We start from the raw sequence: 72,089 nt of genomic DNA, 5'->3' as shown, positions 1-72,089 counted from the left end.
GTCTTAGAGCAACAGCAGCAGCAGCAATTTCTATTCGTCAATCTGCTGGATTGGTGTTGGATCATACTCTTCATGTTATGGTGCCACACACAGTAGATACTCTCTTGAACAGGACAAAAACCCAGCATTTAATGAGTGCTCGTTTGTCTGGATATGAGTTGATGCTTTTAGCTAGTCACATACATATCAGGAGATGTAATGTTTTGAATCCAGCAACATTGTTGCCTATTCTGGATGAGACTAATGTACAAGATCAGCATGATTGTTTTCTTCGTACGGAAGAAGAAACTAAGGGTCGAATTGATTTGAAAGATACACCACTTACGGATCCGGATGGGATCCTGTGGGTAGATGGGTCTTGCTTCAAGCTTCCTAATGGCGAGACAACAGCAGCTTATGCTGTTACAACTTTACATACGATAGTGGAAACTGCACGCATTTCACAGAATTCAGCACAAGCTGCAGAGTTGATTGCGTTGACGAGAGCGTGTGTGTTGGCGAAAGGAAAGAGAGTGACTGTTTACACAGATAGTCAATACGCGTTTGGTGTTGCCCATAGTTTCGGCCGTTTGTGGAGGGAGAGAAGATTCTTTACCTCCCACGGCACTAAAATACAGCATGGTCAGTTGGTGACCGACCTTTTGGAATCACTTGCTTTGCCTACTCAAATAGCGATTGTGAAGTGTAGTGCGCATAAAAAGATCATTGATGACGTAGGTCGAGGAAATGCATTTGCGGATGAAATAGCGAGGGAAATGGCACAGATTGTTGAAAGTCGTATGTATGTTGCAGGGCCGGCAAGTTGGGTCCCAGAGGCTGGTATGTGTGAAGACACAGTGGAAAGTGTGAAAATGATTCATAAGGAAGCAACTGAGAAAGAATTGAGTAAGTGTAAAGAAAGTACTGGAATGTTGGATACGATGGGATGTTGGACGGAATTGTCAGAGCATCAGCTGTGGTTGTTGTAAGATGCTTATGTATTACCTGTGGTTACTATGGCTCATGGACCAGCTCATATTAATGCAAGGGGTATATGTAAACTCCTAGCTCCAGTATGGCAGAATGAAAATATTCCTAAATGTGCAGAAAATGTAGTGAAGAATTGCAATGTTTGTTTAATGCATAATCCAGGAAAGGGAACTCCAACTCCAGCAGGTCACTTTGCTCCCCCAACGTATCCCTTTGAGGTACTGCAAATAGATTACATCCATATGGAACGTTTCAACAATCTCAAGTATGTCCTGGTGGTGGTTTGTGCCTTTTCCAGATGGATAGAGGCCTACCCCCTAAAGGACAATACTGCTTTGTCTACTGCCAAAGTCCTTCTGAAGGAATTTTTCCTGAGGTTTGGTTTGCCGCGCATTGTCTGGAGTGACAATGGGAGTGAATTTGTAGGTCGGATTATGCAGAAAGTGTGAGTGGGTCTTGGAATTAGACAGAAATTTCATGCGGCAAACCATCCTCAGTCAGCAGGTTTGGTAGAGTGTTATAATGGCACTCTCAAACTTAAGTTAGCAAAGATCCAGACTAGTACAGGCCTTTCTTGGCCTGATGCCTTTCCTCTGGCACTTCTTTCAACAAGAACGACTGTCCATTCTCGTTTGGGGTTTAGCCCATATGAGATTGTTTTTGGGCGCCCTGCCAATGCCCGGGGAGTCCCTCGTCCCAAAAAGTATTCAGACATTCTGTATCCATTGTTGGTTGACTATTTGCATGACCTCACCACTAAATTCCGTGTTATTCGTCAGCAGGTCCAAAACGCTTTGCTGGAGGCCTTTTCAGATCCTGGACACTCCATCCAACCCGGTGACTGGGTGTGTCTGAAGAACTTCCAGAGGAAAAAGAACCTGGAACCTCGTTGGGGGCCGCCTAGACAAGTCCTGTTGGTCACCCGTACAGCAGTGAAAGTCGTCGGTAAACAAAACTGGATCCACGGCATGCACTGTAAGAGGGTACCATTACCTTTACCTTATGACCAGTGGGTCCGAGAAGGCATTGGTGATAGTGAATGCGAGAAGGTACCCAGATTTATACCGTTTAGCAGTGCACGCCTGGATTGGACTAGTTCTGACAAAGAGGAGGATGATGTTTTGCAGGAAGCTGTACCTCCACACCTACGACTGAACACATCCGATCCAGAGACCTTATTCAAAGACCTGACGATACCTGGCAAAACACGATACAACCTGAGAGAAAGGTTGCCTAAAAACAATTAAACTCTGTGCTTCATAATTTTGTCTTTTGTCAAAAAAAGCGAACCATTTCTTTTCCATTATCCATCAAGTTGCAGGGTCACGGTAGGAGTCTTAGGCTGTGACCTGAATAGTGACTAGGTCAACAGGACTTGCAGTGTCATAGGACGGCTAACAATCCCAGCCAAGTGATTAAAGAAGATTATCGTGAGCAAAGCCTTTAGAGTAATGGATAGCGCAGGAAAAGAGTATGATGTCAAAATAATGAAAATAAATAATTATAAGAAATTATTATTTAGTCGCTGTGGCGTGGCATTATGTATTTTAGTATGTTTATGCAGTTTATTAGCATGTATAGGATGGATAGTACGCATTACGCAGCCAATGTCTGTTCCTACTTCTATTTCTTTGATTTCCTCTACTACTATTTCTCCACATACATTTTATGCACTCCCAGACCATGAGCAGATGAGAAGAATGGAGTATTTTAACAATTCATTTATCCAACTGTTACATCAACATCAATTGGTTGTTAATACCACTGATTGTTGAGTTTGTGGACTCATACCACATAACACAGAGAGAGGGATGCCATATTTAGTCCTTCCATTTACATATGAAGGTTCTGCTTGGGCTTATCTGGCTATGTGTTCCAATGCATACCAGAACCTACTCCAATATCCTCCTGGTGGGTCTGTTGGAATATAAAATATAAATATGATTGTCCCACTATGTACCATATATAACCCCATAATTATATCTATGAATTGAGAATAAAACATTATTCTAAGATAACCTAATGGTAGGTTATAGAATGTCGTTCCGTCCTATTTATCGAAGTTAGGACTACAAAGTGTTATATCCCTTCGCCTATCTTTTTAGGGTGTTGATACTTCACGGTATAACACAGAATACGAAAAACAGGTTAAACCGTTTAAGTCTGCTTCTCTTTTAGTGGAACATGGTTCAGGGAAATCCAAGGTCAGATTTGTCCTTCTGGACGCATACATTGCAGCAGGGTCTGTTTCTGTACTCCACGGGTCCAAGATAGACAATAAGGGCACCTCATTGACCTTCTCTAGGAATAGCTTTTAGCTTAGCTATTGATTCATGTGTAAGAACCTTAAATGGATGTTCCGGTGGGCTAACGGACAGCTTGTGTATTTCCATTCTTGGTGTTAACCAGAATCTGCAAAACATATATATACTTTGTGTAATGTGTATTAGTTAGTCTCCTCTGTGCACCTTCATGGGTCGTGTAGACACAGGCTCCCCTGTCAGGGCTTGTATTTTGACTCAATAAAACGATTCGACCTTCTCCATTTCCGACTGCTTGGTTATTCCTTAATTGTGAATACGTAGATGTATATATCTTCGGATTATTGGTAAGTATAGTCCGACTTTAAGAAATTTGAATCCTTCAGTTGGCGACTCCGCCGGGACTCCGCGTTAGGGTCGTCCCCTCCTGTAATCAGGAGCTGAAGGGACAGGGAGGAGTTCTGACTGAGTGGGTGGACAAGAATCTTTTTTTTTAAAGACCCCGCTAGTAGAAAGTCCGCCCTCTGATCCAGTATCCCTCCCAGTGGCTGAAGACCCTACGCCGGAGTCCTACGGGCTTAACTCGAGAAAGATACAGACTGTGTCGGTCTGTCTAGGAATCGGCAGTGGAGAAGTCGGGATCGACCTGAGTGCACCAGGTGAGTGAATCTTCTGAAAGGAATCAGACACTTGTAGGAAGTGTCTATCTTGGAAACGGTGGCCGGGGAAGCCGGACCACGAGGGAATCAGGAAAAAAGGGTCTGACGTGGCGGTGCAGGGGCTGCACGGGCAGATGCCTTTAGGATTTGTATTTGTGTTGTGAAATTGCACTTGGTGCCTTGCGAAGCACGGGGTGTTCGCTCGGCCAAACACACTTAGGGAGGCCCTCGGAGCAGCTGGGTAAGCCAGGATTTTGGAAGCCTTGGGCTCCAAAACACCAGCCCAACCAAAGTGTGGCCGGGGGATACCTAAAAAAAAGTGAGTTTGTGGTTTTCCTACCAAGGGGCTTTTATTGTGAATTCTTGGAATTCTTTGGAAATTGATTCCCCGAACAGGAGTCGACGGGCTCTGTTCGTAATGGAAGACATGTCATTGGAATTGGAATTTGTATAAGAGCTCATTTTTTGAAACCCTGCGACCTATTGTGGTATTTTTGTATAAAAACGATCGTAAGAGTATAAGAGCGTGAATGGCGAAGTGGGCGCGCCCGTGTGAAAGAGACAAGTTGATGAAATTGTAACATTTGGAATATTATTGTCAACATGCCTTCTTTTAGTAAACTCGGCTAGAAGAAAGACAGCCTGCCCCTCCCGAAGGAAGCCCCAGTTTTGATATGTATGTCAAACATGGCGTTTCTTCAATTTTATTTAATACATTTTGGAATAAGTATACTAGGGACAATACCGAATTGCAATGGCCCCTTACAGAGTCATTTGATGAAAATAAAATAACGTATTTGCAGAATAAAATGTTCATGAAGAAAAGTCGGCAGTCTATGTTTGATTCCTTGAACCTATGGTTAAAGGAAGCTAAACGACGGCGAATAAGGGAAGAGAAATTAGGAAAAATTAAAGCTGGACAAACAATAACTCAAAAGGCAGTAGCTTATGATAGGGGGAAATTAGAGGAAAATATTGCTCAAATGGATAGGCAGTACTGTTTAGAAACAGACAAAAGTTATGTAACCCGACCCGATACGGGCGATGAGTTAGACGGGTTATTAGAAGCCCGTCCGCCTCCTCCTTATGCCTCACAGAGGCTATATCCGGCAGTGCCGTTGGCTCAGCAAGGTCCTGTGCCTGCACCCGCGCCTGTACCTCCGCCGGCGCCCCTATGCCCCCAGTATTTCCCATACGAAATCCTGTAGGTGCAACGGCTACGACCCCACTGGACGGGTCTATACGGGATGTGTTGCTTCCTCCTCCTTCGCTCCGACCCTCCCCTGGTCACGTTACAACCAGATTCGGTTGTACCGTCCATGTCAAGTCCAATATTCATCTCTCCTCCGGCTCGAAGTGCTATAGATCCTCGAGCTTTGGCTACCATAGACACGACCCCTAAACGTTTAAGATCAGACCTGAGTGATCCACGAGTTTATACTAGGTCTGCAATGGGAATGGAAGAACGACAAACTATAGTAAATCAAGCATCCCAATGGATGCGGAATACTATTTATACGTTAGAAGATATTTGGAGCACTATGAAGGATTATCAGCCGGTTGCTCAACAATTAGCAATAGAAAATATGGCGATTCGTTTGATTTCGCTGTGGGAACAGTGTTTTGAGGAAGGATATTCACCACAGATAATAAAAGATATTAGAGATCGAGCCCATAAATTCCATCTACAGGCTGATGAAGTATATCAGAACGTAGCAACTCTCCTGCAGTATCGTGAGCGAATGCATCGGAAATGTGCTGATTGGGGAACACAGAACCCAATGAGAGAGGTACACCCCTTCTTATCCCAGAAGTACCTGAGATTAGGGATAACGGGGGCATTGTAACTAGAGCTAGGGAGGACGCTAAACTTCAGGAACAATGGGTTTTTATCCCTTGGATATGAAGCGAGGTCCTTGCATTAAAAGCTCAGCTCCCTGACATGCGTAAAAATCCCACCGCTTACTATAAGGAACTGAGCGAGGCTGTTAATTCTGCGATCATGACTATAGCGGATATTGAGCTGTTCTTTGGCCTTTTGATCCCGGTTGATATTTGGAGACAGATACATGATACAGATCATATCGTCGAGTTAGGAGCGGCATGGGATCAATTAAAAGATTGGGATAAAGAACGGAAACCTGGAGAGAAACCCAGAGATGAAATATTGACGTTACCAGCTAAAATAATTACTTATATGCAAACAATCCTGCCCCCTAAAAAAATAGATTGGGATAAGTTGGCTGCGTGTAAACAAAAGAAGGACGAGAGTGTCTCGGATTTCTTCACTAGATTCGAGAAAACATTCATAGATTTTAGTGGACAGGATTTATCCACAGATGGGGGAATACGATTATTTGTAAATAGATATGTGACGAATCTGTTACCAGAGATTATGACGCGCCTTCAGGCGGCCGAAAGTACATGGACTACGTCCACCCCATCTGTGATTCTTAGCATGTCTCAGTACTATGAACATCGAGAAAATGAAAATAAGGAAAGATCGGAGAAGAAGACGAAAGATTTAAAGACTAGGGTTTTGCTGCAACAAGTCAGTAGAGGGCAGAATTCAGGGCAAAGTGGGCGTGGTTCCTTCCCCAGAAGGGTCAGCAGAGGACCAGGAGGCCCCCCGGTTCTGGGTCTAAATCAATGCTCACATTGTAGAGAGGAAGGGCATTGGAGAGCGGATTGCCCGTTAATAATGGCCAGAAATGTTTCCAGTAGGGGACGGGGCCGGGGCCGGGGAAACACTGACCGAAATAGCATGAGAAGAGAAGATGGTGATTCTCGGAAAAATTATTTTGATAATCCACAAAATAGGCAGTACTATAATGAGACTTTTGTAAATGACAACTATGATGAGCAGGATTTTGCATGAGACAGCCAAGGACAGGGAGGGGGCCACATTACAGTACCAATAGACCAAGAGGGACATTATGTAAAGGGGAAACTGTTGGGTGCATCAGGAAAATTCCTAGTGGATACTGGAGCAATGAATAGTTCAGTTGCTCATGCCATGGTCCCAGAGGCGGCTCTGTCTGGCCACAAAAATGTATCAGTAGGGTTCTCTGGAATACCAGTGGTAAGCCCTATTTCCAAGCCTCTGCCCTTCACTATAGGACCTATTTCTATACAATCGCCCTTTTTGTTGACATCTAACTGTGGTGAGAATCTTTTGGGTTTAGATATCTTGAAAAAATGACATGCTCGGATTTATTGTTCACCGGATGGTGTATATTTGACAATGCAGAAACCTTCTTTGAAAGATTCACAATATTTTGCAAGGAACGAGCATCTACCCCCTGAATTTTCTACCATTCTGCAGACTTTGTGGGCGACAGGGGACACTGATGTAGGTCTGTTAAAGATAGCCCCTGTATCCATTACTTTGAAACCTAATGCGCAGCTGCCTCGCATTCCGCAGTATAAGATTGCGCCAGAAGGTGAACGGGCATGTTAGAAATAATTCGGGATCTTATTCAAAAGGGGGTGGTGGAAGAAATGTCAGCTAATATTTGTAATAGTCAGATTTTACCGATTCTGAAAAAGACACCGGTTGACGGCGCTCCAGATTATAAAAATACTTATCGGTTTGTTATTGACCTACGTGCAGTTAATAAAATAGTGGTTCCACAGTATCCCGTGGTACCAGATATAACAGCTATTTTAACGATGATCCCCCCCACGGCCAGATATTTTTCAGTAATAGATCTGAAGAATGCCTTCTTTAGCATCCCGATTCATCCAGATAGCAGGCATATCTTCGGATTCTCATTGGCTGGCCGCAGTTTCAGATGTACGCGCACTCCTCAAGGCTATACTGAAAGTCCCAGTATTTATAGTCAAGCTTTAAAAGCAGTCTTAGATGAATTAATCCTGCCTGCTGGAAATTCTATCATTCAGTACGTGGATGATATATTGGTGGCCTCCGATACTAAAGAGGGGTGCAAGGAGGCCACGGTGAAACTATTACGACATTTGGCCAAGAAAGGAAATAAAGTGTCCCTTTCCAAATTTCAATATTGTCGACAGGAGGTGACCTATCTAGGTCATTTCCTGTCGAAAGCAGGGAGAAGATTGACTCCAGAGCGCATATCTGTAATACTTACATGTCTGTTCCTTGTACGCAACGTGATGTTCGTGCTTTTCTTGGTATAACCTCTTACTGTCGTCAATGGATTCCTAACTATTCTCTTCTCTCTAAACCCTTGTTGCAATTGACAACCATAGATGTGCATGAACCCTTGCCCTGGACGGATGAATGTCAAGAAGCCTTTGTATCTTTAAAGTCTGCTTTATGTTCTGCACCTGTGTTAGGAACCCCAGATTACCGAAAACCTTTTTCACTTTATGTACATGAGGTGGATGGTTGTTCATTATCAGTATTGACACATGCATTTGGAGAGAAACAGAGGCCTTGTGCCTATTTTTCTTCAATCTTAGACACTGTAGCACGAGCCCTCCCAAGCTCTCTGAGGGCCACTGCCGCAGTAGCGCTGGCCATCCGACAGTCAGTAGGAATAGTCCTTAACACTAATCTTACAGTCATGGTACCGCATGATGTGGATATTCTTTTAAATAGGACCAAAACACATCACCTCACGAGTGCTAGGTTGACAGGATATGAACTGACATTGTTTGCCCCCATATTACAATTAAGAAATGCACCACTTTGAATCCTGCTACGTTATTACCTCTCCCTGATAAAGATGAGAAAGTTGATGTCCATGATTGTGTGTTCAGAACAGAAGAAGAAACAAAAGGGCGTATAGATTTAATTGACACCCCTTTACTGGAACCAGAGGGAGAATTATACGTTGATGGCTCTTGTTTTAAATTACCAGATGGCACTACGACAGCTGCATATGCAATTATGACTTTAAAAACTGTAGTGGAAACCGCAAGGATTCCACATCATTCAGCTCAGGCAGCTGAACTAATAGCCTTGTTAAGAGACTGTGAAATTTGTGAAGGCCAAGAAGTAAATATTTTCACAGTCAATACACCTTTGGCGTTGCCCATAGTTTCGGGAGACTTTGGAGGGAGCGGGGTTTCTTTACCACTCATGGACAGAAAATACAACATGGTCCTTTGATTGATCGATTGTTATTCGCACTAACATTACCAAAAAAGTTAGCCATCATTAAGTGTAGTGCACATAAGAAAATTGTAGACTCGATAGGACAAGGGAAAGCTTTTGCCGATTCAGTAGCGAAGGAAACTGCTCAAAGTAGAGGAAGTCCTATGTTTTCAAGTGCATCTACCCGATGGCCCATTGAAACATCTTTATTTGATAATACTCTTGAAAGTGTAAAATTGTTACAGAAAGAAGTAACTCCAGAAGAGATACAGAAATGGGAACAGGATATTGGGAAACTAGATGAGAATGGGCGCTGGATAGATCGATCTGAAAAGCAGCGATGGTTGCTCCCAAACGCAATGGTGTATGCAGTAGTTATGATGGCACATGGCCCAGCCCATATCAGTACAAAAGGGATCAGTAAAATACTAGATCCAGTGTCAGATAACACCAACATTATAAAGACAGCAGCCCATGTTGTGAAATATTGTCCTGTGTGTTTACGGCATAATCCAGGGGGTGGAGAATCTGTTTTGAGTGGCAATTTTGCTCCGCCATCCTTACCATTTGAAGTTTTACAGATAGATTTCATACAAATGGAACGTGTAAATACTTTAAAATATGTCTTAGTGGTGGTGTGTGCTTTCAGTAAATGGGTTGAAGCCTACCCCACTAAGGATGCAACTGCCATTACCACAGCAAAAGTACTAATTAAAGAATTCTTTCCTCGGTATTGTTTGCCCCGAGTTATTTGGTCGGATAATGGGCCCCATTTTAATTTAACTCTTGTACAATGTGTCTGTGATGGCCTACAGATCAAGCAGAAGTTTCATGCCGCTAGGTACCCGCAATCTGCGGGACTGGTTGAGAAATATAACGGCATATTGAAACTTAAAATGGCCAAGGTCTGTGCAGACACTAGACAAAAATGGCCTGATGCCCTCCCAATAGCTTTGTTATCACTTAGAACAACTCCCCATTCAAGGACGGGCCTGTCCCCCTATGAAATAACATTCAGCCGTCCGGCTAATGTATGGGGAGTCTCCAGACCTAGATCCTTTAGAGATATCGATTACCCATTGATGGCAGATTATCTGTATGAGTTGACTAAAGATCTGCGTTCTATTCACCAACAGGTATCGGACACATTGCAGCCACTACCGGAGGGTCCCGGACATCGATTGGAGCCCGGCCAGTGGGTACTGGTGAAAAACTATCAACGAACATCGAGCCTAGAGCCCAGGTGGACTGGCCCCTACCAAATATTGCTGGTAACAAGGACGGCAGTGAAAGTGCATGGCCGCAAGCATTGGATCCACGCCAGCCATGTGAAGATCCTCCCATTACCACTGCCATCTGATCGACAGAACAAAGACGGAGTGCCGAGTCAGGAAGGAGAGTTGATTCAAACTTTTGTTCCTTTTTCTGATGATCAGGAAAAAAAGCAGTCAAACGTCGTGTTGCCTGAAGGGGAAGGTGAAATAGCTGAGTCAAGAGTAACTACTAATCCCGAGGCAGCACGAGAGGAGGCCAGGCCTGTCACCCATGCTACTGATTTGTTCTTTGATCAGGAACAACCTGGCCGGTGTCGTTACGATTTGCGGCCCCGAAAACAGCACGGTACCCCACTCACTAAGAAAGGAAACTAAAATGAGACATTGTCGTCCAAAGAATCGAGCAGAGTGATTGGGGTGCTGAGCGAGACACTGGACTGAACTCATGGAGAGCTAGGAACTTTGTGTAAAAAAGCTCTGTTCAGAAAGAAGGATTAAGAAAAGGGCTGTGATCGTATTTTAAAGTTTGCTTTGCTTTGGATGAATGGATAAGAGCCTACCTTTGAGGCTCTAGGGGAAGAAAAACGGACACAGGGAGAAGATCCCTATAGGGGAAGAAGAAACCCTCTGGTAGTTGGCGTGCTTTGTGGATATAAAGTTAGTTTTGGACTTTTAGCAAGGGACCGAGATAGATTTGGACTTTTAGAGAGTATGTTTCCCTTTGGCCGAATTATGATGGAGGATGAAAGACCGCTGGCCCCTCAGCGCCAGATTCGTGAGATGCAATTGTTTTCTGGATGGCCCACCAGAGTGAAGGTGGCATTCATTGTTCTAATTGCCTTCATTACTGTAATTATGATGTGTGTATTTATATATCTAGAATTTCAATATCCAGTTCGTAAATTCTTAGTGACTACTCCTGCCCTCGAAGAACATCAATTTTATTCTCTACCCCCGCATAAGGCAAGGCATAGGGAAACCTATTCAAAAAATGTGTTTATAGACTCATAGTACTACGAACAAGACGAATTGCTGGGTTTGTGGATTATTGCCATCCGTTATGCATCAACATGAATTATTTATATCTCTACCTCTATCGTATTTAGCTAGTTGTGAAGCATGGTGGCAACTGTTATCCTTGATGTATTCTGATTATGTTGTAAGCCCCAAAATATGTTCTGAAAGAGACTATGAAGCTATTTTAAAATATATAGAGAGACACCAGGGGTTTGATGCAGAAGGAGATAAAGGTCAGGGTTCTTTAGATCCAAATGCTTGTATGAATGTATATACAGATTCCAAAAACGATACTTTGTTACAGGAAGAGATGCAGGATTTCGAGCTTTTCAATTCCACTTTGTATTTTCAACATTTCAAGGAACGTAATGTGACAAATGATAGAGCACTGCCAGTCCCCATTATAAATTCTACTGCTTCGTTTTGTATTAGGGGCCGGGGTCACATTAAGGTAGGAGGTAGTACCTGTAATTATACCTATACGTTGCAAACTGATAGCACTCCTCCGATGATCACTCCGCCTAACGTGTATTTTGTTTGTGGGGGAAATGCTTATACCTGGCTTCCCTGGGGATGGGCAGGACGGTGTTATCTCTCATTCTTTTACCCTCCTGTATATGTAGCCCCTTCAAATTACCATAAGACTCATCAATTAGTAAAAAGAGATTTAGGAACTAATAGAACTATAAGAAGCTATGATACTGGTAAAGCTGACCAGACGGATACCTCATTACAACAGTTTGAGGATATCTCAAAGGGATTGGTTCCATTTTGGGGACCAATTTTCAACAGTCGTAATATAAGACGACTGTCTAGAATAGTGTAAAATGTGGTCCAAACAACAACTGAAATATTAGCTAATATTACTGTAGAGCTTCAGGCTACGAGACTTGTTTCCCTTCAAAATCGGATGGTGCTTGATGTCATCCTGGCAGATCGGGGCGGAGCCTGTCGTGTGATCGGCAGCTCATGTTGTGTTTACATACCTGATTCGGCCCCTACTATACATCTTGCCCTTAAAAAATTGCACCTGTTAGCTAATGAATTACATGAGGAAAATGGTACCTGGACCTTTAGTGGGTGGTTCTGGAATCTTTAAGCTACATGGGGATGGAAGGTATTTATGATTGTAGTGGGAATATTTGGAATCATTTTCACTTGTTGCATATGCCTTCATTGTGGTCCAGCGTGTTGTACTTTTTGTGCAACTAAAAATATCGTCTTCTTTGACCCAGGCCCAACAAAAGAAGATGGAAAAACAAATGATTCAGAAGGAAGTAGCGGATCTCATGCAGATAGATGAAGGGGTATTTGTAGAGTAATGTAACTTTGTTATATTGGCTATAGTGGCCCAAAAGGGCCGTCTGTTGGAATATAAAATATATAAATATGATTGTCCCACTATGTACCATATATAACCACATACTCATATCTATGAATCGAGAATAAAACATTATTGTAAGATAACCTAATGGTAGGTTATAGAATGTCGTTCCGTCCTATTTATCGAAGTGAGGACTACTAAGTGTTATATCCCTTCGTCTATCTTTTTAGGGTGTTGATACTTCACGGTATAACACAGAATACGAAAAACAGGTTAAACTGTTTAAGTCTGCTTCTCTTTTAGTGGAACATGGTTCAGGGAAATCCAAGGTCAGATTTGTCCTTCTGGACGCATACATTGCAGCAGGGTCTGTTTCTGTACTCCACGGGTCCAAGATAGACAATAAGGGCACCTCATTGACCTTCTCTAGGAGTAGCTTTTAGCTTAACTATTGATTCATGTGTAAGAACCTTAAATGGATGTTCCGGTGGACTAACGGACAGCTTGTGTATTTCCATTCTTGGTGATAACCAGAATCTGCAAAACATATATATACTTTGTGTAATGTGTATTAGTTAGTCCCCTCTGTGCACCTTCATGGGTCGTGTAGACAGAGGCTCCCCTGTCAGGGCTTGTATTTTGACTCAATATAACGATTCGACCTTCTCCATTGCCGACTGCTTGGTTATTCCTTAATTGTGAATACGTAGATGTATATATCTTCAGATTATTGGTAAGTATAGTCCGACTTTAAGAAATTTGAATCCTTCAGGTCCTATAATGGTGGAGTAGATTTCAGTCATAACTCTTAGATAAAGGGAATAGTGACGATGGCAAAAATAGCTGCTGTCATTAAGATTCCCAAAGATGAGAAGAGAGCATACGATGGATGGAATGTGACTCGATATATCACTAGTCTTTCTGATAAAATCAAACAGAAGAGATCACCAATTTGGGTTTTACCCCAGAGAGGTCATCTGTGTTTACAAATAAATGGCCAGAATACTAAAATTAAGCAAGAGAAGAGTAATTGTTCCCACACATATGTCTATACACCCTTGACTCCCTCACCGTTAGTGCCATCTCAAGGTACATACTTCATCTGTCACGACAAAGCTTATACATGGCTTCCCACACATTTCTCTGGAACATGCTATATCACTTTTCTTCTTCCACCAACATATACTGCTCCTGCAGATCACCATAGAAAGAGATTTGGTAGAGGGGTTATTAATGCGGAAGACACAGCCGAACAAGAGGGAGGAGATTTTCTGAAAGGTTTTCTTCCTTTTTGGGGGCCAATGGCAAATAGTAGAAATATCAGACACTTAGTTCGTGTGGTCGACGCTACCATAAATATAAGTTCTGGAGCATTGAATGATTGCCTAATGCGGGCTCAGGGTAGTTCAGTAGGTATTGGCAAACAAGTGCGTTTTCAGGGTTTTCCTAAAAGACATGTGGTTGCTGTTTCCTCGAAGAGACAGAGGGAGGGAGTTCCAAAGTCTGGCCGCCGTATGGCAAAAGGAGGGCCTGAGGTTATGTGGTTTTTGACTTCGTTTCGTATCTAGCCGCCATTTTGTATTTTACCGCCATTTTGTGTTGCCTCACTCAGGCAGCACGGCGGATGTGGTGAACGCAATGTTTTTGCCTTTTTAGCTGCTACGTGTCCTTCCCGTTAAAGAGTAACTTCTGCCTATGTTTATGAAACCGATGTCAAGGTTTCCCGAGTTTTGTAAATCTATGTCTACACTGATTAATCCATGTCTTACTCCACTGTTTGGGTCCCACCATTCTTCTTGACTTTATCTTGTTTTTATGGCCTTTGCTATTCTTTTCGTGTGTTCTCTTGTTACATAGACTGTCCTTTGAAGCATTCAACATGTTCTACCACCTGCAAATTAAATTACGGACACTAGTGTTGATTAAGTTGTGGGGAGGAGAGAACACAGGGTCTGAAAGGAGGGTGTGTTTAGACATTCGATAGCTTGTTTTCAAACTATTCCTATTTCTTAGTTTTGTATGTTTTGGGAGTTGGCATTGTAAACATATGTACTATAAGAGACTGTGAGCCACGAAATGAAGTGGCAGTCTCCTGATAACCTACCCGTTGGTGTAATTACAGGACCACTGTGCTTAGCTGCAGCTAATAAACCTGCTTTTCCACGCCTAACAGAGTGTCTCGTGTCTCTGTCTGCCAAAGCAGGTGAACCCGGAGATTTCAGGCGTACCCTGCGCCACCTGGCCCGTAAGGTCAGGTTCTCCAGTACAGCGGTAACATGAATCCTAGCTAGTGTTCACATGGACAAATTGGTGATTCTGATATGTCTCTTGGAGATGTGGGCAAATGATTAAGGAGTTCCTGACTGTTCTATGTATCTCCTTCCCAGGGTCCTTTTGCTGTGGTCTGGAGACTTGTAACCTCCCAGACCCACGATGCAGTTACACATTGGAAGTTAGCTTTGGATCCGGATTCTCTGTCACACACTCACTTCAGACCTGATGCTCCATTTTTGTTCATTTGTGATTTTTGTCTCAGTGTGATGTGATCTCAGTTTGTGTGAGGGCACCAGGTTGTGCCTGTGGAATAAACCTGTGATCCAAATTGAGGTGTGCCTTGTCTGTTTCTACACATGTAGCGTTCTTTAAATACTCAATATATGATATGATGATCAGTTTGTCTGACGATAATTGTTGTTTGTGCATTCAAATGGTGTTTTCTTTTACAACAGTAGAGTACATTTTGATCAGTACCATGTACTATGGAGGTTGTGATGACCTGGTTGTGTGTATCTCTCATGCTGTGTCAGGAGAAATTTACTCATAAGCTAGTAGTTCTCAGCAAATGTAATTGTCATTCCATTATTTGCATTTTTGTGTCTCATTTCAACCTGAACAATAGTGTTTTATTCACAACATCAGCAACTATTCTGTGAAGAGTGACTAATTTCAGTGCATGGGTTGATGTAGACAAAATGGGATAGTGCTGTACAAAATATGATGGACAAAGCTGAGAGAGGAGTTGGTAGTGCCAGTAGATGAAATTTTCAGAGGCGAGTCTACAGTCATTTGAGTCCTTGGTCCAACTTAAATCCTCCATCCAATGTTGGACAGTTCAGTGACAGTTAACAAAGTGATCTCTTGGTACACAACAGAGGATATTAGGAGCAGGTTGTCACTTCCTGGGGGGGATGCATAGCAATTCTGTCTCTCAAGTGTCTTTCTTTTGGATGACCCTTCTTACATTTTTTCTGGGGGGCCCTCAGGTGCAGGCTGCAGGGGCCTCTCCCCCAGAGTCCACATCCCTCCTTGTGCAGTTTCAGATGTTGAATCCTCAAATGTAGTGGGCACACAGGGAGGAGTGGTCATGTTGTTGGCAATCTGGCGGAGGCAGGTGAGTATGTCCCTGTGCACCGTGGTCAGATCATCTATTTTTGGCATGTGTGACTCCAATCTGGACATGTGCGAGTTCATTTTGGGATAATGGGAAGCCTGCTGCTGTTGCATGGTCTCTGAGGATGCCAACTAACTGGCCAAAGTCGCCAGTGCAATCCTGGTATGCACTAAGAATGTGGGATTGCTGTTGGTCAGCTTCATTAGCAGCACCACCTGCATGTCGGCACCTGTCCACATGCCCCCTCCCACCATCCCTACTCACACGAGCAGGACCAGTATTTGCAGGCACAGACAACACTGAGCCTTCTTTATTGTTGACAGTGGTGGTGTTGTCCACCAACTCCTGAGTGCCCTGTGTTGCTGCACGCTCTGTGTTTCCTTGGCTTTGTATGTCCGTGTAGGTAGTGGTCATCTGGGTGTTGTCAGCTGTTGCGGGAGTGGTTGCAGGGGATGCAGATGTTGCAGCTGCTGGTGCTGCAGGCTGACCCACACCGGAGGTGCCAGGTAGCTCCTTGTCATCCAAAGAGGGGTGAGAGATGTCAACGGCGGAGATCTCAGGGTCAACCAGAGTCTGTGACTGGGTGTCCTGTTCCGTACCTGCAGTGTTCACAGCAGGCCCTGTGGATAGATGAGAGACACAATGTTTGTTGTGTTTTTGCACAGGTCATCGGATCATACACATTACATTTGCTATTGTACATTATGATAAGTGTATGTACATTAGGGGTCGGCAGAATTTGCATAGTCCCGCTACTCAAAGCTCTGCGAAATGGAAAAAAATCGTCGCGCGCACACAGAGTTCATTGAATACGCAGAATTGCTTGTTCGCCTGTTCGCGATGCTTTTTTCCTGTTCGTGAACATTGTTTGCATGCTCGGGGGGAAAATATCTTGTGAACACGCATTTTGAAAGTGCGAACAAGCAAAAAATTCCTCGAAGCGCTGAATTTTTGCCAATTCCCCGTTCTCCGCGGAACACAAAATTACCCAAATTCCACAAATTCTGTGAACGAAACAAAATTTACTACCCAGGCCTAATGTACATAGATAGTCCTCCATCAGCACAGATGCAGTTCTATGTTTTCTGAGCGTATTGTAATTTTGACAAGATAGGTTTTGGTGAGTATGTCCAGCTCTATGCTTGCATGAGTATGATGTGTTTGTTTGACTTTTCATGTACATAGACATTGACTTAAGTGACACCCTGTATATGCGTGCTTTTACAATGACATGCGTACTCTTCCTATTACGAGGTGTTGCAAGATTTATGTATGAGTGCAGGGCTTTGTGCATGTCTTTTGCAGTCACATTGATGTGGCTACCTACACACTCAGTCTGGAATGTATGAGAGCATTTTTTATAGTATTTTGAGGGATGTGCTCCTAGTTCTCATCTCATTGCACACATGGGAATAGCTGTCAGTAGCAGAATGTGTTTCTGCTTTGCTTTGTGCCTAATCACATCATGTATATTGTCCATGTCCTCCGTGGACAGATAAGTTCACCAAGTCTGCTTTCTTGCTTTTTCTGGCTCGGAGCTTTGAGGTACAGAGGTCTGTGTGCTTGTGTTATGCTGTTGGAACTTGCACCCTTCCTCCCACTCAGCCCAGCTTACTCCTCGTAGACAAAGGATCAATAACCGTGAGGGGAGTGTAGTAGCAAGGAGGCTGACACTGCTGCATGATATTCGACTTGAATGCAACTTCCAACAATGCTTAGTGCACATGACACCAGATAACAGTGACAGCTATCTTGCTGGGGCACTTCCATTCACTGTCAGGTAGCCATTAGTCCTGATGAACAGGTTGCTTTGGGTGTGGGTAGTAATGTGTGCTATGAATGAAACTCTCATCATGGGGCAGGGGAGGACGGTAGCTGAAGTCAGTGTCAGATATCTTCACAGTCCATTTCTATTCACTGAGAGAAATGCACAGTTCCTGGTGGGCTTGTTGGGCCATGTGGGAGGAGGAGTGTTAGCTGTGACTACAACTCCCATCATGCTTTTAGCCAACACCCACCTTCCAAGCCATCCCAAACACCCATACTGTGACTCAGATTACCTGGGAGTGAATGTGTGCAGACAAAATGGCTGACGCGGGTGACTGTTGTTTGGATCCCATAGCCTTGCAGTGAATTAGTGCTAAGTATGAACATCTTTGGAAATGGTGAGATTTCCTATTACATTCCAGGTATGTTGTTAGTCAAATTGGCAAACATATTACATGCTCTTTTGCTCTAGTTTTTTTTAGCTCTGTGAACAGTGTTTAGTATCACTGTCTCGTTGACAGTGATGTCTGTGTATTTTTAAAAAATATTGGCTATTTGAGTATGTATTCACCAGGCTCTGGTTCTCCTGCTATTCCATAGATGCTATCTGGCAGAAGGATGGCCCGCACCTTCTCCTCCCAGGAAGTGAAGTGCATGGGTGGTGCAGGAGGGCCACCGCCAGTCTGCTGACTCAGTGCATGGTCTCTGGCAAGCAGCTTCTTGACCCTCCTTCGTACATTATATAGTACCTGTTCTTGATATCATCCATTGTGCTCAGGCAAGGTGCTTGAGCGTTCACCTTGTTGACAATCCTGTCCCACATCTTATTTCTCTGGAACAGACGAGTCTGTTGGAGTAAGTTCACAAATACTGTGGCTATACTCTGACAATTTCATCTACCATCACTTCCGACTCCGTCTCTGTGAACTTTGGATTCTTTTTTGGGGGCATGGTAAGGGGTGGAGGTAGGGATGATGGTGTGGGTGAGTGTGAAGGTGAGGGTGAGTGTGTATGAGTAAATGAGTGTGTGTTTGAGAGTGTAGTAGATCACAGGTGCTAGATGCGTGCAGGTTGTGTTGTGGGTAATGTGTGAGTGTATGTAGCAGAGAGCAGTGTATCAGTGGCTATGTCCTGGCAGTTGTGGAAACATTGCAAAGGATTATGGTCATTATTTTGGCCCTTTTTATAGGGTGAGTTGTGGGTGTGGCTACCATTAGATTTTTTTTGGGGGGGGGCATTGACAATACTTGTTTGGCCATTTTCTGTCTGTTTCTGTTGTACTTTATTCGGCATAACCGAAACGTTCCGTACACTGCACCGGATGCTTGTTCATGTATTTGCGGGGTGGTCCCATTCACGCTAAGCTATGTTGCAGCGTTCGCATATGAGTTGGTCACATCGGACTCGTTTCTGGAGGATTCGCTTGGGCGGATTGTGTTCCGTTCCGTACAAGTCGGTCGCCCGTATTGAGCTCTGTGCGAGTCGTTTGGATATGACACACATTTCATCATACTCCGTTGGTAGGATTGCACGTGTATGAGTTGTTTGGAATGCATTCCCGATCTGAGTCGCTGGGAACGCTTTAACAATGAGTTCGGAATTGGGCCCATAGTTGTTAATTTATATTAATTAATTGATTACAAATTAATTATGAAAATGTGTTATTAATTTTAATTGCGGGTAACGGGGTTTATAGGTTTAAAGGGTGGAAAGTAATTTTTGTTTTAGTTGTTCATTTATATTAACTCTTTAATTTATAATTAATTATGGTAATTGTGTGATAGTTTTTAGGTGTGGGTTGTTGGGATCATGGGATGAAAGGGTGGGAATTAATGTATTTTTATGTATTAATTAGTTCTTAATTAATATTAATTAATTAATTGAAAATGTATTATGGAAATTGTGTAATTAATTTTAGGTGCGGGTTGTGGGGCTTATAGGGATAAAGGGTGGGTAGTAATATATGTTTAATTAATTAATAATTTGTTGGTAATTGATACTGACTAATTAATTGATAATTAATTATGGTAATTGTGTGATTTTTTTAGGTGTGGGTTGTGGGGAAAGAGTGGGAAGTAATTTAAAGTTTAATTATTTAATAACTAGTTGTTAATTAATAATAATTAATTAATTGAAAAATTGAATATGGAATTTGTGTAATTAATTTTATTTTAGGTGTGAGTTTTGGGGTTTATAGGGGTAAATGGTGGGAAGTAATTCACGTTTAAATAATTGAAAATTAGTTGATCACTAATATTAAATAATTAATTTATATTTAATTATGGTATTTGTTTATATTTTTTTGTGTGTTGGTTTTACTGTTATAGGGGTACAGTGTGGGGAGTAAATTAATTTGACTTCCTTTATAATTAGCTGTTAAATACAATTTGTTTATAAATTGAAAATTCGTTTTTTTGTGTAATTCATTTTTTTATTGTTTAATTTTAGTGGTGGGTTGTGGGGATTATAGGGGTAAAGTGTTGGAAGTTAAATCATTTTTATGAGTTTTAAATTGTTATTTAATTAATAATATTTCCTTAATTGGCAATTAATCATGTTAATTAAGGAAGTACATTTTTTTATTTAGATGTGGGTTATGAATTGTGTGGTATTATAGGGTAGGAAATAAAAAAAAGGTTAATTTATGTAGTAGCTAATGTTTTTGTTTCTAAATAATTTCTAGTTAGAAATATTTATTTGTTTGGAATTCTTTATTTAATATAATATTTGTAGACATTTTTTGTGTGCAGTTAACATTATATTAGGTTTTTTTATGTTTATTATTAAAGATATGTGTTTTTTAATTATTAACATTTGTTTTTCTTTTGTTTTTTCAATTATTTTTGTTGTTAATATTTTGTTTGTTTTTAATTTTGAACTGAGTGGAGTGGGAATAGTAATTGTTACTCCTCCACAATCCAACACTTTCCCAACTGTTGCACTCACTGGAGTGGGAATAGTAATTTTTACCCCACCACTATCTAACTTTTTCCCTACTTTTACAATTATTGGAGTGGGAATAGTAATTTTTACCCCTCCGCTATCCAACACTTTCCCTACTGTTACCCTCACTGGAGTGGGAATAGTAATTGTTACCCCTCCGCTATATAACACTTTCCCTACTGTTGCACTCACTGGAGAGGGAATAGTAATTTTTACCCCTCCGCTATCCAACTCTTTCCCTATTGTTACACTCACTGGAGTGGGTATAGTAATGTATTCCCCTCCGCTATCCTACACTTTCCCTACTGTTGCACTCACTGGAGTGGGAAAGTTTGAAGATTTTTAAATAGTTGAATGTTTTAATTTTTTATAGAATTTTTTTTTAGATTTTATGTTATTGGTATAAAAATCTACCCAGCTATGTGAGGGACATCAGTGATTTCTTGGAAAAGATCAAAGACCTGTGTTGGAATTAGGCTACGCTGCTTATAACTATAGACGTTGAGTCTCTATATATGAGCATAAACCATGTACAAGGAGTAGCTGCAGTGAAAAATTTTTTGGCTAACAGAACATGTGAATATCACGAATACAACAAGGTTATTGTTAATCTAATTGAGTGGTGTTTAAATAACAATTTCTTTCTTTTCGGGAAGGAGCTGTACAGACAACTTAGAGGACTTGCGATGGGTTCCTGTTTCTCCCTCAGCTATGCGTGTTTACACGTAGGCTGGTGGGAGGAGCAGGTCCTAAAAATAGAACATAAAGTATGGGTCAACGAAAAGATAATATGTTATCTAAGATACATAGATGATATTTTCATCTTGTTGCAAGGAGATGAACAAGAGGCCCTAAACGTTGTAAAAACTATTAACTGTAACTTCCTAAATCTCCACTTCACATCACACATCAATAAAATGAGTACAGAATTTTTAGATGTGAAGGTCTATATTAAAAATGAAAGGATCAAAACCACTCTGTTCAGGAAACCCACTGCCGGGAATGCAACGCTTCATGCCACCAGTTTGCATCCAAAGCACTTAATAGCCAGCATTCCCTACCGTGAGATACTAAGATTAAAAAGGATATGCAGGGGGCGTGGCCAAGATGGCGGCCGGGACGGAGGTGTAGTTGCGGAGCTCCTCGCCCCGATTCCCCGAAACCCCCACAATCGCCCTTGAAATTTGCTGATTTGGCTCCCCTGCACACCCCACGACGTGGAGAGGACCCACAGCCCCGCAGTGCGGACCGGGGGAGGTGTAATCGCCCTGGCCCGCCGCTGCCGCCTGCCGCGGCGGGAGAGCGCCTGAGGCCGGGTCTGGCACTGATCGAGCACGCCGCGAAGAGGAGACAGATGGGCTCACAGGTCTGGACTGTGCTTGCTGACCGGGGTGGCTCCCCGACATCGACAACCCCCTCCGAGAAACAGAGTGGCCGCCTGATAGGAGCCGAACCCTTATGCCCGCAGCGCCTAACGGCCCAGCCGATCCCCAAATTTAGCTCCCGGCTTTGGCCTACACGGCCACGGAGGGCACTCGCAACAACCCGGTCCGCCCCGCCTAAGCAGCCGGGGCAGGGACACCTACGGAGTGGCGTGTGGCTGCCGGCCTCATAAACAACACTGCACTTAGGAGCGGGCGCACGCGCAACCGAGGCGGACTGCGGCCCGGGCGCGCTCTACGCCAGTCCTCGGCTTGGGCCTACGCTGCGGTGCAGCCTGGACAGCGGTCACACTCAACCGACATGCCAACGACGCTGGGGGCGAGTCCACATTGCCCCTCCCTCCAGGTGAACCCCCAATACTGTGTGCCGCCCCACAAACAGAAGCCTCTGCGGAGCCCCGGCCAAGTCACACACAGCGCAGCCACGGACAGCAATGAGGCCTAAGGCGGAGTACTCCATCGCGGGGAGGCACCAGTGAGCACCTGAGGCTTGCTCCGATCTGAGGAATCGGGGCTCCTGCCCAACTGTGTGCGGCCCCTTCAGAGGCGCCTGCGAGGCACCTGGCATCTGGCATCGTGGGCGAACCACATCAAAGCAACCTTGAGGTGAGGAGCGGGGGGTGCTCGGGGGGCCTGGTGGTCGTGCCCCCGGCAGGAGGAGAGCTAGCGCCTGCCCGCTGGTGGACCCCCCTCCAAACCCACTAAGAACTGCATAGGAGGACCGGACGGGTGCGGACTGGACTCAGATAGCACCCTGAGCAGATGCTGTGAAACCAGTGGCTGACCCGGGCGGCAAAACTTTGCCCTCATCTATATTCGGGGGGCGCAAATTGAGCCCCTGGAGCAGTTAGAACTCGCTCACGGCCCATTTGCACCACGAACCGCACCACCGGTGCGGGCCCAGGTCTGTGGCTGTCTCTGGGACCCCCGGGGATCGAGTTTTGGTAAACTGACTCTAGCAGTGTACTCCTAACCCACGGGGCACAGGCTGGTCCTCATCTCACACCACGATGACCACCACCAATCGCAGAGGGGGCCGACCGATTAACGAACTGCTCATGAAAATGTCCTCTAAACCCGAGAAATCCCAAACACCCACATCACCGTCGACCTCGGCGGCCGCCCCAATCAAGGAGGCTGAGGATGCCCCTATAACAAAGTCGTTTCTGGAAACCCTCTTCAATACGCTACGCGACGACTTCCAGACTTTGAAACAGGAACTGGTGAGTGAGCAGAGAGAACTGCGCAGGGATCTGAACGGACTGGGGGAAAGAGTGGTGGCAGTGGAAGAATCTAACCACGCACGTTGTGAGGACCTGGTGCACCTCCAGCAAGAAGTTCTCCGCCTTCAGGAACAGCAGGTGGGTCTCCAGGCTCACGCAGAGGACCTTGAAAACCATTCCCAATGGAATAACATACGGGTCAGAGGTGTGCCATCGAAAGCGGAGGGGAACAGCGTCACGGAATATCTCCAAGACCTCTTCCGCGAGATCCTCAACGAATCTGCTGACTTTCCCATCCGTATTGACCGAGCGCACCGAGTGGGACTGCCCCGCCGAGCCCCTGCACCTCCCACGGACATCCTGGCATTCCTCCCAGACTTTCCCCTGAAAGAGAGGATACTGAGAGAAGCACGCCGGGCGCAACCTATCCGCTTCCGGGACAACCCTATTGAGCTTTTCCAAGACCTCTCCGCTATCACTCTTCAGAAACGCAAGGACTTCAAGGCGTCACCATGTTCCTGAGGGAAAAGGGAGTGCCCTACTCCTGGGGGCACCCGTTCCGCCTGATCTTTAAGTGGGAAGGCACCCTACATCAACTCCGCTCGCTTCAAGACACATGTGCCCTGCTGGGCCTGGAACTGCCAGAGGACACATCAGACGGAGACTCCACCCCGGGGTCTTCCCATGCTAGCCGGCCGCAGCCCCTTGGCAACGGCTGGCAACAAGTACGAAGACGCCGTACACCTAAACATCGCCTCCGCCCGGACCCAGGGACAATTGCCAAAGACAAAGCTGCAGCCATCAAAGAAGTCGTTAAAGATACCACCACTCATTCCTAAGCTTGATTCAGACAGGGAGCCATAGTTACCGCATTCTTTCTAAGTGGGGGGGAGGGGAGAAGGGCGGGGCCACATGGGCCGCCACTGCCACAGCCTCCTCTATTTTTTCACCGCACAGGCCTGAACTGACTCCCGATAGGCCCGGGACAATGACTATTGGTTGGATGTTACAAGTTGGGGTTCGGGTAGGACGGGGAGGCAAAAGTTGTTGGGTGGGGGGACAGGGATTGTTCTGAGCTGGTGGGGAGACGGACAATGTGCCATCCCTGGTGCTGTTTGGGATCCGGATGGGGCTCAGTTTGGTGGGGGGGAAAAGGGTGGGATTGAGGGAGGGGACCAGTATGCCAAGGGACGTCGACAGGCTTCATATACTGCACACTGTTCACCACACATGTTGATGGGACTGTCTTCACGCTACGCCAAACCCATAACACTCCAAGATGTCCGATACACTTAAGATATTGTCTCTCAATGTAAAAGGCCTCAAGAATCCAATTAGGAGACGAGCTGTGATTTCGTATCTGGAACACTCAGGGGCAGACAATTGCTTATTGCAGGTGACTCACCTCCTACCTAAGGATTGGCACAGGATGCGCTCCAGGGCCTTCCCTCAACAATTTTTTTCATCACTTCCAACTAAAAAAGCGGGGGTGGCCATGCTTGTGTCCCGACGCTTTCGGGGCCGAGTGGGGGTCAAGGTGGGAGAAATTAAAGGCCGCCTCCTGGCATACACCCTTCTTGTGGGGGCCAGCACGATGACAATTGGCCAAACACTGGCCAAGAAGCTTTTCTCAAGAATGCACTTTCAGAAGCACTACAACCCCCTAATACCCACCTACTCATTGGGGGGGACCTCAACCTAGTTATGGACACGCACAAAGACAGATCCAGACACCGATATGGGGACACTGGAGCGCTATCTGAGGCGGGTGGGCTGTGGCTGGGAGAAAGGGGCCTGTTGGATCTATGGAGGGCGATACACCCCAACACGACACATTTCACATTCTACTCACCTGTACACCGCATGTACGCATGCTTGGATCATTTCCTAGGCTCCTCAGAACTAAAGACTCGCATCACCGACATCTCCATTGTCCCAGCAGCCCTCTCTGACCATGACGCGATAGAATTGACACTCACCGTACCCACAACCACGCGCACCCCGGGCTCATGGCGGCTTAACGAAACCATGTTGCAAAGACCGGCCGTCACCAAACAAATCCATAAATGCATTTCGGACTACCTTGCCACCAATGATGGCTCCGTCACCTCCATTTCGGCTCTAGGGGTGCCTTGAAAGCTGTAGTGCGGGGGGAACTGATTGCTATAGCGGCTGCAGACGCCAAAATTCGCAAAGACAAAAGAGATGATCTCACAGCACAAGTGGCCGAGCTTGAACGGGTTCACAGCCATACTGGGGCTCCGAGAATTTGGAGACAGTTAAAGCCGCCAGGGCCCAACTAGCCAGCCTTGATACCAACAGAGCTGAGTTCGCCGCCCTCCGACTCCGCCATTCCTACTACGTGGGGGGCAACCGCACCGGACGCCTCCTAGCTAGGCCCTAAAAGCCAAGTCCCAGCGCTCCAAAATCACCACTATCCTGAATGACTCTGGGGAGACCCTCACTGAAGACGCGCAGGTTGCAGACACCTTCCGCTCGTTTTACGCTTCCCTATACAGGGAAGACCAAGTGTCGCCCGCGGACATAGATGCATACTTGCAATCGGCGGATATTACACTGCTGTCCAAAACGAATTCAGAAGCCTTAGACACTCCTATTCGACTGGACGAAGTCCTGGCCGCAACTCCCGCTTACGGCCGCTCAAATCTCCAGGTCCTGATGGTTTCTCATCAGGCTTCTATAAAATCTTTTGCCAACTTCTGGCACCGGTACTCACAAGGCTATTCAACTCATTCGAAGGCCCGAGTTCCATACCCCCAGATATGCTTGCAGCAGACATAGTGGTGCTACCCAAACCAGGCAAGAGCCCTACACATTGCTCGGCGTTCCGTCCCATCTCGTTACTTAATCTGGACTTAAAATTGTTCACTGGGGTGCTGGCGGCCCGCCTAGGCCCCTGTCTTCCGGGAATCTTCGAACCAGATCAATCGGGCTTTGTCCCGAATCGCCAGTGCAGTGATAACACTAAAAGTCTCCTGCACCTGGTGGACAAAACTCACTTCCAGGACTCAGATTCGGCGCTGGTAGCCTTAGACGCAGAGAAAGCGTTTGATCGTGTCGACTGGACTTACCTGCAAAAAGTCCTACCACGATACCAACTGGGCGACTGATTTCAATCCTGGATAGCGAGCTGCTACCACCACCCTCAGGCTAAGGTCTGCTTAGGTAGTCTTAAATCGAACCCCTTCGAGATACAACGAGGTACACATCAAGGATGCCCTCTCTCACCCCTCCTATTCGCCCTTTATTTGGAGCCGCTTGCGCCGAAACTCAGAGATAATCCTAATATCCATGGTATTACTTTCGGCCATGAACCTCACGTGGTGGGACTATACGCCGATGATATCATTGCTGCCCTAAACAGACCATCCCGCTCTATACCTGCCTTCCTAGAGGAATTGGAGAAATTTGGGGCAATATCTGGCTTCAAGATCAACCCGGGGAAATCTCTGATTCTGCCTCTGGGCAGTAATGCCCACCCGCACACTCCTGCACCCAACTTTGGGTGCAACCTCCACAGATACTCACAGCTCCCATACTTGGGAATCGCCCTCACATCCAACACCGCCCCGACGGCATCCCTTAACTATAAAACACTCACCTTCCAGATCCAAGCTGATCTTGCACGCTGGTCGAAACAGCCCCTTTCCCTGTTGGGCCGCATAGCGGCGGTGAAAATGTCAGCCTTGCCTAAGATCTTGTATATCTTCCAGACTCTCCCAATCCCACCACCGCCTCCTGCTCTGCCGGACTTACAGGCCGCCCTCCACCAGTTCATCTGGGGAAAGAAACGCTCACGCCTGCACAAACAAGTTGCGCACAGAGCTGTGGACGAGGGTGGTCTTGGAGTTCCCAACCTCCTGCAGTACTTCCAAGCCTCGCAACTCTGCTATTTGGTAGAATGGTACAGGCCAGAATCCGAGAAGAGGTGGCTGTTCCAGGACAGGGCAATGGCCCAAACCTCCCTATGGAAGATACCATTTCTCGCTCGCCAACACAGGCCACGATATCTCCTTAACTCCCCCATCATGTGCACCATCATGAAAGCTTGGGATGCAGTGGCGGTCAAAAGAGGATTAACAACTTTCCCCTCCCCGCTCACCCCGATTCTAGATAATCCCGAATTCCCACCGGGCAACGACCCCCGCGCCTTTCCGAAATGGCGCGGTACGGAGTGCCGCTCCGCTGGCTACTTCTTTGAATCAGAGAGCTTTCTTTCCCTTAACGACATTGTGCAGGACTATGGGGTAACCAACCCTCACCTGTTCCAGTACTTCCAACTACGTCACTGGCTGTCAAGCCCAGATCGCGCTCCCTTAGTGAGTCGGCAGCTAACACCGTTCGAAAAGTGGTTGATCACAAAAGATTCCGACCGACACCTGATCTCAGACCTTTACAAGATGCTTTCCCCTGCGATCGGCCCAGGCAAAACGGCCGGACAGAGACGCTGGGAATCCGAACTTGGCAGGGCATTGTCACCCAAGGAATGGGGGTTTATCTATTACAGAGCGGCACACACCACCTGTAACACCACTGCCAGGGAAGCAGCGATGAAACTGGCCATATACTGGCATCTTACCCCAGTCAGACTCAACCGTGGCAACCCCCTTCGGAGCGCGCTGTGCTGGAGAGGCTGCGGCGAGCAGGGCACTTTGACCCACCTGCTGTGGGATTGCCGCACTGTCCGGGACTACTGGAAAGCGGTCTTAGATGATATTGACTCCACCTTCCATACCGAAATCCCACGCTTCCCCACGTATGCCATTTTAGGACTGCCCAACGCGCTCACATTTCCCTTGAGGTCCATACACGGCAAACAGATGGGCATTGCCATGCAAGCAGCGTCACAACATATCCTATCACTCTGGGGATCGCCCACTGCCCCTACCCACACCGGTTGGTTGCACAAATTGTGGTTCACGCTAGGCATGGAACGTATCCAGGCCACACTGACACACACCACAAACTCCTTTTAGAAAACTTGGCAGCCGCTTCTATCCCTACTATCCAAAGAATTTAATGAAATCACTTGCCCCAAATATCTTCGCATCCTGCGACTCACGGGGCCACCGCAGAACCCTCTGTGAGTTCGAACATCCTACAATGCACAGCTTTAACCGTGTCACACCACAGGTCCCTTGTGAACGGCATACTGGTCGGGGTGGAGGGGGGGAGGGGACGTTGGGAAGAGGGAGGGGGGTTTGGTTCTTCTTGTTTGGGTCGATTGACCCTTTTGCACGGCACCTCAGTTACAGCACTGGCTATACAAATCTATGTTGGCATATTGTTTTCGCTTCCTTGATGATATTTAGAGAAGACGTGCCTGTCTGTCTCGCTCGCTATATATGCCTGCTACTTGCTTGCTGTATTGAAATGCCCTTTTCTGCTTTTGATTCCAATAAAACAGATTTGAAATTAAAAAGGATATGCAGTCTAACCTTGGATTTTGATCATTGCCTAAAAGACATGATTATAAGATTAAAAGCACGAAGGTACACTGACAGAATACTAAAATAAGCTGTTGAGAAGGCTAATTTACGACCTAGAGAGAGCCTTTACAAATCTAAGAATCCATTGTCTTAGGGTCAGAAGTTAAGGTGGCTGGCTACAAGGGAGGAAACCATCAAAAAGGAAAGTCCCAGGCTAATAACTACATACAGTAGTGAAGAAAGAAAGATCAGGGCCATTGTGAAGAAAAACTGGCCCATAATACTAACAGATGTAGTATTGAACTCAAGATTGCCTAGTAACCCCACCGTCACATTTAGGAGAGCTAAGAGCATGGGAGCTGTCCTATATAAAAATAGCCCTAAAGCTAGACAGAATACAATGTAGCTTCAACCTGCACATGGTTTTTGTAAATGATCTGGTTGTAGAGCATGTCAATTTGGAACTAATACAACTCACTACCAAAAGTCCACTTAGTACAAGAGACGTGGCTATTTCAGGAAGTTTTAATTGCAAAACCGAATTTGCTGTGTATGTCCTGACATGCACCTGTTGCCTAAACTACATTGGTAGCACAAAGCTGCAGGTGCATGTCAGGATTTTACAGCATCTTCATGCTATCTTGCATAGTTATCCCACTTACCCGGTAGCACGTCATTTTAAGAGAACCCACAATAATGACGTTGCTTGTTTAAAATATTTTGTGGTGGGGTCAGTTCCGAAATCCTGAAGGGGTGGAAATTGGGAACGCCAGCTGAGAAAACTCAAAATTAAATGATTCTGGAGTTCGACAGCAAATTGCCAAATGGGTTGAACAATACAGAGGATATGTACAACTTTCTCTAATTTCTTCAGTTCCCCATTATAACCATATCTATCCACCCCATCTAATGGTGAAACAATCTGTGTCCCCCTTTTTGATGCCGCACACCAAGTTAAGTTGTGTACAATGTACTGTCTTAATATATAGGTTCCCTATTATTAAGTACAAAATTAAATTGATCTTTTGCCTAAAACAACTTAAATAACTCTAAAGCTTGCTATATGAAAACAAAACAATTCATTACCTCTTTTTGCACTATTTTACCGATAAGATGAATTTTCAAATGTTATTTATATGATTTTAACAATATCGCCCAGAAATGGTTCTTTTATTGTTATTAATATTTATATATATTTATTAATTCATACAGTAGGCACTTTAATAAACATTTGCACTATTTTGCACAGTTTTGCACAGTGGATTGATTGCTGCTTTGTTCTTTTACACTTTAAATGACTATTTTTAAGTCGAAGGATTCTGTTTGAATTATGTAATTGATATAGATGCATTAAGTTGGTTGACATTTGTTTTGTGGCTGTGCCATAGAATTTATCCATTCATCAATATAATGTGAAAAAAGACTGGTTCAATACGTGTTAGGTGGAATCAAGAGAAAGATAATATAATCTTGACAATATATATTTTGAAAAAGACCTCCCTACTATTCATGTATTTATGCAGATAGAGTCACCACAGTGAAAGTGGATTCAAGAGAAAGATAATATAATCTTGGCAATATATATTTTGAAAAAGAACCCCCTACTATTCATGTATTTACACAGATAGAGTCACCACAATGAACCTGCATTAAGAGGTCCAGTTGTTGCTATGTTTATATAATGATGAAATGTATTTATACCTTCATATTTTTAAACATGTATTTTATAATTGCATCTATGAGCATTATTTTATATTTGAGATTTATCTCGGTAAAACGATAACTCATAAGGTTACAATGCTCACAACACAGAACCAACAGTATTTCCTCACTTTTTATGGTCACTTGACCAAACATGTGTAGTTTGTGGGTGTGCACCTTAAAGCATTTAAAATGAATCATGTTCGCTGTGACCGGTGTATGAACAAGGGCTCTTGGGCGCGAAACGCGTCACTGCTGTAACTTGGGTTGAAAAAATACCATCTCGCCAAATCTCTGTGGTCCTTCTCCTTCTTCGCCAGTTCCTGCTAGCTGGAGGTAATTTGGAGTGATATTTTGCTATATATATATATATATATATATATATATATATATATATATATATATATATATATCACCTACTGGCGGTCGCCAGTAGGTATATATAGTTAGGATTTTTGGGACTTTTGAAAATTCTATGTCTAATAACTTTGGCGTTTGTGGACGGAATCGGCTGAAATTTTCAGGAAAATGGCACATTTTGTTTCTGAGCAGCCCCTGAAAATTTGGGGGGGTTTCGTCAAGGGGGGGCAGAGAAAAAAGGGGGGTCCCAAAACACGTTTTTCCTATTCATTTTTCCATAGGGCGTTTGGCCTCACTTTTAGCTCGAACGGCTGAATGGATTTTCACGAAACTTGGCAAAATTGTAGGGACTGTTAGCCCGATGTGCCTTTGCTGGGTCTAAATATATGTACTCCAGTGGATTTTGAGAAATTAACATTTTAAAAAACAGATATATCTGTGACAGCGTCCCGGGTAGCGCTCCGGTTCGCGTACTTTTCGCGTTACGGAACTTTGCGAAGCGAAGCTGATTGGCTCTCCGGTGTCTGTCAACATTCTAAACAGTCCGGAACGGCCGCCATCTTGTCTCTCGGTAGGATCGAGAGACAAGAGGAGGAGAAAAACGAAGGGGGAATTTAATGAAAGGGGGCAAGGTAGACCCCTCTTGACCCCCTAGGAATGATGTTGGGGTTATTAAAGGGTCCCGTGGGGCAAATAAAAAAAATTAGATTTTTCGCGGTAGAAGCGCTTCCCGGTTCGCGAACTGGGTCGCGAAACGGGAATTCGCCATTTTCTGTTTCGTTTTAATTAAATTTTAAGATGGAGGAAAAACAATGTGACAAATGGGTATAAGGGGGTACGGAGACCCCCTATGTTTTCTGAGGGTGGCTGAGGATGCTCATATATGTTGATACATGTCTTCCAGCGGCTGCGCGTGAGCTGTTTTTTTTTTTGGGCTGCGTGACGTCTGTTAACGTTCGATTCGAAGGAAATCAGGAAGTGTTGACCGCCATTTTGTCACTGCGAGTAAATATTTTGTTAAAAATAATTGTTATAAATTAATCCGTATTGATAAACATTGTCTGCGCCATCTTGCCTTTTTTCCAATGCCACACTTTTCTCGTGCACGGCAGCCATTTTAGATGCCTTGACCAGACCCACTCTCTGCACGCCGCCGATCCTCAGCATGGCTCCCCACCCTCGCAAGCATCTCCCCCACGCACTGGTCACCCCCGCTCTCTCTCTCATGCATGGGCCATAAACCTCCCCCCATCTGCGCTGCTCTTCCCTGAGAATCACACCCTGTGCACGCTCGACACCTCCCTTTCACCCTATTCACTACCGCACCCTCTGACACTCCTCTTCCTCTGTGTCCGATTGTCCAGGCCGGTCCCAGGCTATCACCTAGCCCTGCGGATGTAGTTTATGGCTCCAACTGTAAAGAATCACCCCTCTTCAAAGGAGTTACAGTAGATCAAGGCCCCCACCCCATGAGATCCGTCACACCACACGCGTTCCTACTATCTGATAACGATCCTGTATTGTGATTGGGGAGGGGATTCTCACTGTAAGGGTGTGTGGGACCGAGCCTGAAGCGGAAGATTCCAGGGATGCCTTTTTGTACATCAAAGTCTTCACAATTATGTGTCACATTAAAAATATATAGCACTCCAACAAAGTAGTAGGATTATAACACTTTAATAACTTATAAATATATACAACGCTCCAACAAAGTAAACACGTTAAAAAAAACATTTAAACAACTATTTGCATGGCAGCCTGCTGCAACATCCATCTCAAAGCAACAATGGGCTGCTTTGGTTTTGGCTAAATCCGTCGGCCTCTGAGGTGGCGTCAGTAGTGGTCCGTTGTGCCAATAGGGCAACAGGGTCTGAGCTGATTTGCATATCGCCATTGTCTAACCCAGGGTGGTGTGGAGTGCAAAAAAACGATGGATTTGGGCCCAGATTTTTTGACTGGGGGAGTGTGTGACATTGATCCACATTCAGTCCATCACTTGTTGTTTTTGCAATAGGCTGAAGGCAGCACAACGCGCCAAGATCCGGACGGCACCCAGGTGGTGTCCAGTAAGTTGTCGCACTGGTCTGGCCATCCTACAATGCTGCGCCAAAAAACGGCGTGGGGCGCCCCGGGGGGGGGAGGCGGAACGAACGGGCCTCCCCCGCCTCCCCAGGTGGAGGCTCCTCTGCTGCAGTGGGGCGCCCCTTGGCGTTTCACTCGCCATCCAGTTGTTTAGCGCCCGCTTTTGCGGCACTGTGCCTCATCCGCCATTCAGTTGAGTTGCGCCCACTCTTGCGGTGCAGCGATAGGCGGCTGCCACAGGACTCTTAAAATGGCGGCCGGCTCTTCGGATTTGGGCCTGGTCCACTAAAATGGCCCTGGGACACATTTGAACTCGGACATTTGCCTGCTACGGCTTGGGCCCCATTCTCGAAAGCGTCCCCTCAGCCTTGAAGATTCTACAAAAGTCATCGGGGGCCCCGACTCCCGCAGGCTTCCGGTGGGGAGCGGCTGCCATGATTGCTTGCGGAATGGCCACGACGGAGCCACGAGATGGTGGTGCTCTCATGCTGACGCCAGCTTCAGTCTGAAACATCCAGAAACACTGTAGACTACCAATTCAATGACTTCCGGTGGAGCCCCAACATGACCCGGTAGGGAAGAACTTGCCCTCCCCTCTTTTGACTGATGGTTCTTGTTGCCTGTCCCCTCTGTTGTTATCTAACGGAACCTTTTTGGTGGGGCTTTCATCATTTGGGAAAAAAAAATGTTTCAATCCAATGAAAAGTGTTATTTTTAGGTCATATGATCAAGCCTTCCATCATTAGGAAACCAAAAGTAAATTGAACCAATGAAAAGTTTTATAAACAAGTCACATGACCTGTTATGCGGCTTTGGGCTATAAAAAGCCTACAAAATCTGTTGGCCTGTGAGGCGGCGTCAGTAGCGGACCGATGTGCGAATAGGCCGAAGGCAGCACAACGCGCCGAGATCCGGATGGCACCAAGGTGGTGTCCAGCAAGTTGTTGTACTGGTGTGGCCATCCTACAATGCTGCGCCGAAAGACGGCGTGGGGTGCCCGGGGGGGGGAGGCGGCGCGAACGGACCTCTCCAGCCTCCCCAGGTGGAGGCACCTCATCTGCAGTCCGGCGCCCCTTACCGTTTCACTCGCCGTCCAGTTGAGTTGCGCCCGCACTTGCTGCTACAGTAGGCCGAAGGCAGCACAACGCGCCGAGATCCGGATGGCACCAAGGTGGTGTCCAGCAAGTTGTTGTACCGGTGTGGCCGTCCTACAATGCTGCGCCGAAAGTCGGCGTGGGGTGCCCGGGGGGGGGGGGAGGCGGCGCGAACGGGCCTCTCCCGCCTCCCCAGGTGGAGGCACCTCTTCTGCAGTGGGGCGCCCCTTAGCGTTTCACTCGCCGTCCAGCTGAGTTGCGCCCGCACTTGCTGCTACAGTAGGCCGAAGGCAGCACAACGCGCCGAGATCCGGATGGCACCGAGGTGGTGTCCAGCAAGTTGCCGCACTGGTGTGGCCATCCTACATTGCTGCGCCGAAAGACGGCGTGGGGTGCCCGGGGGGGGTGAGGCTGCGCAAACGGGCCTCTCCCGCCTCCCCAGGTGGAGGCACCTCATCTGCAGTGGGGCGCCTCTTAGCGTTTCACTCGCCGTCCAGCTGAGTTTCGACCGCGGCACAGTGCCTCACCCGCCATCCAGTTGAGTTCCGCCCGCTCTTGCGGCTACAGCGATAGGCGGCTGCAACAGGACTCTCAAAATGGCGGCCGGCTCTTTGGATTTGGGCCTGGTCCACTAAAATGGCCCTGGGACACCTTGGAACTCGGACGCTTGCCTGCTAGGGCATGGGCCCCATTCCCGAAAGCGTCCCCTCTTTTGACTGATTGTTCTTGTTGCCTATCTCTTCTGTTGTCATTTAACGGAACCTTTTTGGACTGCCGAAAGGGGTTCTGGTCCGACCGCTGGTTGGTGGAGACATTTTGATTATATCCTGGACCTGACGGGCCTCGCCCAAAATTGCGCCGGTATAAATGGGACTCGTAACTCCTTGTTGTGTACTGGTTGCCCAACCTTGATATCACGAGATACGTATGCAGTTTTGAAGCACATGGCGGGCGGGGACGAGTACTGATTGAACATTTGGACATCCCTATTGATATTAAGTTCTGATGTGTTATTGATTACTGTACTATTGAAAGTTCGAATTAACGTCGCCCATGGTACTTGCCCGCAAATGTATATCTAGATAATTTTATTGTAACTGGCCCTGTCGTACTTTAATTATAAAATGTACGTCCACCGATTCCGCAACTGTCAGACACCTTAGTTCTTGCAACCTAATGGCCCGCCCGTTATGTTCTTTTACAGTGTAAATGTCCCCTCATCATATACGATTCCAGTTTGCTCCGTGGCCGGCCCACGTGGTTATAGGCCCGTATTTGTATACTGACATTTTCACAATAAAGGTTTTTAAAACAAAACATGGTAGTAGTACCTAGATTGGTAAAGTTTTGAATAAAAGCCACTGTTTTCGAATCAGTAAAAGGCAAGTGAAATAAAGCAGCCCGATTACATGACGGTTAAAAGGTATAATACGCAGGAACGCAGTAAAGATAAATGGTCAAGGGCTGTTGTGTTTTCCACTCCTGCAACATAAAGTGATCGATAAGAATCCGATATTCATGCCTATCAGCGACTAAGACAGCAGGCCGAGCCTCTTTTGTTCAACGGCTCCCTCATGGGACGAAGAAACGCCCTTTTTCTCGAAATAGGAATATTTTACTTGCAGGACAGATGTAAATTTCCCAGGAAAATACATTAGCCTGGAACATTGTTAGTGATAAACTGTAAATGCATCTGGGTCCTTTGCTTTACAAGTCAGAGTGAGAAAAAAAAAGGTGGGGCTTTCATCATTTAAGAAAAAAAAATGTTCGAAAGCAATGAAAAGTGTTATTTTTAGGTCATATGACCAAGCCTTCCATCATTAGAAAAACAAAAGTAAAATGAACCAATGAAAAGTTTTATTACCAAGTCACATGACCTGTTATGCTTACGTTACGCGCTGCGCGCCGCGCTCTGGATCGCTTCCGGGAAGCTGCGCCTCGCGCACCGGAGCACTTCCGGGTGCGCTAACGCGGCGCGTCATATGACGCATTACGCGACAACGCAGGTCCAGAATATAGTCAAAATGTCTCCACCAACCAGCGGTCGGAACACAACCCCTTTCAGTAGTCCAAAAAGTTCTGTTAAATGACAACAGAAAGGACAGGCAACAAGAATCATCAGTCAAAGAGGGGAGGGCAAGTTTTCTCTACCGGGTCACGTTGGGGCTCCACCGGAAGTGATCGAATTGGTAGTCTACAGTGTTTCTGGATGTTTCAGACTGACGCTGGCGTCAGCATGAGAGCACCACCATCTCGTGGCTACGTCGTGGCCATTCCGCGAGCAATCATGGCAGTCGCTCCCCACCGGAAGTCTACGGGAGTCGGGGGTCCCGGTAATTGTTGTCGAATCTTCAAGGCTGAGGGGAATGGGGCCCATGCCCTAGCAGTCAAGCGTCCGAGTTCCACGGTTGCCCAGAGCCATCTTTAAAACACGAAAATGTTTTTACCTACCACGTACTTGACATTTTAAAGCTTTTGATATTTGCTATTAAAAAAACCATTGAAATTCAGTGAAAAAACCATAGGTTATAGACCATATATAGTTAGGAATTAGCATTTACAAAACCTTATTTTACTCACACAAAACCATTGAAATTCGCATATATAGTTAGTTGCACTAACTATATATCGCGCACCCGCAATCCACTGCAGATGATGTCACATATTACATCGTTCATGACATGGTCAGTGACATCACTGATGACATCACTGATGACATCTCAAATGACATCACTGATGACATCACTGATGACATCTCAAATGACATCACTGATGACATCACTGATGACATCTCATTTGACATTACTGATCACATCACTGATGATATCATTTGTGTGATAATACAATGAACCTCTTCAGACTCTAATATAACCTTAGATACAATCAGTGTAAACAGACACTCACAGACTGTCACTTATCCATGGAGTTACTCACACACCTAGTCAGTCATGCAAAGAATCAATCACACCTCCATTTCCTCAACTATACAGTTATACACACCTTACTTATTCAAACATATACTAACACATATTTACTCTCTTATACAATCCCTGATACATGTTCACAATGATCCATACAGCCACTCACACATTCACTGGCTCTTATGCACAGTTATTTATATATGTCAACTCTCACATGTACTGTGTTTTACATATGTACTTACTTTGACATGTAGCACTGAGAAATCCATTCACTCACCAATACACTCATGCACACAGTCAACCACCCATACAGCTGTTTCCACATGCACTTTTGAACCCATACATCTAGTGAATCAACTGCTCACACATCTCTGCACAGAGTCACACACCTCACAGCCACCCACACACACACTCAGTCTCCCATACAAATACTTGGGCAACCAACCAATAACCCAAATAGTTACTTATATAGCTACTGATCAATACAAGTAGCAGTTTACAGAACAACAGACATAATGATGCACAAATTAAGACAGTTTAGTCACTAACCCATGCACTCAGTGAGACACATTTAATCACTCACTCATACAGTCAGTCATGCACCTACTGAATCCTTCATCCAGACACTTATACATCCACTCATTCTTCAATATGTAAGACATATTTTAACTTTACAGAAACATACAGTCACTGGATGTTGTCATCAGTGATGTCATCAGTGATGTCATTTGAGATGTCATCAGTGATGTCATCAGTGATGTCACTGACCATGTCATGAATGATGTAATATGTGACATCATCTGCAGTGGATTGCGGGTGCGCGATATATAGTTAGTGCAACTAACTATATATGCGAATTTCAATGGTTTTGTGTGAGTAAAATAAGGTTTTGTAAATGCTAATTCCTAACTATATATGGTCTATAACCCATGTTTTTTTCAGTGAATATATATATATATATATATATATATATATATATATATATATATATATATATAATCCCACTTTCAGGTAGCACAAAATTCGAGAGATGCCCCAGAAGCTGTAGTAAGATTCCTTTTAATTTTTCACACCTTAATAGCAGTCACGAACATCAGGTATCAGCTTTAAACATGTGGGCCAAACGCGTTTCAGGAATAAGACTCCCTTTGTCAGTGGCGCATGCAGGAATGAAAAAGCGCCGATTACATCGTAGTTTTAAACACCCACCCGCCCTTGTGGGCGCGGCTTCCTCACAGCCTTCTGGTGCGTGTAGTTCGTATTACCCCAGTGGGCGCGCAGTTTCCATTCCAAAGTTTCTGCAAATTGAAACCCCAGTGGGTGAATGTTTGACCTTTTGCCACGTGGCTGCCCTGCTTTGCCGATGTGAAAAGAACGCACTCGTTGCAGTCCTGAATTGCAGCTTTGTGCTTGCTTCTTCCATGTGTCTGGCTCTGACTCCATACCCAGATCGGAACAGCTATCCGCTGTGGGCTTCTCTGGGAAACATCACTTACAACGCATTTATTACAACGCACTACCATTACAACGCAAACCATTACAACGCAAACCATTACAACGCATTGCGCTGGGGGGCGCTCTAGGATAGGGAATATATTTAATTTACTATCCAACACCTTCCCTACTATCCACGGGGACTGGAGTTGGAATAGTAAATTAAATAAATCACTATCCAGCGCTTAAAAGCACTATGCGTTGTAGTGGTATGCGATGTAAAAACCGCGTTGTAACAGCAGGCGTTGTAATAGCCTGCGTTGTAACGACACAATCCGCTTCTCTCAACGACTGCGCCCTCGCCACGTGGCAAAGGAAAGAAAAAAGCCCATTGCTACATGTAACACGTAATTTCCATACAGATCACTGTTAAAATCAAGATTAAAATGTTACATCAAACTGAAGTTACCCAAGGCAGCAGCATTCTCAAACCCAGTTTGTTAACTCAACACACAGTTCTGGAGGTGAATTGCTAGTTCCTCCCCCAAGTTGTGCCCTACGGGTTGCATTGTGTTATACATGATAATGTACTTGGATTCTAATTTCCTCAGCTCCAACCATCTGTTACCACCCCTCACATTGCTGTCAACGCTATCAAGAACACAGAATTTCATTAAGTTTGGATTTCTGTTGTGTTCCTCGGCAAAATGCCTAGCTACAGGATATTGTTGATTGACATTCCTGATTGCTCTCTGATGCTCCAGAATTCTGAGCTTTGCCTGCTTGGTGGTACACCCTATATAAAATCTGTTGCAGGGACATTGCAATGCATAGATAGCATATTCTGTGGTGCAACTAAGGTGTTTGGTGATTCTGTGTGGGCACCGGTCTGTAGACAATTGTATAGTCTTACAGTTGTTACTGTACTTACAGGCTTTGCACCTACGGCAAGGATAGAAACCTTGTATACTGTCAGTTCGCAGGTTTTCTTTTAGTAACGTAGGGCTAAGGACATCCTTCAATGATCTGGATTTTTTAAAGTCAAAGAAGGAACGTCATGTATTACTTCCTGTATGTCTTTGTCCAACTTGAGTGGATTGGTGTCACTACAACGCAGGCTATTACAACGCCTGCTGTTACAACGCGGCTTTTACATCGCATACCACTACGACGCATAGTGCTTTTAAGCGCTGGATAGTGATTTATTTAATTTACTATTCCAACTCCAGTCCCCGTGGATAGTAGGGAAGGTGTTGGATAGTAAATTAAATATATTCCCTATCCTAGAGTGCCCCCCAGCACAATGCGTTGTAATGGTTTGCGTTGTAATGGTTGCGTTGTAATGGTAGTGCGTTGTAATAAATGCGTTGTAAGTGATGTTCCCCACTTGAGTGTATCCCAATACTTGGATAAGCTTCTACGTAATTTCCAAGATTAGCTGTTGTACGTGGTGATGAAACGGATTTTTTCATCTTGTACACGTTGTTTTGGGATTAAGAGCTCATCCCTGTCCATATTGTTAACCCAGGCTAGAGCCTGTTGAATTATTTTATGGCTGTAGCCCCTTTCTGAGAACCGCTTTACCATTAGCTTGCTTTCAAAGGAAAAACTCTCAGCAGAACTGCAGTTCCTCTTAGCTCTGATCAATTCCCCCATAGGTATGCTCCGAATTAGACTGGGAGGGTGACAACTGCCTGCATGGAGAAGACTATTCCCTGCGGTACTCTTTCGAAATAAGGAACTAGTTAACTTCCCTTCAACAATTTTAAGGCTAATATCTAGGAATTCTAGCCTGTCTTTGCTGGTAACACTGGTAAATTTAAGGTTCAAGGAATTTTGGTTCAGGATAGACTCAAATTCCTGTAGTTGGTCATGGGAGCCGCTCCAAACACAGAAGATGTTGTCAATATAATGTTTCCAGAGGTACTGAAGTGGGAGATCTTATTCACCACCAGCTCCTCCCACTAGCCTAGATAAAGACATGCTAGGCTGGGGGCAAAGCAAGTACCCATCGCCACCCCCCTGATCTGTTTATACAAAAGTTTGTCGAAGATGAAGAAATTGTTAGTTAGGCATTCCCACATCATGTCAAGGAGCATGTTTGTATGTGACAAGTGAGAGACAGATCTATCTTTCAGATAATATTTACATGCCTTCACCCCGAGCTCTTGTGGGATGCTTGTATACAAGCTGGCGACATCAAAGCTTACCAGCCAGTATTCCGGGATCCATGTCACGTCCTTTATAATTCTTAGGAAATCAGATGAGTCCCTCACATATGAGGGCAAATTAGTTACAAAGGGCTGTAGGAAGTAGTCTATGTATCTAGAAGTATTTTCATACAAACTCCCTATCGATGAAACAATAGGTCTACCTGGTGGTGTCTGAAGGCTTTTGTGCAGATTGGGCAGTAGGTACAGTGCAGATAGTTTGGGATATTTGACATAGAGATAATTAAACTCATCGTCCTCTATCAAACCCCTTGCTTTCCAATCTCTTAATTTGTCTCCATATGCACATTTTGCCACATTATACTCTTCCTTAGTTGCTTTAACGTAGTTATTAACATCAGGCAATTGTATGCGGCCTTCTTCTAGATATATATCAAGTGGCCAGACCACCACATTCCCACCTTTGTCACTATTCCTAATGACCACATCCGTCCAACCCTCCATCTCCTTTAAAGCCAGAAACTGTTGTTTACTAAGATTCCAATTTACTTTGGGCTTCATTCTGTCCATTTTTCTCATCTCTTGTATCATGCCTTGTTCAAAGCTATCGATATAGCTGTAAGTGATTTGTGGCACAAAAATAGATTTGGGTTTAAACCCACTCTTGCTGCTCATTTCGACTGAAAACTCAGTGTCCACTAAGTTGAATAATGCATCCTCGCACACATTGTCACAACCAGCTAATATATGCACAGATTGCAGAAGTTCAGCATCATTCACACTTAGTGCACTGGGTTTGTCAACCATTAAGTCTTTTCTCAGCCGAGGTTTAGTCGTAAACCATTTTTTAAACTTGAGTTTGCGTGTGAAGCAAAACAAATCAATACGGGCATTAGTAAAGTTAAATGTGGATGTAGGACAGAATGAAAGCCCTTTAGATAAAACCTCAAGTTGTATAGGAGTTAAAGTACGTTTAGAAAGGTTTACCACTGTTCTGGGATTTACTTCTTCGCCGCTTTGCCTCTGGTTACAACGCCCACCGGACTTTGTGCTGCCTCTGATGATTTGTTGCCTCGTCCGTATCCGCCTCTGCCGCCTCTTCCACGCCCTTTTGATGGGGTGCCTACTTGGCGACCCTTTGCCATTAGGGCTACCTCCTTTAAAATTAGATCTTTTACCGGGATTGCTTCGGCTGGCTCAGAAATATCGCTCTCAACCGATTCATTATCATCATCCAAGTTTGCGGGTTCACCCTGGATTGTTTCCGTTGGGTTATGCACTTTTTTCTTTGTTGCCGGCGTTGCATGTGCTTTGTTTTTCTTGGCAGCATCCCTAATGACGTCGTATCTTTTAGCAAAGGTCAGGATTTGGCCTTTACTGTAGTCAATTTTGTCGCGGTGAAATTTCCGCTGCTTTTTTTCTTTTATTTCCTCCTCTATTTTTTCCAGGCGTTTATTCATCTTATCCATTTCAGTGGTAAATTCACTCTCTGTGTATTTGGCCTTCAGTTTCATAATTAAGGCTTCACCTTCTGTGTTCAGCTGTGCGCACTCTTTCTCTGCGTTCTTGATTAGCATTTTCAGCATGTTGAGTGAACAGGTATGGTTATTGTCCATCCATTCACTGATAAGTTCGGGATCGGGGTTCTGGAATGTAGGAATGACAAAAATCCTTAAACCTCGCGGTATCCCATTACATTTAAGATATTTGGTGAGGGCGGCCGCCTCCCACCAACGCGACTGTTCACGTTTAAGGTTTTTCCACAATGCATCCCAAAGTGTCTTGAGTTCATCAATTTGCTTACCAGGGGGTCTCGTTTCTTCTCCACCACTGGCCTCTGTGGGTGTAAAGAGCTTCGCTGCTGCCTCCAATCTCCTATTGTTTCTGGATTCCGTCATATTTCCTGACACAGCCAACCAGCCGGTATATAGCCGTGTACACCGTATTGCTCTGTTATTGAAATTAAACTGCAGACCCAAGTGAGGGCGGGAAATCACACTCAACTATATATATATTCACTGAAAAAACCATAGGTTATAGACCATATATAGTTAGGGATTAGCATTTACAAAACCTTATTTTACTCACACAAAACCATTGAAATTCGCATATATAGTTAGTTGCACTAACTATATATCGCGCACCCGCAATCCACTGCTGATGATGTCACATATTACATCATTCATGACATGGTCAGTGACATCACTGATGACATCACTGATGACAACTCAAATGACATCACTGATGACATCATCCAGTGACTGTATGTTTCTGTAAAGTTAAAATATGTCTTACATATTGAAGAATGAGTGGATGTATAAGTGTCTGGATGAAGGATTTAGTAGGTGCATGACTGACTGTATGAGAGAGTGATTAAATGTGTCTCACTGAGAGCATGGGTTAGTGACTAAACTGTCTTAATTTGTGCATCATTATATCTGTTGTTCTGTAAACTGCTACATGTGTTGATCAATAGCTATATGATTAACTATATGGGTTATTGATTGGTTGCCCAAGTATTTGTATGGGAGAGTGAGTGTGTGTGTGGGTGGCTGGGAGGTGTGTGACTCTGTGCATAGATGTGTGAACAGTTGATTCACTAGATGTATGGGTATGGGAAATGGAACTGGTCCAACCAATTTTTTCCACATTTTGAGAAAGCACGGAAACATGTGAATAAATCTGTTTCTGCTTACATGAGAGATTTTAGAATGGGTTTAATATACAACAATAACTTGCATTACAACATGCAAGACATCTACAGAGGAGATGGTGTGCACTTCTCCGATGAGGGGAATAGAATATTCCTCCTGAATTTAAAACTGTGCATTGGAACCTACTTGTAGGTACCTAAATTAGCCATAGAACCCAATAGCTCTTTTCAGGGCTACCCTACCTCTGATCATTCAAAACGTTTATCTTTTTCTAACTTTTTTCACTATTTTTCACCAAAGTACGCTTCCCGGTTCGCTTATCGGTGCGCGTACCGGGCGCTTCCCACACGATTTTTTTTTTTTTGCCTATATGAGCGTCCTAAGCCCCCCTCAGAAAACCTAGAGGGTCAGAAAGTGTCTACCGTGCCCCCTTCTACCCATTCCGAACATTGTTCCCCCTCCATCTTGTGTCTCAATTCTACCGATACACAAAATGGAGGACTCCCGTAATGCTACCGGTACGCGTACCGGGGCGCGCACCGGTGAGCGCTCGCTAAAAAAAGGTGGGAAAGTAATTTACAGAAAAACCACTGGAGACACTTTCATCAAATATAGAATAGGCCCTACTACATAGCAGTCCCTACCATTTACCCACATTTGATGGAATTCCATTGAGAAAATTATGCTGTAGGCCTGACTAAATATCCTGTGGTAAATTACATGACAAAAACACATATGAAGTGTTAGAATTGACAACCAATTAAAATGTTACTTTCATTTTCTACTATTATTTCAAGACATTTGATTGGTTATGTACCTGAATATATATAAAGAAATAGAGAGAAACACAGCCATTTTGACTGCTATTTCCTGAAGTACATTTCAAGAGCATTTTCACTGTCAACTTTAACTTCTTTTTCAAAGGTAAGATATAATTTTAAAAATTTGAAAGGAGAACTATGTTATTCACTTTATATTAATTTAGGAAAACGTGTTCAGATAGTTACATACTGCCCCTCTATAAGAGTTAGTCATTGAGAAAGACTTAATTATTTAAATTATTGATTGAGTTAGGCTTCTGTGGTATAATTATGAATTTACTTAGGCTTCATCACAGGCACTTTTTAATAGTTCTACTTCCTGCCTGAAACCATGCACTGCCCAAAGATTACTTCACTGTTAAAAACTCACAAGTACCTGTCTGAACTTAAACCCAACAGTGCCCTATCTCCACTGATATATTTATTTTTTATGCAATTTACAGCAAGAAAATAGAAGCACAGCAAAAAGAAAATACAATTTCATTTCAAATTAAGATTGAAAACAATCCTAACGAAGAAAAAGAAGAAGTAGACTTTATGGATGAAACAGTAGACCAAGAATTAATAAAATGTGCTGAAGAATGTGATTCTCGGAATGAAAAGGATGACATACCTGATGATTTAATGTTACAAATTCTCTTAGATTTTGAAAAATCAGAACAATAAATTTATTTTTTAAAAGTTAAAATTGTTTGAGACATTATTCTTTTTAATATGAAAATTATGAAATAGTACCCAAAAAGATAAAATATAAAGTGAGACTTAAAATATACTGTGCAACTTTTTTGTGTTACATAGTAAGTTTGCTCATAGTTACTTCCTTTCTCCCACTTTATTATCTCCAATGTGTATTTAACATCTCTTTATCATCTCCTGCCTCCATGTTCTTTCTGCTTTCCTCACAGACTATGCTATGAATTCCATATACCACAATAACTTCTGAAACAACATGCAAGATATCTACAAAGGAAACGGTGTATATTTATTTTTAGACTCTGCATTGGTACCTACATGTTGGTACTTAAATAAATTTAAAAAAAAACAACAAAAAGAACAATCAATAAACATACAATATTTGAACATTCTTTCATTCTTTTTTCCCTATATTACGCTCCCCGGACCACTTCCCGGTGCGCGTACCGGGCGCTCCCCCCGCAAAAAACGATAATACATTTTTTTTTTTGCCCCGCGGGGCCCTTTTAAAGCCCCCTCATCAAACCTAGGGGGTCAGGGAGGATGTACTCTGCCCCCTTATGCTCATTTCAACCTTTGTTTTTGCCACCTCTTGTGTCTCGATCCTACCGAGACACAAGATGGCGGCCGCTCCGGACTGTTTAGAATGTTCACAGTCACCGGGGAGCCAATCCGCTTCTCCTCGGCAAGTTCCATTACGCGTCACGTACGCGAACCGGGGCGCTAACCGGGACGCTGTCACAGATATATATATTTTTTTAAACGTTAATTTCTCAAAATCCACTGGAGCACATATCTTGAGACCTAGCAAAGGCACATCGGGCTACCAGTCCCTACAGTTCTGTCAAGTTTCATAGAAATCCATTCAGCCGTTCGGGCTAAAAGTGAGTCCAACCGCCCTATGGAAAACTCAATGTTAAAAACACGTTTTGGGACCCCCTTTTTTCTCGGCCCCCACTTCACGAAACCCCCCCAAATTTTTATGGGCTGCTCAGAAACAAAATGTGCCATTTTCCTGAAATTTTCAGCCAATTCCGTCCACAAACACCAAAGTTATTCGACATAGAATTTTCATAAATCCCATAGGAAAAAAATCTATATATATCTATATATATATACCTACTGGCGACTGCCAGTAGGAATATAAATATATATATATATATATATATATATATATATATATATATATATATGTATATATATATATATATATATATATATATATATATATATGTATATATATATATATATATATATATATATATATATATACACATATATATATATATATATATGTATATATATATATTTTTATATATATATATTTATATATATATTTATATATATATATTTATATATATATATTTTTTTCCAGCTCCCAAGTTCATCAGTACAGCACTCACGAGAAACTTAGCACCCAGAGTGTATTGTGTTTGTTTGTAACACAAAAGGCGTGTTTCAGCGAATGCCTTTGTCAATTTCACACGGCAGCCCGAGACAGCGTTTTTAAAAAAATATATATTTTATTGGTATTTTGTCACATATAGCACATCACAATACATACTGAAAAACTCCTGTATACTTATACAACAGAAATGTGATTTAACTATATAAAAAGTAGCATAGCAGAAAAAGAAAACACACAAAGAAATTGATTGCGGATTCCATTAGCATAATGCAAGTCTAGCTATGAGCCCGTGGAGACATCCTACCTCTGCTTTTCCTCCCTACCCTCTTTCCACAGCAATATTGGCTTTCAGATTTTCTTCCCTAACGCCCTCCCCCTCCTGCCTTTTCTTGCGTATATACCTTTTTCCAGATTATAGATCGCCAGGAGGCTAGCGAGCCACCATTGCTTAGCTGTCGAGGATTTATCCAACCAGGTCCTGGCGATCACCAGTCTTAGGACAGCCATGGCTACAAATAGAAATTCTCTCTATATGCTAGTCAATTCTGATGTAACTCCTAGTAGCATTAGACCCGGGGTAAGGGTGATGCTAGCCTCTAGCATCTGTGATAAAAAGTGCTCTATACCCTTAACCCCTTCCAGGCTCATGACGAGCTGGGCTCGTCATGGTGTAGCCTCCTCGCACGCTGATGACGAGCCCAGCTCGTCATGTAACATGGGTTTTTAAATATCTCAGCATAGCTCCAGAATTCCACTAGCACGGATGTGGTTAATGAGTGTATATAATTGTGGGCATGTGGCAAAGATGTGTATAATATCTGCCTGTGGGGCATTACAGCGAAAGTATGTAGTCCTTGAAGTGCCGCCCCACTGAGCAATTCTCACAGGTGTAAAATAGAGCGAGAACAGTGTTTTAAAGTGCTGAGATTGTAGTGGGGCTGAGCACAGCACTGTGCTTCCTAGGTCTAAAGAATCTTGAAAACAGCTTATCTCGGTCCCCAACTTGCTAGCCCACTTGACACCATGTTTCTCAATATCATCTGGTTGTGTGGTTACCAGAACCGCATAAAATCTGCGAATCGTAGCCTCCCCACCCCTTTCTATAGAATCCAGGATGCCGTTATTAGTAAATCCTGCCACCCCCCCCCCCTTTTATTACACAGGAAGCTGCAGACCTGTAGATATTTAAAAAAGCTACTCCTGCTTATGTGAAATTTGTCCTGTAAATCCACAAACTGGAGGATTTCATGGGGGCCCATTAGGTCTCCTATTTTTCTAATCCCTTTTGCTGCCCAAGCTGCCATAAGTGAATCTGAAAAAATTTCTGAGGGCAAGGATTTGTTTTTATATAGCCGAGTGTACCTGTTGAATCTTCCTAGACCAGATCTCTTCAAGAAGGCATCCCATATTTTATGCGCTGCCCACACTGTCTTGAATCGCGTCCTTTTAAAGTAGGATGAATCTGTGCAGTTAAGGAATGCATTCTCTGCCTCGATCCCAAGAACGGTTGCATAAACCTCTGTGGAATTGGATGGATTCTAGGCTCCAATCCGCCATCTCCTATAAAGCCCTGCATATACTGTATAGCGGCTGCCCAGTTAGACAATCTGAAGTCTGGGGCCCCCCATCCTCCTCTATCCCTGGGGAGGGTGATAAATCTGTACGCCCTCCTTGTCTTCCCATGAGCCCAAATAAACCTATTCAGGACCTTCTCTAGCTTATTAAACCAGCTGGCTTAAAAAAATAGCGGAATCACCCTAAAAAATATAAAAACGTAGGTAAAATAATCATCTTAATCACATTCGTGAAGCCTACCAAAGTTAAGTGTAGATTATTCATTTGTATCAGATCTGAAGTTACTTTAACCATTAAGGGTGCCATATTACGTCCTACTACAGCATCCAAATCTGCGGAGATCTCCACCCCGAGATAAACAGCAGAATTCACAACATGGTGATCATTGCATATTGCATGAGAGTTCTTAACTATCTGGGTCTTATCCCTATTTAATCTATACCCTGAAGCCTCTCCAAACCGCTGGGCTTCCAGTTCTACCTCTCGTATGGCTAAGGTGGGGTTAGGAGAAACAATTGCCACTTCATCCGCGTAAGCGAATGTTTTAAATTGCTTACCGTTAATGCTCACTGTGGGGATATTTACATTGGCTTCTAATCTCCTCAACAGGGGATCCATGTGAAGCACAAATAAGAGTGGTGATACTGGGCACCCCTGCCTGGTCCCTCTGTTAATCTGCACTAAGTACTGCCCAAAGGTAATCCCAGGAAACCCTATCAAACGCCTTCTCGGCATCTAAGAATAGAGCTGCGATAGGGTCCCCTGGAACCCCTGTGGCGTCAAACAGGGTGATTACCTGCCTGATATGCTGTGTGGTTCCCTTCCCTGGGATAAACCCGTGCTGAGTACCACTAACCATACCCTCAATGACCTTTGCTAGCCTATTGGCCAGTATCTTTGAATACACTGTTGAATCTGCGTTCATTAAAGTGATTGGTCTGTAGGACCCTGGGACCGTAGGTACCTTCCCCTTTTTTAAGCTAACAATAACATCAGCCCCCCCCAGGATTTGGGAATGGAGTTCCCCTGCTGGGCCTGTAGCAACACATTTAACATCTCTGCAGCAATCACCCCTTGAAATACCTTATAAAATTTGACTGGTATCAAATCCGGGCCTGCTGCTTTCCCAGCCGGATGGTCCCCCACTGCTTTGGCCAGCTCCTCCAGAATAATCGGGGATTCTAGATCTACCTTCTCTTCCTCCGAAAGATTTGGGATACTTGCGTCTAAACTGTTATTAAGATATTCAATTATTCCTACCCCTCCCACAGCCATCTTCTGTACTATAGAGGTCTGCATAGTGCCTGAACACCTCTCTAATACCATCCGGGTCCCTTATCAGATTTCCTTGGCTGTCCATGATCTCTTTAATTTCCCCTCATGCTAATTGCTGTCTAGTCCGGATAGCCAGGATATGACCGACACTCTCACTTAACTCAAATGATTGCTCTTTCTTGACTAAATATTTTGCGGCTGTGTTGCTTGCAATATCCTCTACTACTTCTGCTTTTAACTGGATAATTCTAAATACCAGCTGTTCCAGGGGCAAATTTTGCTGTATTAACGAGCTCAATTCTTCCTCTGCCTGTACAATTGTCCTAACTAATTGCTCTACTCTGTCTCTTTCGCACTTCTGTTTATGCATTGTATAGCTCATCGTCTCCCCCCGGACTCCTGCCTTGCATGCATCCCAGACAACACCTGATGCTGCACTCCCCCTGTTAAATTCCCAAAACTCCTGCACCCATTTATTCATATGAATAACATATTTTGAGTCCTTAAGCAGAGCTCTTACAAATGTCCAGTTATTTTCCTTGACTGCCACCCCTTTTAGATTGACCGACATGACCAGAGGGTTATGATCTGATACGATTCTTGGATACTTTTGGATTTTGGACCTTGCTACTATAGAGTTAGAAATTAAAAAGTAGTCCAGTCTCCCCAAAATTTTATGAGGTGCAGAATAAAATGTGGTACCATCCACCTGTGGGTGTATCCCTGCCCATACGTCACACATTGAGTTATAATGTAATTGCTCAGAATACTCTTTTCTTCCTACAATATATCCCCCGACCTGCTTGTAGTCAAATGCCAGAGGGCATACTAAGGTTGAAATCCCCGCAGCATATAACCGGTTCAGGCCAGAGTGCTAGATCTGCATCAAGATATTCAAATATCTCTGGGCCATCCTCCGTAGAGCCATATATCAAAACTATTGTAAACTTAACCCCCTTGTGCAGTATTTCAACTATTACCCACCTACCCCATTGATCTTCTTGCTTCTTAACCACTAAGCTATCCCTCCCTTTAGCCAGAACCACCACACCCCTTCTCTTGGACCCCTGCCTAGTATGTTCAAGCAATGTAAAACCTAACTGCTCTAGGGGGAATGTCCTCCCTATCCACATGTGTTTCCTGCAAACACACAATATCTAATCTCATTGTTTTAAGCAATCCAGACACCCGGAGCCTTTTCTGGGGATCATTCGCGATACAGCGGTATTTAAATAAAAGTCAAAACAGTTCATTGGAGGTTCACAGTGATGTACAACCAAAGCCAACAAAGGACTAACCAGATGGGTTTGAAATACATTTTGGCCATCTTAGAACATGCAAATCATTATAGTTATTGTGCAGGTATGTGCAACTTTATACCATCTTGCAGTGTGCATCTATGTACATATATACATATTAACACAAGAATTCATAAGAAATAATAATATTGCCCTGTGTGGGCTCACGCTATGCAATAGTTCATAATTGAGTTGTCATAGGCAATTTAGATAACCAAAATGCAACATGATTCTGCCCTGGATGGGCACATTGCCTGAACATTCAATATGGACCTCATCAACCTGAACTCAATACCAATGAACAAAATCTATACATTTTATATGAACTGTACAGACCACAAAAAAGATTTTCATACTCAAAAACTCAAAATTATAAATGGAGACACAACCTCCTAATGTGAAAGATGATAAACTGGTAATCAAGGAGCATCGGTTCACAAAGAAATGATGATGATGAGATCCAATTTATTATAGAGATAGAAATAGTTCAGAAATGGACCCATGCATGGTGTAACAGTTATCTCACTGATTACTAATATTATTTACACATATTTACACATATTTACATAAGGTCACAAGTGCACAGCTAGTTCCTCACCACTATTGAGTCCCTGAGATATTTTGGTCTGCATGTCAATGATATAATGGGACCATAGTCTGCGGAGTCTGAGTAATCTATCTCCTCCGCGAGAGTTACTTGGCACATGATCTAAACAAAAGTAGCGCACCAGATGCCTATTGCTACTATGGTTCAGAAAAGGGGGTGGTGATGAACAGAGTGTCTGAATTAAGCAGGCCACTCTCACCCAGTCCAAAGATCAGGGCTTGATCCATCACCGTTATTTATCTCACTGCACCATCCCAGCTCAGAACCTGGCTATATGCAAATCAGTCTGTCCCTGGCCCAGTGCATCATGGGAACAGGGCAGACTAAACTACCAAGCCAATTCTTCACCAGAAAGGAGACAAGCTACCGGGGACCGGTTTCTGGCATTTCAGCCGTCTTCGGCCCGGCTTGCTTGAATCCTGATGGTGCAGTGAGAAAGGGACTCATGTCTGAGTATACCCTGCCACACCTATAGTGGCCAAAAACGATTCAGAAAAGGGGGTGGTGATGAACAGAGTGTCTGAATTAAGCAGACCACTCTTACCCAGTCCAAAGATCAGGGCTTGATCCATCACCGTTATTTATCTCACTGCACCATCCCAGCTCAGAACCTGGCTATATGCAAATCAGTCTGCCCCTGGCCCAGTGCATCATGGGAACAGGGCAGACTAAACTACCAAGCCAATTCTTCACCAGAAAGGAGACAAGCTACCGGGGACCGGTTTCTGGCATTTCAGCCGTCTTCGGCCCGGCTTGCTTGAATCCTGATGGTGCAGTGAGAAAGGGACTCATGTCTGAGTATACCCTGCCACACCTATAGTGGCCAAAAACGATTCAGAAAAGGGGGTGGTGATGAACAGAGTGTCTGAATTAAGCAGACCACTTTTACCCTGTCCAAAGATCAGGGCTTGATCCATCACCGTTATTTATCTCACTGCACCATCCCAGCTCAGAACCTGGCTATATGCAAATTAGTCTGTCCCTGGTCCAGTGCATCATGGGAACAGGGCAGACTAAACTACCAAGCCAATTCTTCACCAGAAAGGAGACAAGCTATCGGGGGCCGGTTTCTGGCATTTCAGCCGTCTTCGGCCCGGCTTGCTTGAATCCTGATGGTGCAGTGAGAAAGGGACTCATGTCTGAGTATACCCTGCCACACCTATAGTGGCCAAAAACGATTCAGAAAAGGGGGTGGTGATGAACAGAGTGTCTGAATTAAGCAGACCACTCTTACCCAGTCCAAAGATCAGGGCTTGATCCATCACCGTTATTTATCTCACTGCACCATCCCAGCTCAGAACCTGGCTATATGCAAATCAGTCTGTCCCTGGCCCAGTGCATCATGGGAACAGGGCAGACTAAACTACCAAGCCAATTCTTCACCAGAAAGGAGACAAGCTACCGGGGACCGGTTTCTGGCATTTCAGCCGTCTTCGGCCCGGCTTGCTTGAATCCTGATGGTGCAGTGAGAAAGGGACTCATGTCTGAGTATACCCTGCCACACCTATAGTGGCCAAAAACAATTCAGAAAAGGGGGTGGTGATGAACAGAGTGTCTGAATTAAGCAGACCACTCTTACCCAGTCCAAAGATCAGGGCTTGATCCATCACCGTTATTTATCTCACTGCACCATCCCAGCTCAGAACCTGGCTATATGCAAATCAGTCTGTCCCTGGCCCAGTGCATCATGGGAACAGGGCAGACTAAACTACCAAGCCAATTCTTCACCAGAAAGGAGACAAGCTACCGGGGACCGGTTTCTGGCATTTCAGCCGTCTTCGGCCCGGCTTGCTTGAATCCTGATGGTGCAGTGAGAAAGGGACTCATGTCTGAGTATACCCTGCCACACCTATAGTGGCCAAAAACGATTCAGAAAAGGGGGTGGTGATGAACAGAGTGTCTGAATTAAGCAGACCACTCTTACCCAGTCCAAAGATCAGGGCTTGATCCATCACCGTTATTTATCTCACTGCACCATCCCAGCTCAGAACCTGGCTATATGCAAATCAGTCTGTCCCTGGCCCAGTGCATCATGGGAACAGGGCAGACTAAACTACCAAGCCAATTCTTCCCCAGAAAGGAGACAAGCTACCTGGGACCGGTTTCTGGCATTTCAGCCGTCTTCGGCCCGGTTTGCTTGAATCCTGATGGTGCAGTGAGAAAGGGACTCATGTCTGAGTATACCCTGCCACACCTATAGTGGCCAAAAACGATTCAGAAAAGGGGGTGGTGATGAACAGAGTGTCTGAATTAAGCAGACCACTCTTACCCAGTCCAAAGATCAGGGCTTGATCCATCACCGTTATTTATCTCACTGCACCATCCTAGCTCAGAACCTGGCTATATGCAAATCAGTCTGTCCCTGGCCCAGTGCATCATGGGAACAGGGCAGACTAAACTACCAAGCCAATTCTTCACCAGAAAGGAGACAAGCTACCGGGGACTGGTTTCTGGCATTTCAGCCGTCTTCGGCCCGGCTTGCTTGAATCCTGATGGTGCAGTGAGAAAGGGACTCATGTCTGAGTATACCCTGCCACACCTATAGTGGCCACAAACGATTCAGAAAAGGGGGTGGTGATGAACAGAGTGTCTGAATTAAGCAGACCACTCTTACCCAGTCCAAAGATCAGGGCTTGATCCATCACCGTTATTTATCTCACTGCCCCATCCCAGCTCAGAACCTGGCTATATGCAAATCAGTCTGTCCCTGGCCCAGTGCATCATGGGAACAGGGCAGACTAAACTACCAAGCCAATTCTTCACCAGAAAGGAGACAAGCTACCGGGGGCCGGTTTCTGGCATTTCAGCCGTCTTCGGCCCGGCTTGCTTGAATCCTGATGGTGCAGTGAGAAAGGGACTCATGTCTGAGTATACCCTGCCACACCTATAGTGGCCAAAAACGATTCAGAAAAGGGGGTGGTGATGAACAGACTGTCTGAATTAAGCAGATCACTCTTACCCAGTCCAAAGATCAGGGCTTGATCCATCACCATTATTTATCTCACTGCACCATCCCAGCTCAGAACCTGGCTATATACAAATCAGTCTGTCCCTGGCCCAGTGCATCATGGGAACAGGGCAGAGATAGAAATAGTTCAGAAATGGACCCATGCATGGTGTAACAGTTATCTCACTGTATACTAATATTATTTACACATATTTACACATATTTACATAAGGTCACAAGTGCACAGCTAGTTCCTCACCACTATTGAGTCCCGGAGATATTTTGGTCTGCATGTCAATGATATAACGGGACCATAGTCTGCGGAGTCTGAGTAATCTATCCCCTCCGCGAGAGTTACTTGGCACATGATCTAAACAAAAGTAGCGCACCAGATGCCTATTGCTACTATGGTGGCTTTCAAAATTGCGAGCGACTGGATATGATTCATTCTTGTGTTCAAGGATCCTGATCTTGGTAGGATGTATAATACTGCCAATGTACCTAAGTCCACATGGACATACCAAACATTACACTGTGTGGCTGGTGTTACAATTTATAAACTTCTCAATTGTTTTGGGCTTCCTCACACCTGCTACATCGAACGATAAGACCTTGTTGCTGTTTTTACATGCCTTGCATTTTTTGCAAGGATGAAAGCCTTTTATTGGACCCAAAAAAGCAACACTCTTTTGTGAGGGGTAGTGGCTCTGGACCAAATAATCTCTTAGAGACCTTGATTTTCTAAAAGACAGTTCGGGTGATTTTGCGAAATCCTCTCCTATAACCGGATCAGATTTAAGGAGATGCCAGTTCTTTCTCAGTGTTTGTCTCAACTCATTAAGATTACTTGAAAAATCGGTAATCAATCTACACTCTGTAATTTGGGACATCTTGGATTGCTCTCTCCTCTGGGTAATTCTTGAAATCCCCCATATTAAGTCTGTTCTGTTTTTCGTGTCTACCTTGTGTCTGGCACTTTGCCCTACTTCTGTGGAGTAACCTTGTGTGTGGAATCTTGCTGCACTCTCATTGGCTGCTGCCTGGAAGTCACAATCTCTGGTACAGTTCCTCTTTATTTTTAGCCTCTCGCCAAATGGTATACTTTTTTTGAGAGTATCTATATGGCAGCTGCTAGAATGTAAGATGGAATTGCCCGCCGTCATGAGTGATGTCACTGACCATGTCATGAATGATGTAATATGTGATGTCATCAGCAGTGCATTACACGCGCAAGTTATAGTGAGTCCAACTAACTATAACGTGGGAATTTCAATGGTTTTATGTCAGTAAAATTTTCACCTAACTATAACTGGTGTGAAACCTATGGTTTTTTCAGTGAATTTCATAGGTTTTTTAAATGCTAATTCCTAACTATTACTGGTGTGAAACCTATGGTTTTTTCAGTGAATTTCATAGGTTTTTTAAATGCTAATTCCTAACTATAACTGGTGTGAAACCTATGTTTTTTTCAGTGAATTTCATAGGTTTTTTAACTGCTAATTCCTAACTTTTTATATGGACTCATACCTATGTGTTTTTTAGTGAATTTCTAAGGTTATATTTTTCGCAAATATCTATAGCATAGAAAGGTATGTTTTTCTAAAAATGAATCCTATATTGTATATTAATATAATATATTTTTTTTAAAGTATATTCTTTTTTTTTATATTTCACTCAGGAGCGCTCATCCAGTGACTGTGTTTCTGTAAAGTTTAAATATGTTTTACATATTGAAGAATGAGTGGATGTATAAGTGTCTGGATGAAGGATTTAGTAGGTGCGTGACTGACTGTATGAGTGAGTGATTAAATGCGTCTTACAGAATGCATGGGTTAGTGACTAAACTGTCTGAATGTTGGCATCATTATGTCTGTTGTTGTGCAAGCTGCTGCATGTGTTGATTATTAGGTATATGAGTGGCTATATGGGTTATTGATTAGTTGCCCAAGTATTTGTATGGGAGACTGAGTGTGTGTGTGAGTGCTTGAAAGTTGTGTGACTCTGTGCAGATCAACGTGTACTTGTATCAGTGATTGTATAAGAGAGTAAGTATGTGTTAGTATATGTTTGAATAAGTAAGGTGTTGTGTGTATAACTGTATAGTTGAAGAAATGGAAGTGTGATTAATTCTTTGCATATCTGACTAGATGTGTGAGTAACTCCATGGATGAGTGGCAGAGTGTGAGTGTCTGTATAGGTGTATGAGTGCATATGATAGTGTTGTTGTAACACAGCGGGGTCAGCGTGAAGAAATGACTATAAAGGATATGAAAGTAGACAAATGTTAAACACTACCTCTTCCTCTCCACAGAACGTTGAAACAGAGGTAGACACGCAATCCACACACTGGCCCTTTAATTCTGAATGGACTTCGGAATGGGAGGAGTCTCGTCAGGACACGGAAACCTCTTATGCCGGAATGGACGAATCAAGGGTGTGCTTGTTCACCCAGAGCGAGGAAGGAGACGAGGAGGAAGACGGAAGCGGAGCGGAGCTAAGGAAGAACGTGTATGCGGAGAACGAACGGAGAGACGAGAAAGAAGACGGAAGCGGAGCGGTGCGAAGGAAGACCGGGTCTGAGGAGAGACAGCAGAGGGACGAAGCAGAGGACGTTAAAGAAGAGACGCCAGGAGGCCACCGACACCACGAGCCGCCCATCCATACACCCGGGGGAGGTGTATGGCTTAACCAGGTGCGTGACAAACTAAGGGGTTGGGTCACTCGTAAACCAGTAACGTCGGACTAACCCCGGGATTCCCTTCTCCCTGGTGTTTTTCCCCTACCCTGAGCACACAACCCTTCACCTCGGCAGTTAGCTACAGAGTGCCTCACGTGTGGTTGGTCCCTCACTCCCCTCCCTGTAATCCGCAATATATAGAACGGGTACTGATACACCGTTTCTTTGCCTTTTATTTCTCTGTTCCGGTAACTGACGGGCATCACGGAAACCGACGGAGACCTTCCTCGGCGGACACCCGACCGAGGATGTAGAACAGCCTTCACAGATTCAGGCATCCGGAAAGCAGCGAGGAGCCGTTCTCCAAGACTTTCACGAAGCACGAGAAAGAAAAGCTCAGATTCACTATATACCAAAATAAAACCTAGAACTACTAGAATCAGCGTATTGCCTATACTTCCCGCGCCTGCTACAGTTGTATTGATGAGTGACTGTATGTATGAGTGATTCTATGGGTGAATGAGTGACTGAGAGTGTAGACCTAGGAATCAGTGTGTGCGTATGTAGTAACTGGTATTGGTGTGTCAATGGTTTCAAGAATGGTAGTCTGTATTTAAAACTGGGTGTTTCTTAGGTTATATTAGAGTGTAAAGACGTGCATCGTATTATCACATGAATGATATCATCAGTGATGTGATCAGTGATGTCAATTGAGATGTCATCAGTGATGTCATCAGTGATGTCATTTGAGATGTCATCAGTGATGTCATCAGTGCTGTCACTGACCATGTCATGAATGATGTAATATGTGACATCATCAGTAGTGGATTGTGGGTGCGCGAAATATATAGTTAGTGCAACTAACTATATTTGGGAATTTCAATGGTTTTGTATGATTGAAATATCCAGCTAACTATATATGGTCTCAAACCTATGGTTTTTTCAGTGAATTTTCAAGGTTTTGTAAATGCAAATTCCTAACTATATATGGTCTCCAACCTATGGTTTTTTCAGTGAATTTCATTGGTTTTTAAAATGCAAATATCTATAGCTGTATAATATATTCTTTTTTATAAGATTACTTTTTTTTCTATGTATGTAATATAATTTTGAAAAGTTTAATATGTTTTTTTTATTTATTTTTTTTTGCCCAGGTGTGCTTCCGTTGCGCGCACCGGTAAGCGCAGTTTCGTGCAGCGCCCCGGTGCGCGTAATGGAGAGCGCCCGTTAGTGCATTTCCCGCGATCGAAAACAACATCGTGACGCGTCGCGTAAGCGTGACGTATCGCGTAGCCGCGTGATGCATCTCATGACGCGCCGCGTAACTGTGACGTATCGCGTTGCCACGCAATACGTCTTATTTCGCACTTCGTAAACACACCCGGAAGCGCTCTACGGCGCAACCTAGAGCGCGTAACGTAAGCGCGCGGGAGAGCGTAACGTAAGCACAACTGGTCATGTGACTTGGAAATAACACTTATCATTGGTTCGTAACTTTGAAAGCCCCCACCTTTTTCCTCACTCTGACTTTCTACTTTGAGAGAGGAAGACCTGTATCTGATTCTGACAATGGCATCATTAGTAGCTGCAGCTGGTGGACCCCCTCCACCACCACAACCACCTAGAAAGGAAGGACCACCATCCCAGTTCCTTGTCCCTGAACAAGAAGAGGATGAGGAGGAAGAACAGGAGGAGGAGGAACAACACAGGCAATTTTTGCCTGAAGAGCCAAGACAGAGGCACATAAAAGTGCATTTTATTTGGGACTTCTTCTCCCACCCTCCTAGGCAGAAGAAAGTGAATGCCCCTAAGGTTAAGTGCCTTATTTGCGGAGATATTCTTTCCAGGGGCAATCCCAACAAGAAATATTCATTCGGCAATTATAGTATGATGCGCCACATGCAAAGGTTGCATCCTAATAATCTTGCTCAAGCAGAGGTTCGTGCCATGGCGCAAAATCAGAAGAACCCACAGCCCAGCACCTCCTCTGCCGAAGTATCACATGCAGCACCTTAAGGACGGCAAATGGTGCGCAATGTTCAAAAAATGTTTGGCAGTATCAAAATTGTATGTATCTTCTGTGGCAAGACGCTGTGCTATGGGGAACTAAGCGTGACCTTAATAAGCAATGCTGTGGAAAACCATCAATGTAACCAAAAGAAGAAGCAATAAATCTTTTTTTTGTTTGCTGCTGTTGAGCCATTTGTAATTCCTTTTTTTGTTGTTCCCCCAAAGAAACATCAAAAAAATTATATAAGTGTTCAAAAAATCAAAAAAAAATGTTTAGAAAAATAATAAAAAAAATATAAAACAACAAAAACATTAAAAAAAGTTATTTTCAGAACTACCTCCCATTTTTAAAAAATTACTAAAATTTTTAGCACACTTGACTTCATGTTTCTCATGGGTGCCCTTCCCGGTGCGCACACCGGTGAGCGCCCCGTTAGCGAATCAAAAAAAAAAAGAAAAAAAAAAAAAAAAGAAGGAGAGCATAAGAGAAAGAGAGAGTATTGTTAAGAGACAGACAGCTATAGGGAGCAACACAGAGGTACTGTGTAATACATAGTAAAACAGTGTAAAGATATAAGAAAGTGTAAGAGAGAAAATGAAAAAATATAAGGCAGTGAAACAAAGAAAGAGAGAAGAAGAAAAAAATGAGAAAAAATGATGTACAAATAAAAGGTAATCACGGAACCAGATTAAAAAAAACAAAAAAAAAACAACAAAAAGAACAATTAATAAACATACAATATTTGAAAAGTCTATCATTCTTTTTTTCCCATAGTACGCTCCCCGGTCCGCTTCCCGGTGCGCGTACTGGGCGCTCCCCCCGCAAAAAATCGAAAAAATTTTTACTTTTTTTTGGCCCCGCGGGGCCCTTTTAAAGCCCCCACATCACACCTAGGGAGTCAGGGAGGGTCTACTCTGCCCCCTTATGGTCATTTCCCCCTTTGTTTTGGCCACCTCTCATGTCTCGATCCTACCGAGACACAAGATGGCAGCTGCTCCGGACTGTTTAGAATGTTTACAGACACCCGAGAGCCAATCAGCTTTCCGTGCGCAAGTCGCGTGGCGCGTCCGGTGCGTGTACCGGGGCACTGCCATAGATATATATATTTTTTTTTACCTAAATTACTCAAAATCCACTGGAGCACATATCTTGAGACATAGCAAAGGCACATTGGGCTACCAGTCCCTACAATTTTGCCAAGTTTGGTGTACATCCATTCAGCCATTCAGGCTAAAAGTGAGGTCGACCGCCCTATGGAAATTAACATGGGGAAAATGCGTTTTGGGACACCCCTTTTATCTCGGCCCCCGCTTGACGCATCCCCCCCAAACTTTCAGTGAAGGACCGGAGCTCGACGTGGCCATTTTGAGGAAATTTTCAGGCAGATTCGTCAACCGGCGCCAAAGTTATTCCAAATAGAATTTTGAGATTTAACATTGAAAAAAATCCTAACTATAACTACCTACTGGCGACTGCCAGTAGGTAATATACTTCTCAGCCTCAACAATGCAACCCCACCACTTGACATGAACACGGATGTCCCTGATACTCAGAGAGAATTACGTGAGATGGATGTTCCCCAGAAAGGTGCTGGTGAAAGTCCCTTTAAACCTAAAAGCAAATTTGTCCCCATCATGCCCAAGGATGCGGTGGACATTTATCACGAATGCATCATTGAGGATTTGAAAAAACTCAATAAACAAATCCACTCTAACAAAGACTTGTCCAGTTTCCAAACAAAGGAGTATAATAATTTAATGGCCAAATTGTCTAAGAATCAAGAAATCATTGTGAGTCCCTCCGACAAAGGAGGCAACATTGTGTTGTGGCAAAAGGAACAGTACATTGCGGAAGCCAAACGTCAATTGGACAATGCTAATTGTTACATACGGAGCAATGGTATTCAATACAAGCATGCAAAGGATAGTATTAAGAAATTGCTGTTATCCTACAAAAGGGAAAATTTGATTACATCTACCGAATGTGCATTCTTATTGATTGAACACCCAGTGATTCCACATATGTATCTGATCCCGAAGGTGCACAAGATGCAAAATCCAACACCTGGGAGGCCCATAATTTCCGCGATCAAAGGAATGGGTGAAAATGTTTCACGTTACATTGACTTTTATTTACAAGAGCATGTCCAATCCTTACCGAGCTATATCAAGGATACGGGTGACTTTTTATCCAAATTGGAATCCATAACATGGCAGAAAGACTGGTGTATTATCACTTTGGACATTGAGTCCCTATATACCTGCATCGAACACAACAAAGGAATAGAAGGTATAAGACATTTCTTGGGGCGGAAGTCTTGCATGTATTATAGCCACAACAAGATGATTTGCAATCTGGTACAATGGTGTTTAGACAACAACTATTTTTTGTTTGGAAAAGATATATGGAAACAGATACGTGGTGTAGCCATGGGGTCCTGCTTCTCCCCCAGCTACGCGTGCTTGCACGTTGGGCTGTGGGAGGAGCAGGACTTACCAGGCATTCCTGGATATGAATGCGTCAAATATTGGATGCGTTTTATTGACGATATTTTCTGTGTGTGGGAGGGAAATATGATGAGTGCTCAAAACTTTGTGAAGGCGCTCAACAACAACCAGTTCAATTTGGTCTTTACTTCCAACATCAGCAATAGCACGGCTGAGTTTCTTGATGTCTCTATTAACATCATAGAGAACAAAATTATCACTTCCCTTCACAGGAAGGCCACTGCTGGCAACAGTATTTTACATGCCAGTAGTGGCCATCCCAAACACGTCATTATGAGCATTCCGCTCGGCGAATTGTTGCGCCTTAAGCGAATATGTAACACCCAAGAAAAGTTTGATGAGGGGGCCACTGCAATGCTGAAAAGATTGGAGGCAAGGGGGTATAGCAAATCCTGCCTTGCAACTGCATTGCAAAAGAGCAATGAAAGATCTAGGGACTCTTTATTGACACCTAAATCCCCCAACGCTGACGCAACATCCAATTCCAGCAGATTAATTACTACTTATAGAAGACAGCACCGCCAGATAAAATCCATTATCAATAAACACTGGGCAGGGGGAGGAGCTACGCGGGCAACCAAGATGGTCGCGTGAGCAGGGAGCTCCCGAGACCTGCGCCGCCCTTCTTTATCTATCCTGCAGATATCCTGGTCACATCGACGGGCTTTTGGAGTGCTACTCTCACTGATGCTGTCGATCCTTTTTTGGTCGAAATCGGACCTCGGGGACCATTTTTCTATCGTCTCCAACTTTCTGGCCTAACCCCAGACGCAACCGGGGTCTCAACTGCCTATTATTGCCGAGCTGTAATGCAACAACAACGGCTGCCTGGCATCTGGCCCACCGGTGGTGTGCCACTTTCACTTTCGGTTTCCGGCCCTCTCGTCTCTGACTCCTTGGGACCTCCTACTTTGTCTTGGCCTGCCACTCTCACGGTGAACGCTTTCCTTCTTTGGGCTGGCAAGGAGGCCCGTGGCATCCTCTCGTAAAACTACACTTTTGAGTTTTGGGACTTGTCACCGTCCCGCTGCACTTGGGTTTCTCCGGCCGGCGCTGAATGCAACATGGCGACAAAACCTGAGGCGGAGAAACGCAGGAAGACTGTTACTCGGGGGGGGGGGTCGATCCAGTCCAATATGATCGAGCGCTATACCCAGCCGAGAGGCTCCCCCGGTGTTACCAGTGTTGGCTTGGAAGACCCGAGGACCGACATGTCGTCTTCCTCTGAAGTGTCTCTTCAAGACCTTTTGGCCGCCATTTCTAGACTCAAGGCCGATATGAGTCAGCAATACGAAGCCATCGTGTCCAAGATAGACACGGTGGCGGTGGATGTTACTCTTATTCGAGCCGACCTGGCCAAGACTAACGAGAGGGTGAAAGCATTGGACTTAAAGGCATCGAGTTTGGTGACGGACATGGCGGAGGCGCAATCTGATATAGGAAATCTGCGTTCCTCACACGACCTCTTGCTTAAACGCATGGAAGACTACGATAATAGGGCCAGGCGGAACAACATACGCTTGGTCGGAGTGCCGGAAAACAATGGTGCTGCCTCGATCGATCTACTGGTCGAGGAACTTATTGTCGCTAAACTCGCTCCTGCAGGACTCAGCAAGTTCTTTGCCGTAGAGCGCGCCTATCGCTTCCCAGGGGGTCAGGTGAAGCCAGGAGGCCCGCCGAGGCCTATCATCGCTAGACTGTTTCACTATCGGGACAGAGACGCTATCCTACAGGCCGCTCGTAAACACGGCCCGTTGAAGTACGATAATAACTCTGTCTCTATATATCCTGATTTCACCCCCCAAGTGCAACGGCAACGATCTGGGTTCCTCGGAGTGAAGCGTCGTCTGAGAGATCTGGGACTGAAATACGCCATGTTGTTTCCAGCTTGCTTGCGGATTGAGTTCAGAGAACGAGCTTATTTTTTCGATCAGCCGGACCGTGCTAGTGACTGGTTGGATTCGTTGCCGAAAGATGACACTGAGAGCGGAGGCCCTGGTGGTGCGGAAGGTGGTGCAACGGCCCAGGATTAACGCGGGCCCCCAGAGGTCCGACTTGAGACTATGAACTCTACAGAGTAACTTTATTGTATGCTTTATGATTATGCCCGTGGTGGTGCGGGTGCGGGTGATTTCTCCCTTCCTCCTCGGGGGGTTCTTTGTGTAGATCAGATGGGGCGACAGGCACACTGCAGTTTGGGGTGGCTTTTTAGTCAGCAGGGGTGCAGGGTGGGGGGCGTTGTAACGGGTTCTTGGTTGGGGGTGGTTTTTGGGGACTTGGTTGTTTTTCATGTGTTTTGTTATTTTCCCTTTTTCATGGTATGTCACTGATTGCAAATACTCTGGATTCGTGGTTGTGGGGGGGGGGTTGGATCGGGTCGCTTTTTCTGGGATGGGGAGGGGTGAGATGCAGGTTCTTTCTTGGAACGTCAACGGTTTGGGTGACAGAATTAAACGTGGCATTGTGTTACAGTTTCTGAGGCGCCATGCCCCTGATGTTGTGTTCCTTCAAGAGACGCACTTGATCGGTAATGCCTGTAAGGCTCTTGATCGTCGGGGCTATCGACTGGTCGCCCACGCTGGTTTCACCTCCGGGTCCCGGGGAGTGGGTATAATGGTGAAATCCTCCCTTCCCCTTGCGATTGATGATGTTATCCTGGATGTTCGGGGGCGGTATGCTGCTGTCTCCGGGAGGTGGGAGGGTAAGCCAATTGTATTAGTGGTTGTGTATATTCCCCCGGGGCTGCAGGCTACCACCTACGCCGATCTTGGCAAGACTCTTTTTGGTCTCCCTGATGGCCTGCTGATCATGGGCGGAGACTTTAACTCTGTTATGTCTGGCGAATGTGATCGGCTGCCCCCAAGAGTTTTGCCGCAATCCCAGATGTGGCTCTATGAGATGGCTGAGACTTTTGGTCTGGTGGATGTTTGGCGTTCGCTACACCCTGCCCTGACGCAATATACCTTCCACTCTGGTGCACATGGCAGCCTCTCTCGTATAGATTACTTCTTTATGCTGGCTTCTACCTTATCCTTGGTCCGGGAGGGTCGTCATCTCCCCCGGGGCATCTCGGACCATTCCCCCTTGATGATTAGGATTTCTGTGGGTGGTCTGCTTGGTAACAGAGTTCCCCCTGTTCCCCCCTGGCACTTCCGAAACCTCCGGCTCCGCTCAGATATGGTGAAGGCTATGGACTGTTACTTTGATGAAAATGTGGGTTCGGTCACCTCCCCTATGGTTCTCTGGGAGGCCTTTAAAACTGTTATTCGGGGATCTGCACTATCTCTCATTGCTGCTGAGCGGAGGGCTAAGAGGGAGGCCGTTCTGGCCCTTGAGACTGAAATCACGGCGCTTGAAAGTGAGCTGGGTGGAGACGACACGCCTGCGCTGTTACACACTCTGGAACTGAAACAGGCAGATTACAAGGCTTGTGTTACCGATGCTGCTAAGTTGATGCGAGCGAATCAATTGGGCCGGCTGTATGATGTGGGTGACAAGGCCAGAAAACTCCTGGCATGGCTGGATAAGGCTGAAAGAGCGAGTCGTGTTGTGCCTGTTATTGTTCGCGAATCTGGTGTGTGTGTCTGACCCCGGCGAGATTGTTGATTGCTTTGTTGACCACTTCCGGAAGGTTTATACCCCGATAAGTGATCGTGATGAGGCTGATTCCAGGCTGTTGTTGTGTGATATAGCTCTTCCTTCTGTCTCGGAAGAAGAGGGCCTTGCTCTGGAGGCTCCCTTTACGGTGGAGGAGATTGCCCTTGCTATCCGATCTTTACGCTCAGGCAAGGCGATGGGCCCGAATGGTTTGCCCATCGAACTTTACAAACTTTGCCCGGACAAGATGGCCGCCCATCTGCGCAACATGTTTCTTGATGCGTCCGAGGCTGGAATCCTTCCACTTGAGCAGTGCCTGGCTACTATAGTGGTCATTTATAAGGATGGCAAGCCTCGTGATCACTGCACCTCCTACCGCCCCATTTCCCTGCTAAACGCGGAACCTAAAATCCTGGCCAAGGTTCTGGCCAATCGGTTGTTGAAGGTGATTTGTGACTTGATCCATCCGGATCAATCCGGTTTCATGCCGCACAGAAACACGGCCCTTAACCTGCGTAGGCTTCATGGTGTTCTCGCGAGAGCTGCAACTCTCACGGAGACTGCGGTGGTGGCCTCTCTAGACACTACTATGGCTTTCGACACCATCGAATGGCCCTATCTATGGGCGGCCCTCTCCAAGTTTGGCTTTGGTCCTAACTTTATTGCCTGGGTCAAGCTCCTCTATGAACAACCACTGGCTCAGGTTGTGGTGAATGGTAGATGCTCTGACCCCTTCCCGCTAGGCCGCGGCACCCGTCAGGGCTGTCCGCTTTCCCCGCTCTTATTCGCGCTGGCGCTTGAACCCCTTGCGGCGTGGCTCCGGTGGGAACCCTCGATTAAAGAGATCCGGTGGTTGCCAGATCTAGAGGATCGCGTCTCATTGTATGCCGATGATATCCTTCTTTATTTCACTTCCCCTCAAAAGTCCTTGAACGTCCTCTTCGACGTTCTTACGTCCTTCGGTAAGAACTCTGGATTGGTCATCAACTGGACCACGTCCTGTGTTTATGTCATAGCCGGGGTTCTACCGCCTTTGCCTCGCAGGTTCCCGATTTTGGTGGCTGCAGACGGCTTCAAGTATTTGAGGATCTATGTCTCTACGGTTTCTTCTGTCCGCTATGAGCGAAACTTGTACGCTCCGCTCCGCCGACTCAAACAAGATGTGAGACGGTGGCATGAATTGCCCTTATCCCCATTGGGCCGAGCGGCGCTTTTTAAAATGATGTCGCTCCCCCGATTCCTCTACGCCTTGCAGAATTTCTTTGACCCAGTTCCTGCTCGCTACTTTCGCGAGGTCGAGAGTTTACAGCGACAACTAATCTGGGATGGTCGTGCCCGTATTGCGTTGTCCAAGCTCACCCTTTCCTGGTACGATGGTGGTATTGCTTTGCCAGACATCAGACGCTATTATTGGGACTCGCACCTGAGCGCTATTAATCATGCAACGTACTCATCGGACCCCGCTCCCGCCTTTGCCTTGGATAAATTTTTATTGCCCGGTGGCAACTTTAATAGGGCTTTGTACTCGAAGTCACCAATCCGTCTCCTTACGGGTCCTACGAAGTGTGCAGTGCGGGCCTGGACGGATGCAACTGTGGCTACGGGCTGGGGTGGCAATCTGACGCGTATGACGCCACTGTATGATTCGGATCGATTGGGCAACCTTTGGAAGACGAAAGGGTTTGATAAGTGGGACATGATTGGGATAAGTAAGGTGGAGGATCTTTGGGCACGGGGCGCTGTGAAGTCCTTTGCAGTCCTGAAACTGGAATACCGGCTTGATGACAAGGAGCACTTTCGATATATGCAGGTTCGGCATGCCTTGTCCTCCGTCTTTCCCCCCGGCACTGATATTCCGCAATCCTCCCCTCTGGAGGACCGTGTCCTAGACGGCCCTGTCCCCGATAGCACGATTTCCTTAATATATAAGAAGCTCATTAACAACAGAGCTGACCAGCTGGAGAAACTTCGTGCTTTTTGGACAGCTGACGGGCTTGAACTAGATGATGAGGACTGGCAATCCGCTGTGTCCTCCCCGAAGGAGGTGGCTATTCCGGCTCGACTTCGTTTTGTCCAGCTGAAGATCCTCCACCGTGTGTATGTGACTGGTATGCGTCTGGTGCGAATGGGATTAGTAACGGATGGACGATGTAGGCGTGGGTGCGGTATGGATGGTACTTTTCTCCATGTTTTGTGGGAATGTCCGATGGTCTCGGCCTTCTGGTCTAGAGTGCATGATGTTATGGGACGTGTTACTGGAGTCCCTCTCCTTCCTGAAGCACGACGTTGCCTGCTTAATGTGTGGGAGCCTTCGGACTGTAATGTTGCTCAGACGTTTTGGGTCACTCAGGGCAACATGGTTGCGAAGAGGGATATAGCTCAGCTCTGGGGCTCCGCCAGACCACCGTTGCTCAGTGCCTGGAAGGAGAACATGGACTGGTGCATGTTTCGAGAAAAAACGGTGTATGAGGCACGGGGGCGTCCCAAGAAATGGTCCAGGGTCTGGGCTCAGTGGAATTCGTATCGCGGAGATATTTGCTCCCCTCCACTTGACTACGAGGCTCCTCTCCCCTCCTCCCCATGATTGACGTTCCGTTTTCTGTTTTCCATATTATCTGTGTTCTTTCTTCCTTCATGCTCGCCCCCCCCTTGCCAGATGCGTTCCTTTATGTACTTATTCCTTTTCCCCTTTCCCCCCCTCCTATGACCCTTGCCAGTATGATACCATGTGTTTGTGTGTTGTTGTTTTTCTTCGACAAAATCATAAAATTAAACCTTTTCTATCCTTTTGATATGGTTCTAAATTCCACACGATAATGTACGCTCAGAGATTGCTTTAACGGCGTACTGTCCCCTTTTTTCCTTTTTTATCCTTTCGTTATATGTCATAGCAGCCGGCCCGAGGGGTTGTAGGCAGATGCTGTGTACTGTGCATTTCATAAATAAAGGTTTAAAAAAAAAAAAAAAATAAATAAACACTGGGCAGTCTTAAAAACGGATGGAGTTTTACGTGATATAACCCCTGACAAACCAGTAATCACTTTCAGGCGTGCATACAGTATGCGCAGTAAGCTAGTACAATCCAGCCCTGAATTACCTATGATTACCCAATGGTTTGGTAGCAAGGGATTTCACAAATGTTCCTCTTGTTGGGCGTGCAAGTTTGGACGAAATACTACCCATTACCGCACTCCGTTTTCTGAAACTGAATTTCCGATTCACGGCAATTGCAACTGCCGTACGGAGTTTACGGTTTACGTCCTAACTTGCACCTGCGGACTACGATATGTAGGCAGTACTGGCGCACAGGTGCATGTTAGAATACTGCAGCACCTTCGCGCTATAGTAAATCACGATGGGGCATACCCGGTGGCATGCCACTTCAACAGCAGACATAACAGGGATCTGTGATGTCTCAATTACTACGTCATTGATGCTGTTGCTCCCTTAAGGCGAGGTGGTGACCGTGATAAACTTTTACGCCGACTAGAAACGCAGTATATCATCAAACTCGACAGCAAACAACCAAACGGGTTGAATGCGACAGAGGACATGCACAACTTTCTGTAAGAACATTAATCCACTGTATGTACTCTGAACACAGCACATTAAATGAATTCTAACGTGAGATGAGCCAAGTAAATATAATGAACTATGTACAATCTGTATATGTATGAAATCTTGAATTTAAGCACCTGTTTCAGGTATTCTGTAGTCCTGTTTCTTAAATCTGAGTTAGCTGCTTGGTTCTTTGAACAGTGCAGTTTATTAACGAACACTTTGGGAATCGTCTTCTTTTGGTGGTTTCTTTACACTGTTTATTTATTCAAGCACTTTTTCTTCAAACACAGCTGTTTTGTAAATAGTCCTTATATATTTATGATATTTTAGACGATTTTTTCATAATATATGAAAAAATATTTTTATAAATACATGGGACTGATACTTGATTGTGTGTTTTTCACATTAAGGTGCTGTTTTTTGGTGTTACACAGTATTTGTTTTCACGACAGGTTGTGCCCAGCTATGGAACAATTTACATTGTACAGCTATGATTTGCATCTTTAGAATAATTTTTCATGCTTCAGTTTGGTACATTTTCCGAAATTGTTTTTTCTGATTTATTGTGAGATATATCATGCATTCATGCATATTATTTTGTCTCATTTACTGATGCTCAAATAACATCAGCGCATTCATGCAGTTATTTTGTTCTCCGTACAAATTTCTGGTTTTATGTTTATGTTATCAGAAATCAATTTGGATTGCCTTTTAATAATCTTTAAGCATGCAGTATTGTTTCTGTTTTTTTTTTTTTTGATGCAACAAAGTTACATTGACATAGCGATATTGTGCACTGTATCTTTAAATTGTTTGTATCCAACATTTTGGCACAACCATGTGACTCACGTTTTGGTAGGTGTGGCCCAAAAGGGTGGGTCAGCACTGCAATTATAAAAAGAAGTTTCCGGTTTTAAAATGTGGTGTGTGAACAAGACTGCGTTTGTAGTCGAAACGTTGCATTTTGGAAGGCACTTGGAACAATAAATAACATCTTGCCTGGATTACGTGGGGTCTGCTTCTTCTTTCGCCGCTGCCTGTGGAGGTTTGAAGATTGTGCTCATATATATATATATATATATATATATATATATATATATATATATATATATATTCACTGAAAAAACCATAGGTTTCTCACCAGTTATAGTTAGGAATTAGCATTTAAAAAACCTATTAAATTCACTGAAAAAAACATAGGTTTCACACCAGTTATAGTTAGCTGGAAGTTTTACTGACATAAAACCATTGAAATTCCCACGTTATAGTTAGTTGGACTCACTATAACTTGCGTGCGAACTTACTTAAAGGAGATGATTTTTGCATCACAGACTACATGTCCCATAATCACCAGTGACGCTGCACTTAGCATACGCCCACTGGGGGGCCTATAATGAATAAAAATCCAGTCAATCACAGTGATGCAAGCCTCAAGACTCGTTTTTTCAGCCCAAGAAGAAGTCGTTGAAATACCCTGAAATGCGTTGGCAAATTGTTAAAAGGTGAAGCATGATGGTAGGCTGCAGTACCACGCCGGAGTGCAGAGCTCAGTTGCGTGCTTCCTAAGTGCTTCAGGGCATCTTGGTGATTTAATCTTTGCACACGGCGGCCCGACCGTGAGGAAGGCACCATCACCGGGTGGAGAGATACATGCTTTTCCAGTCGGATTGGGCTGGAAGTCACAAACTGTTTCGGACTGAATCCCGCACAGCGCTCCCTGCTAAATAAGCCTGATGGAATGTAACACTGCCTACTGAAGGTATTTAATGAAAAGCACAAATTAAAATGAGGACTCAAACTTACTTAAAGGAGATGATTTTTGCATCACAGACTACATGCCCCATAATCACCAGTGACGCTGCACTTAGCATACGCCCACTGAGGGGCCTGTAATGAATAGAAAAGCCAGTCAATCACAGTGATGCAAGCCTCAAGACTCGTTTTTGCAGCCCAAGAAGAAGGGGTTGAAATACCCTGAAACGCGTCTGCAAATTGTTTAAAGGTGAATCATGATGTCAGGCTGCAGTACCACACCGGAGTGCGGAGTGCTGTTGCGTGCTTCCTAAATGCTTCAGGGCATCTTGGTGATTTATATATATATATATCTATATATATCTCACAACAGTTGCTGCACTCAGCCTATCCACTTCCTACGATGCCAGTGACTGCGACAGTGGCAGCAGCCGTCAATAAGTTGCGATGCATGTAATTCTGGGAAGTCAAGAAGAAGTACAGCGGCACACCAGAGAACAGCACAATACACTTTATTGTGCACACAAACTACGCGTTTCGGTGAAGCCTTTCTCAAGTGAAAAACCTGTCCTCCATTTCCCTTAGAAATACAATTCCAGGTTCATAGACAGTGAGAACATGCTATTGAGTCTCAAATTGCACTTGCAGAACTAAATATAAATTAATCAACATGTGTCCAATTATATATTTTTTTAAATATACATGGCAACATTAAATGTTAATGCATCCTGTCCATCTTGCAGCAATCATCTATGCCATAATCGTATTTCTCAATCATAGGCAGTTAAGAAATACTCCGTAGGTATCGCGCACTGAGTAATTTAAAAAGCAATTCATGGCATATTCTAGTAGGCAGAGAACTTGCACACTCTCTAAATGACAAGGAGAATTCATTATCTACATTGGTGCATTCTTCTGTTGCATATCGTGCTATCAATCATAGGCGGTACCTAATTGTGAAGTGCTTTTAATAGGGTAGTGGATGTCATCTAAACCATCAGCACGAGATAAAGATGACGAGTTGTGCAAATGATATTGGGTAATGTACCCACACAATAATCTAGTTGCACTGCATAGGTGTGTCTCTAGAAGTTTCTGTATCGCAAGGATGTTCCTGTCCTCACCAGAACCCAATTCACCCTGATTTGTGATATGGAGACAGGATTACATGTGTGTGCTCCCACAGGAGACAGTGTGGTGTAGGTGCATAATGGTGATAAAAGGGGAATAGTATGAAAGGAAGTGATTAAGTCAGCATGCACCCCCTGATTGCCAGAAATTAAAGATACATTTCTGACGTAAAGAAGATAGACAGATTATAGCTGTCACATCCATCGAGCTAACAACTCGCATATGCCAATTATACATGCTTGTGTCTGATCAATGTAATTAAATCCTGATCAGAATATACTTTACTTCTTCAATACCCCTAATCAAAGTGAAAGTGAAAATAAAACCAGCGATGGCTGGAAGTATACAACATACTTACTCAGAAAGAAAGCTGCAGATTAGCACAGGAGGGTTAGCCTTGTACTATGTGTATGTCTACATCTTCCCCACTGTTGAACCCATAGGGAATTTTAGTATTGAGCTCAATTATGTATCTGTATTCCATGATACGTAATTGCTTTTCTCTGTCCCCGCCCCTTGGATGTGTCAGGATTCTCTCAATTCTAAAATTTCCATCAATTTGCTATTACTCTGATGTTTTTCATGGAAATGTCTGGCCACAGGATAGCTGAAATCCAGATTAGTAATCAATCAAACATTTGTAGAGAGCGCTACTCACCCGTGAGGGTCTCAAGGCACTTTGTGGGGGGTAAATTAAGCAGTAACAGCTCTCATATGTTGCAAGATTCTGGTCTTAAGTTTTAGCTTGGTGATCCCAATATATCTGAGGCCACAAGGACACTCCAGTACATACACATCGTAATCACTTGTGCAAGTTATGAGCTTTGTGTTCTGTTTAGTCCTATTCCCACGGGTGTTGTACGTATCTCTGCTTTTGCTGTTTCTGCAGGCTTTGCATGTGCTGCACTTGATAAAGCTTTTGAGTGACCCTAGCCAGATATTAATAGCTGATTCCCCTTGGTAGCTAGGGACCAAACGGCCCTTAGTGACTTTAGTTTTCTGTAGGTTACTT

Source organism: Lissotriton vulgaris, chromosome 3_1 (assembly GCF_964263255.1).
Source record: "Lissotriton vulgaris chromosome 3_1, aLisVul1.2, whole genome shotgun sequence".
Lineage (NCBI taxonomy): Eukaryota > Metazoa > Chordata > Amphibia > Caudata > Salamandridae > Lissotriton > Lissotriton vulgaris.
This window is presented reverse-complemented; position numbering follows the sequence as displayed.